The sequence below is a fragment of the Lathyrus oleraceus genome, chromosome 4 (genome assembly GCF_024323335.1).
Source record: "Lathyrus oleraceus cultivar Zhongwan6 chromosome 4, CAAS_Psat_ZW6_1.0, whole genome shotgun sequence".
Lineage (NCBI taxonomy): Eukaryota > Viridiplantae > Streptophyta > Magnoliopsida > Fabales > Fabaceae > Lathyrus > Lathyrus oleraceus.
This window is the reverse complement of record NC_066582.1, coordinates 197,398,637-197,470,725: the sequence shown is the minus strand read 5'-3', so window position 1 is coordinate 197,470,725 and position 72,089 is coordinate 197,398,637. Positions and strand designations below refer to the sequence as shown.

The 72,089-nt window shown below is 35.8% G+C and overlaps 1 protein-coding gene across 1 annotated transcript; it reads right to left on the bottom strand.

The window, feature by feature from the left end:
- Window positions 1-17,214: 17,214 nt before the first annotated feature.
- Window positions 17,215-65,065, bottom strand: LOC127074500 (uncharacterized). The gene is given in 37 exon segments (XM_051015834.1): window positions 17,215-17,485; window positions 17,488-17,689; window positions 18,334-18,477; window positions 19,067-19,150; window positions 24,538-24,660; window positions 24,788-24,883; window positions 24,982-25,064; window positions 28,222-28,370; window positions 28,511-28,617; window positions 28,712-28,801; window positions 31,868-31,990; window positions 32,104-32,271; window positions 32,401-32,517; window positions 32,921-33,231; window positions 35,642-35,738; window positions 35,823-36,221; window positions 36,299-36,560; window positions 36,694-36,780; window positions 36,861-36,946; window positions 37,063-37,340; window positions 37,414-37,833; window positions 41,013-41,226; window positions 41,491-41,546; window positions 45,236-45,390; window positions 46,082-46,173; window positions 46,399-46,515; window positions 46,609-46,726; window positions 46,822-47,477; window positions 48,972-49,096; window positions 49,177-49,300; window positions 50,414-50,841; window positions 50,919-51,192; window positions 51,361-52,224; window positions 60,344-60,458; window positions 61,952-64,155; window positions 64,379-64,475; window positions 64,577-65,065. Coding segments are annotated over 37 exon segments (9,387 nt in total). The 5' UTR covers window positions 64,858-65,065; the 3' UTR covers window positions 17,215-17,444.
- Between the last annotated feature and the right edge of the window lie 7,024 nt (window positions 65,066-72,089).

The window sequence follows — 72,089 nt, the reverse complement described above, 5'->3', positions numbered from 1 at the left end:
GCAATATAAGTTTGTTAGAAGATCAAATATTCCTGTAAGGGATGACAGTGATGATAGTGAAGATCAAGAAGATGAAGTGGAAAGAGAACAAGAAGAAGAAGCAGAAGAAGAACAAGAAATAAGGCACGATGATGCTTTCATTGGTGGAGATGAAAGTCCTCCACCAGTTGACACGCATGACCACTCCGGCTCTGCTTGGGTACAGCAGCCGGATACATATGAAGAAGATGCTCCACAGTGGGGTGGCTGGGGTGAATGGCAACATTCAGGTTGGACAACTCAACGTGAATTTTACCAGCCATATCACCAGGTTGAGGAAGAACTTCCTCCATCCCCTCCACATCAAGCTGATTCTTCAGAGCTGTTGGAGATGATGCAAAGCATGCAGCTTGCCCAACAAACATTCATGCAATCCCAAGATGACCGACTTGCTCAAATTAACAGTCAACTTCAGACCCAAAATGAGCGGCTCGACAATCTCTCAACAAGCCTAAATGAACGGTATGCAGATTTGGATCGGCAAGTCACCGGTAGTCTTAGGCATCTGGAAGGTGTTACTGATTATCTAGAAACTCTGGCTGACCCCAGCAGAAATCCAGGCGTATGCTACCATCCTGGACACCGTCACTTAAGACAATAGCCATTCATATGCACTTTACATGTTGCTTGTTGTTTTTGCATGTATTTTGTTGTTGTTTTGCCTGTTTATGCACCACAACTTCATTATGTATTTTCTCATTCTTAATTAATGACCAGTGTTAAGAAATGATATTTGTGTGATATTATTTCGTTGGTATCTACTACTGCCTGTGACTTTATCGTTGCAACCTTGAATAATTACTCTGTCTCTCTTTTTGATGTTGTCAAAGGGGGAGAAAAATGCTGACATTGCTGACAAACTAACAGTCTGACAAACTGCAAATGGCCTTAGATTACAAAAGAAAGGGGGAGTGTGCAAAATGTGTCAATGCTGCATGATGTTCGTCACGCTGAGTTATACGGGTTGTCATCATCAAAAAGGGGGAGTATGTAAAGACAAAGTCTCATACACATACGATGTCAAGTTTCGATGATGACAAAAGACCATCATGCAAGTCTACGAACAAATGCATCACATTACTCACCATATCCTTTTCAAGTTATCCTAAAGCTATTATGATCATTAAAGACATACAAACAAAGCGTGATCATGACCATATATATAAAATTCACTAACCACAGTTTTTCTGCAGATTTCATGGCTTTGAGTCGACCATAGGGGTCAGCTCAAAGCCCACGGGTCGGCGCAAGGGCTCTGCCCAAACTGGTGGGAGTCAGCGCAAGAACCCTATGCGTCGACGCATAAGGTCGACGCTTAACTCACGGGTCGGCGCAAAAATCCCTTGCGTCGACGCATGCAGTCAGCGCGTGCCCCACGGGTCAGCGTGCGCTGACCCTATGGTCGACCGTTCGCGCGCAAACTCAATTTTCTGAGTTATTTCAAAGTTTAAATTTCTGTTCTGTCTGTTTGGTTTTGTCTGTTACTATAAATAGAAGCAAAAACACTTCTATTAACTAACATTTGAATTTTTGAGTACAAGTGTTCAAGGAAACAAGAAAGAGTGAAATAGTTGTCAAAGATTCATCATCTTCATCTTCAACAGTCCAAAAATTCATCAACTGCACACAATAACTTTTGATGCAAATTTGTGACAGCTTGAAGGTGATAAGGTTCGAGGTAGCGATTGAAGAATCGGGTTCGAGTTGAAGTCTTGACAGGTTCTTTCTTGAATAAAACCATTAGGGTTTTATCCTCCAATACCGGTTTGCGTTTGGGGGTTTTGGACGGGTTGCTTCATTATCATTCAGCTGAGCGAAGGTAACTGATAAGAGAAAGTCTTCATCAGTTTAGTAGCGGAGTCGGTGATTGAGCAGTGAAGAATCCGGGTTTGATTGTTCTTGTTCGTGATCAGCCGGGCCAAGGGATTGAAGAACGGAAGGTTCATCAACAAGCGGCAGGAAACGGAGGTCAAACATCAACAATCAAAGGTCTTGATTCATCTTGAATCAAGGGGAAAGGAGAAGAAGTATCATTCAACATATTGCGAAATTCTGTTGTTTACATACTCTGCACTCCTTGTAAAAACGATTAAACATCACAGGTTATATCTATTGATCATCTCAATTCTAATTTTAGAATTGAGGGCAGACGTACCCCGAAGCGAGGACGGCGGGGGAACTGCCTCATCAAATCTCTGTCTTCTTTAAATTTTCTGCACAAGTTAATTTTCAGCTTAAAATTTAAGTGATTTTAGTTTAAGCAATTTTCTGACAAACATTGATTTAAGTTGAGAAAGTGGTGCAAACGGTTGTTGGAATACTAAGTACAATAACATATTGTACTAGGAAAAATCGTATCACTTACTTAACTCAAAAATCACTTGGAGTGCTTGTGCACACCAAGTGTTTGTAATATTGCCTAAGCTAAAATTACCTTAAGTTTTCTCTTTGGTATTTTGACTCATTGGAACTAGGCTTGCAAATAAGTGATCTAGATAATTGATTGTGCTTTGTGTGTAGTGAATTGTATCTCTTCTAATCAAATAATCCATTCGCTTAACGCATATCCGGTTTTCCAATAACGGTTCGTTTTAGACTAATTTTCCTCGGCAGCTTCCGCACCTAAAAACATTTTTAAACCAATTTTTCTTTTAAATTGGTAGCGCCGACTAAAGTTTTTAATTGGGATCTATTCAACCCCCCCTTCTAGATCCGTGCCATAGTCTAACACGATTGACTCTTCATGCGGCTGTATAGTTCTTTCTTCTTGCAGTACTAGTCTGGCAAGTTCTCCAGGTACTTCACAATCTTCCTCACTTCCATCCTCGGCTTGGTAGATCGGATTTTCAAAGTCATAATGAACAGTAGTAGAACTATTATCAACAGGATCCAGAGTGGGTATGGATCTGCAATTCGTTACGTGAGTGTGTGTAAGAAAACATAGCTTTTTTGGAAGATGACAGGGAAGATAAAGAGCGCAATATTTGAATGCAAAAAGGTCCATTGATTTATTGAATATGAATGTGCTTATGAAAATGACAAAACCTTTAACAAAATTTAATACATTAAAATAAGCAATAACAACTACTCCTGACTAAAGGAGATCAGGATAGTGTCTTCAGCCTTCCAATTGCCAAGTCCGTCACCAGTTGTTGGGAAAATCCAACTATCCAAGTCATAATCGTTGGCAGCATCTTCCACAGTATTGACAGTCTCGTCATGGTTAGGCAGAGGGACAGTGATGTCATTAGGAGTCTCCGGAGGATCAGAGGTAGCCGCCTGTATCTTTCCACTTCGAATACCGCGTTCAACATGTTCACCTGTCAGTATAAGTTCAGTGAAACCCGATGAAGAACTTCCCAGTAGATGGCTGTAGAACGGGCCAGTCAATGTACTCATGAACATGTCCACTAATTCTCGATCAGTCATGGGGGGTTTGACTCTGCCAGCCAAATCTCTCCATTTTTGAGCATACTCTTTGAAGCTTTCTTTGGATCCCATAGTCATATTCTGCAACTGTAGCCGAGTAGGCGCCAATTCAGAATTATACTGGTAGTGCTTGTAGAAAGCTGTCGCTAAATCAGTCCAGGTGCGGATGTCAGAGCTCTCGAGCTGATAGTACCATTCTAACTGTGTGCCAGACAGACTCTCTTGGAAGAAATGGATCCATAGCTTCCTATCAGTGGTATACGGCTGAATTTTTCTCACATAAGCTCTCAGATGCATCTGAGGACAAGATGCCCCATCGTATTTAGTGAACGTGGGGATCTTGAATTTGCAAGGAATGATCACATCAGAGACCAGACCCAAGCTTTCGAAATCCAGACCGGGCGCCTTCTGACCCTCCATAGCTAGCATGCGTTCTTCCAGCAACTTATACTTATCATCTTTTGGAGAGTACTGTTCATTTTCATACTCTTCATCGTCGTCCTCAGGGTTGAAGAGGTCAACATTCTCATCTTCTGAATCTATCCCCTTTTCTTGATCCTTCGGAAACCTAACCTTAACTCCTGCAGTCTGTCCCTTAAGCCTTCTTCCCGGGTTAATGTAACTCACAGCTTTCCTGTCTTTCTTCTTCTCGAGCAATAGAGCCTTCAGTTCCTCCTGCCCCTTGGATAAGTTCAAGATCATCTCCTGGAATTGAGCATTCTGAGCCTGGAGATCTTTGACGGTTTGTTCGAGGTCCATTTTTCTGTTTGCAATAGGAAGATCGTGAGAACATTGATCCTTTAGAATACCTGTTATGCAATGTTATGTTGTGCTATGCAATGTATGAAATGTTTTCAAGGACTTTTGGAATTTAACTTTGCGTAAACTACCAAAAAAGGAAACTCTTTTTTTTTTTTTTTTACAAAACAGGGCAAAGTTAAATCCCTAAGTCCTCGAAATGGTTAGTACAATGCCATGATGTTATGATGTTATGATGTTATGTAAACAACAAGCACAAGCAAGTCACACAACCATCATTCCTGAGTTTTAAGGCTTGCATGAGTTCCATAGGTAAGTACCCTCCCCACTGAAGTTTGGTTGGTTCAACCTGTCCTAGAATAGTAACCGGGTTCTAGAAGGATCTCAAATCATTGACATTTCCTTAAGTCCACTTCAGTGCAACACCAAGTGGCTGACCGAAGCTTCCCTAAAGTCCAATCTCAAAGAGTGTAGTATCGAGTCTCAACCAACCCCAGTCGGAACCGAAGTCAGTTATCTCACTACTTTCTAATGGCTAGGATGAGTCAATTAGGGTTCTAAAGGTCTGGTTAATGCTTTGATGACACCACGCGGAAGCCAAATTTTTCCTCAAGTAAACATGAGGAACATCAGGACATCCAAAGTGTCACATTAACCGTAGCCATCATTTTGACCATTCCAGTATACGCCGAATAGTCGCGATGATCTTTTGCTACTTACCTAAGGTACACTAGATCCGGGTGTAGGATCTTTCACTCAAGCATAAAATACCCAAGCAATCCCTTAAAAGTAAATCAGACAATTTGAATAAGTGATCTTGTTTTTAAGGTAACCTCTCTTTTTATTGTCCCCAGCAGAGTCGCCAGTTCTGTCATACGGTGAACTGACTTTGATGTGTTTTTGCTTTGGAAAGCAAATGTCGCGGATAGCAAGAGTCGCCACCGACTTTTCTTTCATCCAATAAGGAAAGGTGGAAAAGAACAGGAAAGACCTTAATTAGATTTTGGGTTCGGGAGGTACATTATACAAAGGGAAGGTGTTAGCACCCTTTGTATCCATGGTTATCCATGGGCTCTTAATTGCTTGATCACTTATGTTATTTTTTTCTTGTCTGAAAAAGTGTTTGTGAATTGTTTAGAAAATGTTTTGAAAAGAGAATTTAACTTTGTAATGATTCTTGTACGAATGTATACAAAGTGGTTATCTCGTTTAGTTTTGAAAGTTGTTTAGAAAAATATAACTCGGTAATGATTCTAGTACGAATGTATACCAAGTGGTTACTTTCTAAGAGATGTTTTGAAAAGGTGTGAGGTGTGAAAAGTATTTCGATTTGTGAGTAAGCAATTAAGGGTTATACCTACCCGAGGTCTTTATAAGTATTTCCTATCCTTATGGGGGGGTAAAACTGTCCTTACTATTGAGAAGTAAGTAGTTTTATCCTTTGGATGCAAAAGGGTCATCGTAGGGTCATCGATTGGTCATTGAAGGCAACATTTGTAAGGATACCTTAGCATTCGAAGGGACGATCATCATTTAACCGTAGGCTACAACGAAGGGTCATCGAGGGGCAAAATCATATATTCGCAGGCAACATCCGAGGGACTATGATTTATTTTATAGGGACATGATGATTTAACCGAAGGGTCTTTGCTAGGTGTATCCCCACATTCGCGGGACATGACCATAATACCGTAATATCGTAAGGCAACAAAGAGAGGTCCAAGATCACATATTCCAAGGCAATATTTTACAATCGATTAGGTAGTTGTAATCAATTAGGTAATTAGGTTCATATTAATTAAGTAATTAGGATGAATCTCCACATTAAAATCAATTAAGTAAATAGGATGAATCTCCACATTAAAATCAATTAAGTAAATAGGATGAATCTCCACAAGGGTATCCCACAAATAAAGTGGGATACCTAGCAAGCTACCCTCTTCGGGAGTATGTGAGTCCTTACAATATTCAGCAAACAGGTCAGAATACCAAATGGGGGGTGCAATCGAGGATTACACCGCAAAAGAAACACAGCAGTAGGAATGTCAGGCAAAATAACGCATGATTAAAATAGAACAGATCAGATAAGCATAGAACAGAACAGCCAAAATATTAGCGACTGTCACGTTCGCCTCTGCCTCGCCTAGCGAAGGCTTAGCGAATACTCGCTACATGCTCGCTTAGCGATGTGCTAGCGAGCGGCTGCGGGTTTTGAATTTCAGAACAGTACGATCTCAGCATGCTGCATGCCCTATGGCATTCAATTACAGGAATAACATGGTCAAACATTCAGGATATTCAGGCACATTTAAACTCACATGCAAACTCTAATTACATATCCAGAAATTCAATCATGATGCATTATGTATTTAGAGATTACAGATTGGAAGCATAAAACAGTAGTGATGTGCAAACCTGTTTGCAATTGAATTGCAACGTTGAATTGGCAGGTCACTTTTGGTATCGGATTGAGTTGGGCGGAGGTAAACTTTGTGCAGATGAGTTGCCTTCAGGGTTTCCTTTAGGGTTGCTCTGAATTCTCTTGGTTAGCCTCCAAGGTTTGATTGCTAGGGTTCCGGTTCGTCTCCTTCTCTTGTCCCTTTCTGACTGAAATGTTGGTATTTATAATGGTTTGTTGTGACCTAATGGGCTCAGAATGAAGCCCAGAATTTTCTGGTATTCGCAAGCTTCGTTAGGCGAGTATTGTAGTGAAGGGTTCGCTAGGCGAAGGAGTTGCTCGCCTAGCGAGCATGCCAGTTTGAGTCTTTTTCTGGATTGGGCCATTTGTGAGCTGGGTCCTTGCTCCTTTAAGGTCAATGTCTTGAACAATAAGTTGGAGTGCCTTGAAAAATGCCTTGTAATATTAGCGGGCAAATTTTGGGGTATGACATCGGGACATCTGAAATTGTACTTCTTAGTGTTCCTTCGTCCACAATCCATGGTCTGAAAATATTTGTAAATACGAACTTAGTTCCTTGAAAAAAAATTTTGTGATGAATGCGATGATGCGCATGTATGCATGAATGCAACAATCAGACACAAGGGATCACACACAAGGCAAACACAAACAAAGGTCAAGGGATGGATCAAGTCATCATCAAGATCAATCATCCATTTTGGGGGATTAGAGTTTTCACCCTATCAACACCCAAGTTCCATTGATATTGATGAGATTCATTGGATCAACCAAGAATCAAAGGGTTTATTGTGAGTCACGAGCATGGAGTCAGGTTAAGAACCATCCTAAAGGAGTGTACTAAGGATAAAAACCTATAGGTCATGTTCTAAAAGAGTTCCTAGAGTCGTGATCCCATCTATCAGATACTATAGGTTTAGATGACTAACTCATTAACCCATAGTACTCTCAAGAGAAACTCGTCTGAGTGTAGTATCGCGTAACAACTGTTATCAAGTCTACACTTGAACAGTCTTTGCACTACATCCTAAATAGGACAAGTTGGGTTAAATGTTCTACGGTCCTCAGCATCTCGGACCCCCAAATTAGAGAAAGTAATCCCTATCCACGACGTACTCATGTGACATCAGTAACTCCAAAGGGGTCTCCACTGAGTGGGGGATCTCATGTCAACTCTTTTACGACTACTCCTTCAAAGCCAACATGACTATACCACCCTCCTATCTTAAATTGCACTCAAGTTTGGGTTAGAACTTATCTCACCAAGCACAACAAACACAAAGTATCACACATACAATATATACAAACATCAAACATCAATCATCAATAATCAACAAATATAATACACACAAAAATTAGGCTAAACCCACTGAGGACTATTCCCCAGCAGGGTCGCCACTTTCTTTCTGTAGCAGTAAATTCATGACCATTGAGCAATTGGTTAACTCAACGTCAATAAAATCAGAGTCATCACCGCGCTTTCATTGTTTCCAAAGGAAAAGGGAAAAGTATGAACAAAACCCAAAGATAAGAAGTTTTCAAATCAAAACTAATAAAATGTCAGAGATTACAGGTAAGGGGGTTGGTTACACAGAGGGAATGTAATAGCACCCAAAGTTTCCTAGGTACTCCTAGGGAGCCCTTTTTGTGTGCAAGTGTTTTAGTTGAAAAAGATGTTTGCTAAAAAAATAAAATGAGGAGATGAGAAAAGAATTCATTATTTATAATTTTTGTGTTTGACAAGACCTTCGGTCTTATGCCTACGTACAAACATAAAAATGAGGGATCAAAATCTCGTAGTTCATGGTAAAAATTTCAAAGATGGGTGGATTGATTTTAACAAAAGCTTAAAGATTTTTGTTATCAAAGGGAGAATACTCAACCAAACATCCACCGATAATGAAGGCTTTACAACATTAAAGAGGGAGGGCTCCAACTTGGATTTAATCAACAAGTATGCCACTAACCCCTAATAAATGGAAAGACTTATAATCAATATATCATGGAATGGGAGAATTATATCTCAACCAAAGATAACTCAAATCTAAATGCTCTCTTTTGAAAAGTTTAAAAGAAAAAGGCACAATATGGCCAAAAGGATTAGGTGAGGTTGTTAGTTCTTTTTGTCTTTTGAAATTGAAGTCAATATGATTAAATTCATTTACAAGTTTGATTTAAGAATTTATTTTGAAAATCAATTGCATAAGGCCAAGGTTTCTACTCATTAAAACAAGTCTAAGTTGAAAACAACAAGCAAATAAGGTTTTGAAAATGAGAGAGAGATTTTGAAATTAAAGAAGTAGGAGGAGATGAAGGGACTATCCTATAAAAGATTTAAAAGTTTAGAGTTGAAAATATCTAACTAATAGGAAACATCCACAAGACAAGAATGTCAGATAAAAACCCATTTCCTTTGGATTGTCAAACAAGCAACAAGCATAGTCATCCAAGCAATCAATAAGAAACCCAAATGGTATCAAATAAAGATAACCAAACATACAAGCAAGCATTCTAAAAGCAAGCAGTCTTCAATGTATTTCACATGTATAAGATGAAATATCCCTTGAAACATACTCAAAGAGAAAGCATCAGACAATCATAGTAAGATTAAAATAACAACTTAAGCACAGAGACAAAGTGAGTATAATAGATGAACCAAAAGGGGCTCTCAAGGCTTATATCAGATCAATGGCATTGGCCAAGAAAGGTCTCAAATAATGGCATTGACCAAGTCTCCATAGCACACGGGTGTTGCCTGCTCTAAGTCCAAGGATCAAACCAAATCACAGACAGAGGTCCAATAGTCCACCAACATATTTTTTAGGGTTTGTATTTTTATTGAGTATTTTAAGGTCCTAAGACCATAAACAAAACAAAATCACAAGCACAAAATAATGCAAGCACAAGATATGGCTCAAGTGAGAAAAGTGAAAATGACTAAAACATAAACAAGTTGCATGAATATAAATGACAATGAATGATAAAGTGCAAGAAAGTAAATTGCATTAAAGTAAATGACATAAAGATAAAGTCAATACAAAAAATGTTAGTCAATGTTAGTGGTTGAAGAAAAATGTTTAAGTCATTTTTTGGAGAACACTCAACCATCCACTCACAAGCATGAAGATATGAACCTAGACATCATTCATGAGAAGGGGTCTAACTTGGATAAATCAACAAGTATGCCACTAGCTCTCACAAATGGAAAAGAGGTAAAATCTTCAAATAATACCATGAGGAATGGGAGACTTACAATCTTACTTACAAAAATGCTATGCCTTTGTGATAAATTTAGCGTTATGTTAAGCAATCGTAATTGGACATATGTAGAAGTCACAACTATCTGAGATCGGGCAATAATAATATTTTTTTTTAATGCATTCTAGAGACAAGGTATGAAGAGCAAGATCCTAAAGCATGCCACAAAAAAAATAAGAGGGGATGAATCTATCTCAATCAATCTCATGTTGATTCATCTAACCCAAGGTCATTGATGAATCAACTAACATTTGAATATTTGAGAAGTCATTGGCCAATGAGGGATTGGGGAATAAGGAAATGAAGATGAAGAGATGAAGTGAAAGAAATCCCAAATTTATCAAGGGATGAACCTCACTTGATCAATACCATCCATTCATTTTGAGGGATGAAGTTCAAACTTCATCAACCCTTTAAATACAATGGTATTGATCAAATAAATGTCCAATTCAACCAAGATCAAGGCCAAACAGAAGTTGAGTCAACACAAAGTCAATCAAATAGCTCAACAAAATATTAAAGCAATTAAACAATTTAAATTCAAATTTTAAATGAAGAAAAATATATTTTAAAAGGGGAAAAACCTCAAATCACCAAAGAAATGGCCAAGGGATTTATCATAGGTCAAACAAGGTCAAAGGACCTTTGACTAATTTTTTTGACATTTTTGAAAAGTCAAAAGTATTTAAAATCAATTAAAATCAAGTCAAAAATCATTAGATTCACTAAAAATATCAAATGCAATCCAAAAAATGATTTTAATTCAGAAAATGGAAGAGGAAATTATTTATGAAATTTTGCTGAAAGTCCCATATTTTTTGGATTAAAATTGATTTTATAATGAATTAAATGAGAAAATGGTATTTAAAATAATTAAATCAAAAAATCAAAAAAACGAGGGCCATCAGATCTCCCTCATTAATTGAGGTGGCAGATATGATGGCCAACGCATGCTATCCACCAAACACCATAGTCAATGTGCATGTACAAATGGTAATCAAGATCAAAGGATGAGATTATAACATGGTCATGGGATCAAATGGCTTGGACAATGCCAACGCACCACTGGAGCCCTAGCTCCGGTCGTCTCCTCTGGCCATGTCTCCGGACTAGTCAGAATCAAAGTGTCACCAAAATTAATCGATCATACACTATTTTGAAGAGAAAATCAAGAGGATCTCGAATATGACCTCCAATTTCTCCAACTCTCACTCTATAAGAAGATACGTGGAGTTGAAAATTAAGGTTCCATAACTGAGTTGATTCAATTCAACCTCAAAGCAACTCAATCTCAATGCCTACATTGGTAGGACTTCAGTCGACCAAAAATTAAGCAGAAATGTTAAGAAATGCATGAGAATCAAAGAAGGAAAGTTTGAGAAAATTCACCTTCGGGTGGTGACTTTTGAGCTAGATCTCGATGCAATTACACTTTACCTTGCTTCCTCTTGCTTGCAGGAGATGATTGAGATGAAAAAGGATGTGAACCCTTGAAGTTCTAGTTCACAAACAGAATTTGAACTAGAAGCTCGATTTCAAAGAAATCTTCAAGGTGTTCTTTCAATGGTGGCTATGGGATTGCTGAGCAAAGCTTGGGCAAGGATCCTCCAATTCTGAGGCAATGACAATGTATTTATAAGCTCATGAATTCATTTTCACACCATTTGAAATTTTGGCCAAATTTAGCAAGTTTGTGTGCATGGGTGCATGAGCATGTGCTTAGGCCCAAATGATGATTGCAATAAATCCAAATTTGTGCATAATTGATGTTGAGATCATAACATGAGCCATGCAAAGGTGTTTGAAAATTGAGTTCAAAAGTTGCCAAAATAATCCATCCAAAGGAACCATACGCAAGTCCCTCAATTTTGATCCAAATGGAAGGATCTTGGACTCTTTGGAAAGCTAGCATGAAGGGGAACAACTTTGACGTTAGGACTTTTCCATTTGAATCTTGAAACTTGATGAATTCTGACCTTGAAGTTGGAGGAATTAAACATACTTGAAAAGTTTCTAAGTTAAAAGTTAAATGACCCCTTTTTCCACCTTGAATAATTTTTGCTATGAGATTCAAATGACTTTGGCTCCTTTTTCAAAGTTGTAGCTATTTCAATTATATTTAATATGGTAAAAAGTTTGACACCCTTTGGATCTTTCATGATGGAGTTATGGATTTTAGAAGTTAAGGAAAATTGCTTGTTCAATGATGAGGACCAAAATGGACCTATAATGTTTCCTCATGGCACATGCCCTTGTAAGTGCAATTTGACGTTTCTCAAATAAGAAAAGTTGAAGAATACATCTTGAAATTAATCATGAAACTTGTATCATATTCATATCATAAAAATTGAGCAAGTTAAGGTCCTTGGAAGTTGACCTTCTATCTAGGGCACATACAAAATGACCTATAATGTTTCACCATAAAAAACTGACTTTCCAAGAAAAATTAGATCTTGATGCCAACATTAAACTTATTTGGAATGTTATAAAGAGTAACCTTTATCTTGGAATCATTTTCATATGACAAAAATTGTAGGAGATTGATTCTAGGCAAACCCTAGATTTGACCAGTTGGCTTTTCTGGTCAACCTCCTTGAACCAACTTGCAAAATTGAAATTCTCTTTCTCTTTGGGAATCATGGAGAATCACATATGATTATGATGAATTTAAGTGAATTATCCCATAATATATTTGACCAAATGTTGAAGAAACTTGTTGAGGAAGGCACACAAGATAACTAGATGAATTAGGGCTTTCTTGACAAACAAGCTTCAAACTCTTGGGGAATTCTTGATCAAAATGACAAATAAAGAACATGGGGATCCATATATGATTCTTTGAACTCAAGTGGACCTTTGCTAACTTGATCCTTTTCACTGAGGGTCTCAAACTCTAGTTGTGAGCTTGATGAGGCATAGGTGGATGCACACACTACCTATAAAAGAAACAAAACTATACTAGACATATTTTTGGTATTTTTGTTAGTAAATAAAGAGAAATAAAGTATGATACAATCACAAATGCTTGGTGATCTCTCCCAATGCAAACCCAATGAATGATATGTGAGGAGGATACCAAGGTGTGATCTCAATACTAATGCAATGCTATGAAATGACATGAGATATATTAGGGTCAAAATTGGGGTCTTACAACACGCACGCGCACGCACGCACGCACACGCACACACACACACCCACACACATGCACGCACACACATACACACACATGCGCATGCGCATGCACACGCACACGCACACGCGCACACACATATACACACGCCCACACACATTTTTTCCTCCAGTATCAAAGTATAAGTTTATTTTAGTGAACACTCACTTATACCCCAAACCCATCCATCCTTACCATTCCGACTCGAATATAATCCTTAAAATTTATTTTCCACCTTCTTTACCCATCCATTGTTCTCTTGAGATAAATTTTATCTCTATATGAATTTCCGACTCCATTCATTCTCTTCCTCTTGAATTATACCTTTGATAGTAGGTTATCTTTCTTATGATAATAAATATAAACTTGAGAATTTAGTTGTAAGGGTCCCATCAATTCAAGGATCATCTCAAAACAAATTTTCTTTGTCATTTCTTACATATATCCTTAACTTATCTTAAAGCTAGTTCAATTTGAATCCTTGTGAACATTTTCAATATTTTGAAGATCTTTCCACCACAACGAAGAAAATATCTTATATCCTTTGATTCTACCGTCTATTTCTCCATATTTACTCATCAACACTCTATAAACAAGGCTTTTTCTTTCTATTCTCATCTTCCATTCCAATATTCTTGATAATGCTAAATTGAATACCTTCAAATTTTGTATCTCTCACCCCTTTTCTTTTATATGATAATTTTTTTTCTATTAGACCCATTTTATTTTTCTAATATCCTTACCCATATCCCATAAGATTTATAAAAAAAATTAAGTTGATGAAAAAAGAAATAAAATAGACTAGTTACACTCAAATATGTAACGTTTCATCTTATATATACTACCTCTAATCCTATTTATAAGAAACATCTTATTTTTTAAATACATTGAATAATCAATGTATTTGGACTATATATAAATCAAATATATTAATTATTTAATGTATCTAAAAAGTAAATTATATCTTATAAATTGAATCAGAGAGAGTACTTTTTTCACTAACTTATTGTATTTTTACTTCAATCAATTTTTATAATAATAATTCACTAATATTATTTGTATATTAAAGAATGACAAATGGGTAATAATTTGCAATGCTAACTCCTTTATAGATGGTAAAACAGCATTCACATATCTAAGAGACATAACATTTATATGCATGAACTTTTGAACTCTTGTAAAATATTCATTGCCTTTGGTGCTAGGAGCCAAAAATGTCAAACGCAAATAATAATAAAAAATATGTTGCTTATCCGAACACACTTTCTCATATTTTACTTCTTTTCTTGAAGTATCTTTGAGAGTTGTTTTTTCCATTGTAAAACCTTCATTCCTCAATCCTGTAGATGAATTCATGTCCACACATGCATATTTTTCTCTTACCCACGCGCACACCTGATCATTTGTTATCCTAAGTGTCAATTTTGCCTCGTTTAGGTCGGTCAAGAAGTTCACATGTCCCCTCTTTATTTATAAATACTCTCGTTCAACTAAATATATCAAAACTAACATCCATAAAAAAAGTCATAATGGTATTTGAAGCATGAAAGCTCCTTACAATAAACTGTATGGATATCTTGACACGATTTAAAACAAACATGACAAACCTCATCAAAATAAAATATTGAAATTGTGAGGCGATACCTAAATACATTGTGATATTCTATTGTTGACATATGATAGGCAAACCCATCAATAGAAATAGGTAGAAGAAATTCATGTGCATGCACTCTTTTCAAACACTCAAAATACTACTTATGTCTTGTCAAACTTAACTTTTAACCATTATATGAGAAAAAAGACACTTACCAAAACATATTGGATTTTAGAAAAGACGATATCCTTGCTAGTAAAACTGCTAAGGTCAAAAATTGGACTCGTACTACTAAGATCATTCAAAGCTTTATCAAAATCAAAATTCATATCAATATCACATTGTCTATCAATATATGAACTTGTAATACATAAGACGGACCCTAAAAATTACAAAAACATATGAGACAGTCTATATTTTTAAGCACAAACTAAATCTCGTAACCCTAATATGTGTAGAAACCTCCCTCGATTGAAAATCCACAAATAAATTACCTACACCAATGACAATGCTTCAACCGTTTCTCGCAACTCATTATCAAATCAAGTATGTGTCTTCGCAACTCATTATCAAATCAAGTATGTGTCTTCTCCCTGTGAAATCGTTGACACATTCTCAAGCCCCAAAAAAAATTGACAATATCCATGAAAGATCGAAGTAGCTCTGCAAATCTCTTAAATATCAAAGAAGATGCATCAACTCAACAATAGTTCTATAAGCATTCTTCATGGACACCCCTTTGATAATTATTTTTGCAATTTTCTCTGATCTTATATACATAAGAGGGTGTAACATAATAGTAAGAAGAAGCAACGCCCCACTTTGTTTCACTCTACTAACTAGAGTAATATGTTCATCACAAGGAACATTATTGTTGCTTGATCATAAAATTTATTATAATTATAGTTAAAGCACACCAGTGTGCAATATAACCTCAGCACCAACTTATATAATATTTCTTATATGTTATTTCAAGTAAAATTTGAACTAATAGCCTATTAAAAAAAAATGCACTCGTTTTCATCTTCTCATACACAATTCTTTAATTTAAAAATATTTTATAAAACCAATGACACATACAATTGAACGGTTACTCTGAACAATTCTCCACTTACATGAAATATTGAAGTTCTTTAATAGGAGTTGTCAATTTATTTGAAATTAACATTTAAAGATGAGTGTTATGGTTTCTATATATAAAATTAGACAAATTAAAAATTAAATAAATAAGTATTTGTCATTTTGCATTCATAAAAGATCAAATTTATCAAACATTTTAATTTAAATTAACTTGTTTTTCAGTTATAAATCATCAGCTATTTTAATTTTTAACTTATAAAATAATAACGGAATTCTACCATTTAATTTGAGCATAAATAACCGTGGCACAAAACAAATCAAACTGGGGAGTTGGATAAGTGATTTGAACCAAGTGAAAAGAACATAGTTTAAATTGACAAAATAAATAACAGAAGCAGTACTAAATAGCTAAAATAATAACTTTCATACTAATATTGTCAATACAAAATAAATAAATAAAACTGAAGCACGATGTACTCAAGGATCATTAGTAGTTAAGCATACTATTTACAATCTACTCCTACATAATAACAGAAACAGTTATTCAAGGCTAGGTCATACAGCAGATCAAAGGTTGGTCACTTCGTAATGCATGGACGGTTCTATCTTAATTAAGGAGAAGAGAAAGTGTCATCGTGTTGGAGCCACTTGTGTTCTTGGGTAGTGTTTGCCTGGGTTTTCAAAGTGCCTAGAAGAGTTTCAAAAGCGCTTTTTGCTTTGTTATAGGACTTATGTTTCTTGATGCGTCGAAGGACAACATGTTTATCCATTGTTTGAGAAAAGGATTTTAACTGGAGCTGGCTTGAGATTCCATCGTTAACTGTCAAAGAGTCCTTATTATTGTCCCCTTTATCTCTGTTGTGGTGATCAATTGTACTTCCCTTCTCCCTCTCTGCAGTCAAAGCTGATTCAGATCTTGAAACCGTAAAAGCCATTCTCGTTTTGTTGATAACAAGAATAAGAATATCAGTATTGTTATGGTATAGTCATAGTCTATGGTATATGGCTAGCAGCCTAGCACGATGTTATATGGTGGTAGTGACACAAACAGAGACGGTGTAATAATTAACCTTATTATTTTTATAACAACATTTATTGTTGTAACTGCTTAGCCGAAAATATAGGCGCAAGGGACAAAGAGCACGTGGCAAATGACGGGACCGAAAAACCAACGGAGAGATTCTGTTGGAACTGCTAAACTATGTGTTGTCAAGCTTGCACGATGCCACATTTCATTTTTTTCTACGTGGATAGTTTATTATGCTGAATCAACATGCATTTCATTTGCTATATTACACTACTAAAATACTCAAGCATTTGATTTAATCATATTTAACAATGTAACAGCTTGAAAATAAAAACAGGATAATCCAAAGGAAGGGAAGGGTTAAAATGTATTATCCTACCAACAACTAAAAAAATCTCCTAGATATATGCAAAAAAGACATATAGGCTAATTCATCTGAACTTGACACTTCAAGTAAGTCACTGATATTCTGATGCACAAGATGAGCTTGTTTCAGCATGTCACGCCACAGACGGAGACTTCATCCATCACATACTATTGCATTTTGCGAAAATAGCTTGAATAGTGGCAATTGTAGGATTATTTTTCATCACTGTGGTCGATGTAACTTAACATAAAACCACTGACTACTCTCCGCACTACAGGATTGGGAATACTACGACATAAGCGGCCGTCAATATATGCCAACAAACCGGACAAGATAAATTTGGCTATGCCCCATTTTTGAATGAAATTCACTTTCTGCACTTTCTGAATAATAGAGTTTGCAGGCTCATCAGCATGATCACCAACCTCTGGCTGCTTTTCCCTCTTAATACTCAAAACGAACTTGTTAGCCTGCCTTCGCAGTATGCGTATTGCAAAGCTAACAAAAAGATGTTCGCACAATGTCAATAATGTTGGTCCTATTCGCCATTCCTGCAACAAAGAGTTCATGAATCAATGTGTTCGTACATGACTGGGAAGATTACTTAAGGATAATGCCAATGTTGATTGTATACAGCATGAAGCGTTCAAATTACCCTTTTCAAAAACAAGTCAAGCACACAATATAGATTAAACTTTAACTGTGAAATCATGAGTAACATTTTGAAGCACCTCCAAACTAAATTAATGCATTCCAAGAATGCAAAGTATTAGTTTGGGAAGTGTTGATAGTAACTTAGTAAGTACATTTTGTATTTAATATTTTGATTTTTTGGTAGGACACTAGACTCCTTAGATAGCTGATTTTGTTTTAATATGATTGTAATATCATGGGATTGTATTTGCTTTGCCTATTGTATATCTAGACTTGTAGTTCTCTTATGAATACATTGACAAAATATCCAGGTTCAAGTGGAAGTTCGACCCCACGATCTTAAATATATTAACACATAAAAAGAGAACAGGATGCTTTAAATTAGAAGTAGTGAACATAGGCCAACAATCATCATTCATAATCACGAAATGTAAGAAAAGTGATAAAAGATGACTAGAAGGAAAACATAGATATACTAAAAAGAGAAGAAAAAGATGCAATAAAATGATAATAGAGCCATGCTCAATAGAACAGAACATACAGTTTCTCCACGAAGACGGCGTAAAGGATGGGAAATAGTTGAGGGGTCTCCTTTTAGCAATGCCTTACTCATAAGGAACTCCTTAACATGATCTGTAATGTCATTGATAAGAGAAAGATTGGGTGGTAGGTTCTTCAGGATAACCTAAACATCACAAGACTCCATCACAACCAGACAGTATATGGATTTTTTTCTTATATAAGAAAAGAAACCCATTAAGCATAGAATTACATAGAAAAAGTATATGTCCTCTACAAGAAAACTAATCGAAAAAATTGCAAAGAACATGCAAACCTAAACTCAGGAATAACAATGCAAAACAGGCATCCCAATCTCAATGCAGTTAAGAAACAGAAACCCCCTTAATAAGATGTTCATTGTGAGGGATGCTGTACAAAATAAAAGGCAGTTATTGAAGTAAAACATTGTAATACTTTTAGTAATTAAAATTGAAATTAATAAAAAATGTAAATCAAACATATCGTTAGCCTTTTCCCTTCCCCCAGCAGGACTAGTCGTAGTGCCTAACATCCTTTCATCCATTGTTTAATATATATTGTTCAATGATTTCCCAATTTCTGTGCTTTCTTGTGGTAAAATCGAGCAATTATATCATGCACATGTATGCGAACAACATTCTCAAAACAAGGTAAATTTCCACATAAATGTCAAGTTTCAAAAAATCTCCTATGCATACTTCACCATCTATATGTACACATAACTTAACTATTACCTGATTGTCAATAACTCTGACTCTAAGATATTCTTGTCTATAAACTGTATCCAGCATGGCTTGGATATATCCTTCAATGTATAACTGCAGCAGGCCACACATCTAATTAGTTACGGTGGACATCATCAGAAATTCAAAAATTATATGAAAAAAATAAAGAAATAGGTTTTTTATTTTTGTTATACACATGTATACAAATTTGTCACAAACTGAAGTCATTATCATAATCAATATAGTTAACATTGAAAGGATATTCTAAAATGTGCCGTACAACTAACTAGCAGTTAGTGACTATTGAATATTCTATTTTAGGAGTAAACTATTAATAAAACTACAACAGACACCACCAGAGTAGACTGACAACACTTACTAACCGAAGCTATAATTACAATAAGCTTGTCAAAATGTATAAAGATATTTACATTTATTGCATAGTCAAACAAAAATAATATCTCTTATATTTATTTTGTATTGATTGCCTTTAACCTATATAAAAATATGACTTCGCTGTGTTTTCAATGATTCAACAAAGCTAAGATACTCTATCAATTCTTAATAGAGGAAGATGGCGGGAAATTATGTCTTAAAATTTGGGTTGGACCTAACTCAACCCTATAAAACCGCTTTATAAGGTGACGGTTGCGCAAGCTTGCAATGAAGGCAAACCCAATGTGACAATTAAGCCACTAGCGGCGAATCACAATAAAGATGAAAATTCCAACACACACCCTCACGCTCGGGCCTCAATGAGCCTGAAGATGCGTGAAGCCCAACATCAGATCTAGGATAGACTTTGATACCATCTTAGAATTTGAGTAACGTCTAACTCGTTCTTACAAAACCGACTTGTAAGGTGAGAGCTGTCCAAATTTTATAAACATTGTACCTATCATATCTCTAAGTAATGTGGGACTAAATCATCCCTTCAAACACAACACAAAGTAGGTGTTGAAGGCTGCAGTGAAGGCAAGCCAAATGTCACAATTATGCGATAGGAGCGGTCCACAATAAGGCGGAAATTCTAACACACACACTCACGCTATGGCCTCAATGAGCCTGAAGTGTGGGCGATGCGGAAAGCCCAACAACTAATCTAGGATAGGCTCTGATACCATCTTAGAATTTGAGTAGGGTCTAACTCATCCCTACAAAACCGGCTTGTAAGATGAGCGATGTCCAAATTTTTTTAACATTACACTTGTCATATCTCTAAACAATGTGAGACTAACACCCTTTCAAACCCAACACAATATAAGCGTTGGAGGATGCAATGAAGTCAAACCGAATGACACAATTAGGCGATTAGGGAAGGACCACAATAAAAGTGGAAATTCCAACACTGTTGTTGTTAACTTATTCGGTCAATTCATGAACCGACCAACGGAGATTAATTTACAAATTACGCTCTGAATTGTACAATATTTGAAAGAAACACCTGGTAGAGAAATTTTGTTTTAAAGGAATGGGAGTGTGGGTCATAAAGCATATATCGATGCCGACTATACAGAGTCAATTATGAATAGGAGATCAACTACAGGTTACTCTGCACTTTCCTAGGTGGAAATCTTGTGACTTGGAAGAGTAAAAAACAAAGAATGTGTTGGAAATAGAAAAAATACATTGTATGTTTTTCACTAAAATGAGCATTTAAAGATCTGATTGGCCATTTTTACTCTTGCTAATCATTATTTAGAGATCAGATTGGGCATTTTTATGCTGTCAGAATCCTTAAATCTTGACTGGGCAACACTTGTTGTCAAGTTTTTCCAATTAAACACAGCTGGTTCTTTCTGGTCTCCATTTGCACAATTTTGTACGTCTTCCGGTAGTTGTCTGTCCAGCCGCTGTCTCTACACTTTCCGAAAGCCATTCGTACAGTTTTCTGCCACTGTCAGTACAACTCTGCACATTTTTCAGCAGCCGTCTACCCAGTATCAGACGTCATCCCTACATTTTTTGAGTTGATTTTTTAATCGAATCTTGTTTTCTTTGATATCTTATACATAAATATTTGGTGGTTGCTTTTGGTTCCTTTATGACCAATATTATGGAAAAGTCATCAGGTAATTAAAGTGTGGCGTATCCTAATAAGCTTCCACTCTCATTTGGATTTCATGTCTCAGAAACACCTGTTTACTTATTTTGGATATTAGATTCAGGAGCCACATACCACATGACACCCTCTTCGAAACAGTTATCAACATATTCCCCTTGTCCCAGTAATAAAAAAAATTCTACTGCAGATGGTACTCTTGTAACTATATCTGTATCTGGCATTGAAGATATCCAAATAAATCATTCTATAACCCTAAAAAGGGTCCTCCATGTTCCAAACCTATCCATGAACCTAGTCTCCGTACAAAAACTTACAAACGATTTATCCTTTAGTGTGACTTTTCATAATAATTGTTGTATATTTCAGGATAAGGAGTCGGGAAAGACGATTGAACGTGCTAGAGAAAGGAATGGCCTTTACTATCTTGAAGAATCAGGTCAGTGTAGAAAAGTCCACTTGTCCCACTCATTTATGTCGATTAGGCTATCCTTCTTTTGGGGTCATTAAAGTTTTGTTTCCATCTTTATTCAATAAGGTGGATATTGAAAGTCTTTATTGTGATGTGTGCGAGGTTGCTAAACATAAGTGTTTACCTTTTCCATTAAACAACAAAAGAAGTCTTTCCACCTTCTATCTTATTCGTTCAGATGTTTGGGATCCCTCTACCAATCCAAATGTAACAGGTGATAGATGGTTTGTTACTTTTATAGACGATTATACCCGAGTTACTTGGGTGTTTTTATTCCAAAACAAGTCTGACATCAATACTGTTTTCCAAAGTTTTTCTACATGATTAAAAATCAATTTGGAGTAAACATCAAAAGGCTTAGGTCTGATAATGGAAAAGAGTACTTCAATCATGTTCTTACTTCTTTCTGTCAAAAAGAGGGAATTGTCTATGAGTCTTCTTGTGTTAAAACACCACAACAAAATGGAATAACAGAAAGAAAAAATGGGCATCTCTTATTCCAAACCCGAGCACTGTTATTTCATCAAAATGTTCCAAAATATTTATGCGGGGAGGTCGTTCTCACTAGCACATATCTTATTAATCGATTACCTTCTAAGATATTAGGGTTCAAGAGTCTTATGGGTGTTCTTTCTTCCTTCTATCCAAATTTGTCGGTAAGTAGTAATCTTAAACCTAGAATCTTTGGGTGTGTCTCATTTGTCCATGTGCATAGTCAAGAAAGAAAAAAACTCGACCCTAGAGCCCTAAGATGTGTTTTTGTCGGATATTCCTCTACTCAAAAGGGATATAAGTGTTTCCATCCTACATCTAAAAAGTTTTTTGTTTCGCGGGAGGTTATCTTTCATGAGGAACCGTACTTCACTCAACCTTATCTTCAGGAGGAGAATTTTAAGGAAGACAAGCTTGAAAGTCTCGATCTTTCTGGTCTTGAGTCAAATACACTCGATCTGTCTAGTATTAAGTCAAATGCATCTAGTCATTCTGGTCATAACAAAAAATACACTCGATCTCTCTCATTCTGGTCATGACTCAAACACACTCAATCTCTCTGGTCTCGAGTCAAATCCACCTAATTCTTCCAGTTTCGAGTCAAATAAGCCTAATCTTTTTGGTCTTGAGTTAACACACTTGCACCAAACCCATCTGAGGCTGAAGAAGTAGGAGTTGAGTCAAATCAATTAAATACACCAGTAGCTGAACTTGGACCTGAAGTGGATATAAGATATGGAAAGAATCAGGTTTACATGAGAAAGTCAAAGGCCATTCCTGAATCGACACAAGTTCAAGAGTCTGACTCGACTCCTTCAAATAAGATAATTAATTCTTCTGAATTACAAGATAAAATGATGACCCAAACTACATATGATGGCCTAGAACTTCCAATTGCTATTAGAAAAGGTACCAGAAAATGCACCAAACGGCCTTTATATCCCCTTTCAAACTATTTTTCTTTAAAAAAATCTTCACCTACCCATAGAGTCTTCCTTACAAACCTAAACGCTTCTTCCATACCTATTAATGTTTCTGAGGCACTGTTTGATGAAAAATGGAAGCAAGCCATCAATATCGAGATGGACGCATTGAAGAAGAATGGAACTTGGGAGTTAATGACTTTACTAAAAAGAAAGAGGCCAGTTGGATGCAAATGGGTGTGCACATTAATATATAAGGTTGATGGATCAATTGTAAGATATAAAGCCAGATTGGTTTCCAAAGGGTTTACACAAACCTCTGGAATTGACTATTCAGAAACATTTGCTCCGGTTTTATAGGGATGAGTTAGGCCTATCCCAAATTCTGAGATGGTATCAGAGCTTGATAGTAGGCTGATTTGCACCCCATTTGAGTCCTCACAAAGGCAACTTGCAGATATTCTCACTAAAGGATTGAGTAGCTCAAATTTTAAACGAATTGTATCCAAGCTGAGAATGGAGAATACTTATTCACCAACTTGAGGGGGAGTGTCGGAAATAGAAAAAATACATTGTATGTTTCCCATTAAAATGAGCATTTAAGTCTTAGGTTCATGTATATTTAGATTTATGCATTTAGGAAGTTGCACTATTATTTATTTCTCCTTGTAAACATAATATGTAATTAATTATATGGTGTGTATAAATATCATAGTTACTGAGTGTTTTACCCACTCAAGCACATTCAGAAAATGTCTTATTTCTATATTTCACATAATGGTATCAAGATCTAGTGTTGAAGCGGAGTTCAGGACAATGACACAAGGGATATGTGAATTACTATCGTCAGCTCAACAATCCTCTCCTTTGACTTTGAGCCTTTTCCTCATGCAACCAACCCAAAATGCCTTTTTCCGCACAGTCTGCCGCCACCTACTGCAGTTCTCCTTCTCCTTCGTAAAGGGACCCACTGCAGTTCTCCCCACAAAGGGACCGAAAGTATCACACTTGTGCTCTGCTATGACCAGAGGTCAGCGGCCATTGCCCTCCTCCACCAAGACCCAGGCCTTTCTGGCCACTACCAAGAGTACTCTTCCCTCTTACTCTTAAGTTTCAATCTCTGTCTCATCTTAGCCTATGTTGACCTATTTGTGCAGTAAACACAACAAACCCTGGCTCTGTCGCTGCTTCTGCCAGCTCGAGTGCTGCTGACTCTTCAAGAACTGCAGTGTCACTTTTAATTACACCCCTTCTTCAAATAGATTTTTGATTAATATTCTAAAGGTAAGCATATTGAAACTTAACAAAATTATCTAATTCCCTCATCTTTTTCGCTATTTCTATGCTTAATATAAGCATACATTCCTTACACCCTGAAAATAAGTCTGAAATATTTTTTGTTGATATAGAAAAACAATCAAAAAATACTCTTCCGTAAAAACATACAATCAAAGGGAGAAAAATACAGAGATTTTCAATCTTTTTTTATTCATTCTTAAAATACCGTAGATACAACAAGATTATTCAATACCTCATCAACTCCTGGACTTTGATCAAGCAATATCTTTCTATCAGGACCACCTTCCATCAAAGCAGTTCCCAGAACCGATGGCTCCATAGCCAATTTCAGAATGCCTTGGTGAAATCCACTCACCTTGAAAATCAAATTTGTCAAATTGCAAACATTAAACACATAATAATCAATGCAAAGGATAATATATCCCGGCTTAAGTGAACCTAATCAAATTTAAAAAATAAAACGAAAGGTGCTGATTCTGTACCAATCCATCAAAGCCATTTGCTTCTGCACCTCTCAGAATTGAGTCTGATATCTCTGCTACAGCTGCAAAAGCTATATTGGAACCTGCTGATTTCAACTGTGGAGCCATGACAAATTGATTTATATCCTGATGCTCCATACTCAAATATTTAACTCAATGGAATGCTTATAGTCAAAAAGGAACTAAAAACCTACAGTTTTCCCTAGATCACCAAAGTAGCGTTTTGTCCCCGAAAGTCCTTCCCCTTTGACACATTTACTTATCAATTTGAAAGTACCTGATAAACACAAAAGTAGACAAAAATAATCCAACGGATTAGAACAAAAAATATATATAAATTCTGTCCTAACACTGTATCTGAAACAGTTGAAGTAGTAACTATCTGTCTGTTGCACATATCAGACAGAAATTAATTGAGAAATAAGTGTTCCCAATTATCTATATATTCTCAGCCCAGTCTAAGGACACTCAATTCAACTAAAAAAGTTTTTAAAAAAATGTAGAATTGGGAAGAAAAAATGAAAAATCATTTTAAAAGTGAATAGAGTACATACACTTTTATGTTTAAATAGACATAATTATAGAATAACATAATTACTAATATACGTATTTACAACATCTCAAATTGCAAGTAAGTTGGCTGAAACCCCTTTGTTAGCACACGTGTTAGTTGATGCCCTGAAAGAATGTAAGATGTAGCTATCAAGCCACCATCCAACTTATCCTTAATGAAGTGACTGTTTATTTCTGAGTGCTTTGCTAGGTCATAGCTAAACATGATTATGACAATATCGATAGTCAATTTATTGTCAAAAAATAACTTCATAGGGCCTTCACATTGCATCGTCAAATTATTCAGTACAATCTTCATCTGCGGTAACTCTCAAATTTCTTGTGACGTAACTCTGAATTCAGCCTTAACACATGATCGGGCTACTACATTTTATTTCTTACTTCTCCAAGCCACAAGGTTCTCATATAGGAATGTGCAATAGCACAAAGTGGGTTTCTTCACTCATTGAATCAACATAATCATATCAAGTTAAGCTGCTTCCATAGTTAAGCTTCCACCTTTTTTTGAACAAGAGTCATCTCCCTAGAGTTGGTTTTGAGTTATTGTATGATACAGACCAACGAAACAGTAAAGGAAACAAGGGATAGTAGCTGAAAATAATCAGCATAAACAATTGAAAATTTAAATAAATACTCCCTCCATTTTAAAATAATGTCGTTTAAGATTTTTGCACAAATATTAGGGAATGTAATAATATTGTCACAAAACATTACATTTTTACTAAATTAACCTTATAAATGTGTTGAAAATAATGAACAGAGTAATAATTAAATGACACATTTGAAATACTTTATTATTAATAACGATAATAGTAGTAGAGGACTTCTCTAACTACTCTTAGTGCAACGCTTCAATACAAAAAGGAATTCTAGAGTGCCTCTACCAGAAACTTATTCGGTCATATTCTCTAAAACCCTAGAAAATTAATTTTATATAATACTAAGGAAATTCTATTATATCATATATTTATTAAAACGATATTATTCATAAAACCTTTATTATAACGTATTAAAAAAAAATTTCCTATTATTAAGTAAATCTTATAGAATCATATATTTATTAAGAAGAGATTATTCATAAAATCTTTATTATAAATTGTTGATGAAATAACATAAAATATTTATATTAGTTAGACACCCTACTAATTAGTAAAACACCTTAATCATAAACTTAATCACTACTAGTCTCTTTGAATCCACCTTCTCATCTGGAATCATATCATTGTAGAACACGATCTACATTCTGCAAGTACCTCACCCTCGAATCATGCATGAATTGGCTTATCAAATAAGCCAAATCAAGGCTAGTGTGTGCCAAGTAAATCAACTTCTCCACTGGTCTTTAATATTGGAACTTGTCAATTTTGGCACTATCCAAAGCTCATCAAGGATTCAAAGAGTGTAAAATTCAAGAAAACTTCATATCTTTGAAAAGTAAAATCCATAGTGTAGTTGCAAGATCAGATGTTGAGGCTGAAGACAGGACTGTGACATTAATAACTTGCGAGCTCATTTGGTTGAAACAGTTGCTCAATGAGCTTCAATTCGAAGAGACAACACAAATGGCATTGATATATCTTAATCAAGCGAGGTTGCATATTGCCTCTAATCAGATTTTTCATGAGAAGAGCAACTGCATTGAGATAGATTGCCCTTTATCATGAAGAAGATCGAATCAAACTACATCGAATCAAACTACATCGAATCAAACCACATCACCGCTAACTTTGTCAATTTCAATAATCAATTGAAATATGCTTCATGAGGTCCTTGAATCAGTAACAAGCTAGATGCATATGATTTATACGAAAACTAGAGGGTGAGTATTGAAAATAAGATTGCAAATTGTATACTTATTGGGTAGGATATCGTGTAAATAGGGATAGAATATTGTGTAGTTGTGAAAACTTAATAATATATAGGGATAGAATATTTTTCCCAAATCCTCCTCGGGCGTGGATATAAACGGTAGGTGGACATGGATATAAACGGTAGGTGACACAGAATGTGAAATTTGATTTTTCCAATACACCCCGTCGCACCAAATACTATTGGACTTAATGTGTGAACATATATGGTAGGTGGCCTAATTGGTAGGCTCGGATACCACTTGGGGAGTCATAAAAGGTAAGAAGTAATGAAGATATCAATGTTCCAAGATGACAAGAGAAAGAAACATCACAACTTTAAGGTATTAGGTATATGGGTCACCTAACTTATAAATCCAACCTATTATTAATTCATAATCAAAGTGGGATTTAATAACTCAAACTTAAACCCAACAATCTCTCCTATAAATATGAGTCCCTCGGATTCAACACAGTATTCAGCTCCCATGTACAAACATTAATTTATTTATATAGACTACTCAAATCTAATGAGTCTTACTATTAAACTAAAGGTCCGAATTAAGAATTACTACTAACAATAATAATAGTAAATTTACAACAGTTATTATTTTATTTATTGCTTTTAAGTCTTATACAAAGAGGATTCAGCTCGCATGTACAAACATTAATTTCTTTATATAGACTATTCAAATCTGATGAATCTTGCTATTAAACTATTGGTCCGAATAAAAATTACTACTAACAAAAATAATAATTTTACAACAGTTATTATTTTATTTATTGCTTTTAAGTCTTATATAAAGAGGCCCTGTGATGTAGTTCAAAAGGTTTCACAATTTTATGCCTACTTTTTTTCTCATTCAATAAAACATTACAAAGGTATTCTATTTTTTTTCCTTCTCTGTTTTGATTCTCTCTCCAAAAATTATGAATCCATTTATTGGTTCCCAAACAGTGTATTAGAAAATAAAAATGAGTGCAAATAGGAAATTAATAAAGCACATCATATACCTAAAGTTAATCCTGGAAGATTTGGCAACCTATGTGACGGATCAAAGAAGACATCAAGAGATGACGAAGCCAGGTCATCAAAAATAGAAACAAAATCCGGAGGAAGCAAGGGACTTCCTTTGGCAATATATATAGCCCTCATAGCATACCTGGACAAGCACTTCAAATTCAGCCATAACTCTGATAATAATAATAATAATAATAATAATAATAATAATAATAATAATAATATATATATATATATATATATATATATATATATATATATATATATATATTGTAGGCTTACCATGAATAGTGTTGTGCACATTTAATAAATAGTTCACGCATTGTAATCAAAGCATGGGTTATTAGAACCCCATTTAGTTCTACTACCATGTTTTTTATGGAAGGCACCTGAAAAGAGAAAGATGAGAATTAAACATGAATAAGTACATGAGTACACGCCATGGTTACGAGGAAAATGGTCAACGAAGTATACTAAACAAACCTTAACTACACTATGAATTAAGGATCTTAGAGCTTCCTGCGATGAGCTATAGGTTGAATGTGATTCCCCGGGAATAAAATTGGCAATGATCTAAAAATTCAGGATAAATTACGAATTAGTTATTGAATATATTGTTGAATATTCTTAGAATTTAGACTTTAGGATCTTACTTCACTCCATAAACCACAATACCAACTTGTAAGGTAAGACTAAACCCACCCTATAGAAGATATACAATACATTTGCAAATAGAAATGTGTTAACATTCCATTGTAAAACTGAATAGTTGTAATTGATTTTGTAGTAATGAAAAACAGTTAACAAAATTACAAACCAAATCTACTTTATCATTCTCTCTAATTTAATATAGTATCAATTTGATCCACAGCGGATCTCACTCCCCCTCCGTCACCACCACATCCATCACAAAGACTATGCTTTCTTAACAACCACTACCTACCTCACAAAAAGACTCTCCAGTGCCCCTTTACAATTAAAGATACCCTACATTGTTTTGTTCAATCAAAATCCTTACTACAAATTTCTTAAGGTCTTTGGGTTGCTTTTTCCTTTCCTTAGACCCTACAATAATCTTAAGCTTGACTTTAGGCTTCATGAGTGTTTGTTCTTCGGGTACTCTCCTTCTCACAAAGGTCACAGAAGTCTATCCCCTAGTGGTAGGATGTACATATCCAATGATGTCCTTTTTAAGAATCAAGGTTTCCATTTCTTGAATTGTTCAATAATCTCGATCATCACTCACCGTCCACCCCACAGATGTTACATTGTCTACTCTTCCTTATAATGTTCCTACACCTACTATTTCCATTCTACCTATGCCTACTAGCTCGGCAAACTTTACCGAACCTGTCATATCAGAACCTGGTATAGTCAGTAGCTCACATGCATCTAGTTCAAATTCATCTACACACGCCAATGCATCAACTAATATTTCTGAATTTGATTCTACACACTCCCATGCATCAACTAATATCCTGGAATCTGATTCAGTTCATTTTGTGTCCATTACTCCTACAACTCCCATCACAAAGTCTCCTACTATAGATACTCCCGTTCCACCCAAACTAGAAGGTAAAGGAAGACTTGGAAACAAAGATAAATTACAGTCTCCTATTATAGATACTTCCATTGCACCCAAAATAAATGGTTAAGAAAGACTTGGAAACAAAGATAAATTAAGTGGAAAGAGATGTCCAACTTTAGACCCCTTCGCGATTATCGTCACTGAGAGTGTTGATCGTGCACAAGACAACAAGACTTTGAGAACTATACTTGAAAGTCATTGTCAATTAATTCACCAACAGAAATGAGATTACTAAGACCAGGAGAAGCAAAACATTGGTTAAAGTTGAAGAAATATCCCAAGTACTTGTTAAAACAAAAACCCGAAGTCTATATGTATTTTTCCACTTCTTCTCTATGGTTAAAAATCAGTTTGGTGTGAGTCTTAAAAGAATTAGGTTTGATGATGCCAAAGATTACTTTAACCATGGTCTTAATTCTTTCTGTCAAAAAGAATGTATCATTCATGAGTCCTCCCGTGTTAAAACTCTCCAACAAAATGGGATTGTTGAGAAAAAGAATGGGCACCAAACACTATAAAGCCTTCCTCACATGTCTAAACACTATAATAATACCTAATTCTCTATCGGAGGCATTTTGTCTGACAAAAAATGGAAGCAAGTCATGGACTTGGAAATGGAAGCACTGGATAAGAATAATACTTGAGAATTGGTTTCCCTACCAAATAGAAAGAAATCTATAGGGTGTAGATTGGTATATATTATAAAATACAAGGCTAATGGATCTATTCAGATGTACAAGGCAAGATCAGTTGCCAAAGGATTCACCCAAATTTATAGAATAGATTACTCAGAGACATTTGCTTCAGTTGCTAAAATGAATATCGTTAGTTGCTAAGTGCGGTATCCATATCTAGTACTGAAGCACAGTTCTAGGCAATGGTACAAAGGATATGTGAACATGACTAAAAATGATCTTAGAAAATTTGAAGAGAAAGAGTGATTAACCGGTGAGACTTTATTGTGATGAGAATAACTGTTTAATGAGATTGTGGTGTGATAACCAGTCTAAGAGTGATTAAATCAAGTCTTTTATGAAAAAACAAAACACGTTGAGGTAGACTGTCACTTTTTTAGAGAGAAAGTTCAAAAAAGTCTCATATCTACTTCATATGTTAGGACAGGAGATCAACTAGCATATTTGCTTACAAAGACATTGAATGGGATGCAAAGTGATTTCATTTGTAACAAGTTGGATATGATTAATATATTATGCTCCAGTTTAAGGGGTCTCAGTATTTGGGTTAGGCCTAACTCATCCCTACAAAACCGGCTTGTAAGGTGAGGATTGCCCCCATTTATAAACACAACACAGGTCATATCTCTAAGTAATGTGGGACTAAATTCACCCCTTCAAAGCTAACACAGTGAAGGTGTTAGGGGCTGCAATGAGGCAAGCCAAAGTGCCGCAATTAAGGCAACTAGGGACGGACCACAATTAAGGCGAAAAGTCCAACACACACCCTCACGCTTGAGCCTCAATGAGCCCAAAGCGTGGACGATGCGGGAAGCCCAACAATGGATAGACTCTGATACCATATCAGAATTTGGGTTAGGCCTAACCCATCCCTACAAAATCGGCTTGTAAGGTGAGGATTGTCCCCATTTATAAATACAACACAGGTCATATCTCTAAGCAATGTGGGACTAAATTCACCCCTTCAAAGCTAACACAATGAAGGTGTTAGGGGTTGCAATGAGGCAGGCCAAAGTGCCGCAATTAAGGCGACTAAGGGCGGACCGCAATTAAGACGGAAAGTCCAACAAGGGGGAATTGTACGAGTTATAATATAAATTATAAATTACAATATTATATTATTAGGATTTAGAATTAAGTGAATGGGCTTGGCTCATTTGTCCTTTTTATGTACTACTCTTTTAACCTATTAATATAAATACGAGGGTTCCTATACTACTATAGTAGTAGTGTATCTCATACACTATTTTTATTGTTTCTCTCTTTCTACAAACCAGAAACAATGTCTATAATTTCAAGTATAGTAATTAATGAAAAGTACTCAAAGTAGGGGAAAAACAAATTGTGGAAGGAAACCTTTATTGGATGGATTTCAAAATGATCAAAGTAAATCCGCTGACTCTCTGAGTCACTAAGAGATGTTCTCCAAAATGAAGCAAGTTTCATTAATGTCTCCTCATCAAGGTTCAAATCCATAGGCTACACAAAACAAAATGTCGAATCATTTAAGAGTACGACCAATTCATATGCGGAGGTGTTAAGTCCACAACTTAAAATTGAATATATTAGAAAAAGCCAACGTCCAACTTTACCTGAAGAAAAATTGATGAGTATCTAAATTGCTTCACATTTGAACTGGACGCGAGTATAACAAAAACAACCTTCAGTACACTATCATTTGGTTCACTGCAATCCAATTGATGCCTGCGAAGCATTGATGCAAAAGGAGCTCCGGTCCGCTTAAGCTCCAAGTTCATGTACTAGATCGATAACAAATAGGATATGATCAATAAAGTCCTTAAACAAATTATTTTCCTCGGACTTGGTATTAAAAAAAAAGGTGAAATAAATGGTATTAATCAGCCATGCCGTTGAATTAAACATGTTACCTGTATACTGAGCTGGTTATATTTCTGATGATTATTAGAAACAGTAACCATGTGAAGATTCTCAAGCTTCACGACTACAATTGGTGTAAAATCTTTGCGCTCATTTTCATCTTCCTGCTTCAAATAGAAGCTTGACAATTACAATAGAAAACAAAAACTGGAGCTTAAAAGTTGAAAACAATTTATCATACCTTCTATGCTTCACTAAGAATTGAACACCGTAAAATATCACGTAGACCAGGAAAAATCACTCCCGTTATCCCGGGCGACACATTTTATGACCCTAACTTTAAAATCTATCTACTTCTGGCAGTATTTGAAATTGAGCCACTGATACAATATATATATATATATACTACAAACTGAGAAATGCCCAGTAAGATCAGATGAAACAGGGAATGTCTTTTGTTCCAAAATTAGTTTTATTCAAGTTCACAGTATACACATTAGCAAGCATAAATTATAAACATGGAAAGTCCAACTTCAACAAAAATCAAGCACCTGACAAAAGCTAGGATACCTGTGTTACATGTTCAAGTACGTGAACCGCAAGCCGAGAAACTCTCAGTTGAAATTTTGCATACAAATCAAGAACTGCATCCTTCTTGAAACTATCAGAGATCTCACAAATTCGCAAAACTCGTGTTGGCCCTTCTGCATATATTTCATAGCCCACTTTTGTGATCTCAAAGGCATCAGGCTCACTGATCGGATCTCTTGATCTTTTGTCTGAAAGCAAGCGTGTGGCCAAAACTCTTTGTTGACCAAGTTTATAAAAAGCTATCCATGTTCTCACCTTATCCAACTTAATCTCTCGTAATTGAAGGCTATCTACAACAGAAATCAACAGCACTATTAGTTTTTCTTAATATTTTTTTCTTTTATGGTGAGATGATTATTTATCCAAACCATAAGACTCTGATAGATTGATAGTGTAAGAAAATGAAAAGCCAGAGAGAAATTTAACTTATAAGAGTCTTTGTTGAGTGAGAGTCTTTGTTTATTTATATAATTCAGAAAGAAATATAACTTATACGAGTCTTTGTTCATATCAATAGATTGCCTTAAGAAGCTCAAGTTAACTGAACCATGACTCACATAACTACATTTATTAGGGTTGAGTGAGGTTCAATCCAAATTTTAAGTTACAATAGAACATTTTATTTATTAATTTCTTCCTTTTTTTCTTTTCTATACATACAACCATGATACATGTAATTATAAGCCTAATATTTTATTTCTGTTTTTCTTGATTACCAACACTTACGAGAATATTTATAATAATATTAGTATTTATAAATCGAAACAGTAACCAGAGCAGTCGTCGAAGCCACTGCCTTTGCCACCAGTAGAATCAGAAGCCGCTGATCTGCCCCGGCTAGAGTGCCACTAGCCATATATGTTACCCAGTGTGTGAATCCAGTGTGCTGCCTTCCTGTTGCTTGTTCGCCGCTTCGCCCCCACCATCTAGTTTCTCCTTCCTTTCTGGTTCATTTAGGACCCTTTCTAGCCTTTGGGTCTCACGTTTGAGAAGTGTTTTGGAGGTCTATGCTGTTGTGTTGGTATAAATGTTTGACGCATTCCAGAATATTTCTCTGCAGATGTTTTGGTCGTTTATTGTTGTGATTCTATCCCAAGATTTGTTGGTTCAGACTACGGGGCAGATTGGTTGTTTTGTTTTGCATCTGTTGTGTAGATCTGCTACTGCACGTCTATGCTGTTGTGTTGGTATAAATGTTTGACGCATTCCAGAATATTTCTCTGCAGATGTTTTGGTCGTTTATTGTTGTGATTCTATCCCAAGATTTGTTGGTTCAGACTTCGGGGCAGATTGGTTGTTTTGTTTTGCATCTGTTGTGTATATCTGCTACTGCACGTCTATGCTGTTGTGTTGGTATAAATGTTTGACGCATTCCAGAATATTTCTCTGCAGATGTTTTGGTCGTTTATTGTTGTGATTCTATCCCAAGATTTGTTGGTTCAGACTTCGGGGCAGATTGGTTGTTTTGTTTTGCATCTGTTGTGTATATCTGCTACTGCACGTCTATCACTGCTATTAGAGACGGTTTACGGTTGCTTTAGTCCATTATTTGTGTATATCCAACATTTTCCATCTTCAACCACATTAACTCATTTCAGTATTCTACAGTTTGACTATCTCACTCTGATGGTCATGGATTGTATTCAGGAGCTTCTGATCATGCAGTTGGTAATCTTTCTCTTATCACTAATTTGTCACCTTCTAAAATACCGCACAATATTACCCTTGCTAAATGTTCTAAGACACATATTGTCGGTATTGGTCAAGCTTCACCTCTATCATCTCAATACTTGGATTATGTGTTACTTGTGCCTGGTTGCCCCTTTAATTCGATTTCAATCAGTAAAACTTACCCACTCTCTTGTTCCATAACATTTACTCCAGACTATTTCTTTATAAGGACAGGAGTACAGGAAAGACAACCGGAACATGTTCTGAATCACAAGCCCCTTAAGCCCAGTTTGAAAGACACAAAAGAACTCTACTTTCTCTTGGTCTTTTCTCAAGTAAATATAATACATCTCTTCTCTATCGTAAAACTTCCTAGTCCTTTCTCTTTATGATCATATTTGTTATGAAATCATTATTGCCGGTTCCTCTTTAACACATGTTTAGAATCTCATAAAATGCTAAATATTGCTCTTGAGCAATTAGGGCCTCTGGATTATTTCTTGGGCATCCAGATTAAACACCTATCTAGAGGATCATTATTGTTGTAAAAGGCTTACCCCAGAGGGCTGACATGGCAGATTCTAAACCTATGGCCACTCCTATCACTGGCAACTACACGTTATAAAGTGGTTAATAATGCTTGTAGAGTGCTCTATTCTAAGTTGGGCTTAGGACCTAACTCATTAGGATATAAGCCCTTCAGAAACCATATCTCTAAGCGATATGGGATTAAACCCACCTCTCAGGAAGGCACACTAAATATGTTAGAATGTTGCAATGAGGCAAACAAGTGGTCCAATAACAGCCCATAGGGGTGACCACAATTAAGGCAAATTTTCAAACATCAATGATTAACCTCCTGTAGACTTAACCGATTAAGTTATTCATAAATCAGGATTTTTTGCCAAGATGTCATAAATCAACTTTTTTTATAAAAGATAAATCAACTTTTCCAAACAGAAGCATGGCTCCATCATTATTGATGCTAAGAAGAGATTATAGAGTCTAGAACAAGATTCAAATGAGCACCGTTGATGCGGACAACCAGTCTACGGGGAAGAGTTAGATCATCCCAGACATAATCAGCGCTGCCTGCAGGTCCAAGAACCTCCGGCTCTAATGAACCCTGGAAATTTCACAAATGATGTGAGGGGCAGGGAAGAAAAGAAAACAATTGAATCCAAATCTAAAACAAAGAATTGATGCGTACCTTTTGATAGTAAGTTATTGATACATTAGGCAAACAATTTTGAATTCGGTAAGGAAGACTCAAATTTGGTGGCTTGTAGAAACTCAAAACAAGAGTGGAACCTTCTTCTACCACATGAACAGCTGCAAATTGTATCATTCTGTTGTCTGATGCTGTATCTTCTTTTCTGAATTTCAGGAAAAAATGCCCTAGTGAAGCTAGACACACTGGGCCAGACCATCCCAATCCAGGCTCATTTGTATGAAACTGAATATATAACAAGGAATTGTCACTGTCAATTCTGTGTTTTCTGATTAACCGCTCAAATACACTGAACTCTTTTTTCTTGCTTAATCCTTCCTTCAGCGGCAGTGACATTCTCTTTTTGCTGTCAATGGAGATTACACCTGTCATCTCATCCTTCACAGACAGCTAAATTAAGTACAGGTTATACAAAAAAAAACACTCTCTTAAACTATTATGTAATCGATGCATACCTGGAAATAGTATTGGCGAACAGTAATACATTGTTCTGATTCATTACAAATAATATATCGTGGAACCAAAGTCACCGTTTGTGATGGCACAACAATCTCTCCTAAAGAAGGACCAATAGACACTCCAAGCTTCGTTACAGATTTAATCCCAGATCCTTCTTCTTTTTTAAAGCTTATCTCTGTAAGGCCTGATAACGAACCCAAGTCTAGCAGTGCCTCAGATGTATGGTCTTCTGGCAATTTCAGTTGCACTCTTTCAGATCTGGAAACATTGAAGAAGATAAGAAACTGTATAATAATGCATGATATAATAACTAGTAAACTTAGGTAGCATTACAAGAAACCACAAATTTGACATATTAAACAAATAAGTTATGGACAATAACTAATCTTACTTCAAGAACCATGATCTGGTGGACTTTGGCAGCAAACATAATCCTAGCTCTGAAGGAACATTTGAATTCAAATTTTCTAATTCAACTCTGCATATGGAGAGCCAACCATTGTCAAAAATGAGCAAAGCATTAATAGCCTATTAAATGACTATGAATGTAGGAATCACCTGGATAGAGGCCACCTTTTTGTTGCAAGAACATAAATAGGAAGGTCTGTCTCATTCTTCATACAATAGGATGTAAAAACAACAACCTGCAAGCAGTACCATAGATTCACATGATATATGAGTAACTAGACAAAAGCATGATATAGAATTTCACAACTAGATGTCAGCTCTACTAAATGAAAACAAAGGCAAACATGATAACCTCCAGCATGCCCCTGTTTCCCCGGTACAATCTCAAGGTTGCAGAAAATTTTCCTCCATCGAAGTCCAAATTTATATCAAGATGTTGGACCTCAGTGTTCTGCTTCAGTAACTTCTTCACACAATCCTTACTATTTACGGGCTTGCAACTTGAATTAGAAGAAGTTAAAGTAACAGTGAAGTATATAACTGCTGGATTGGCATAAAAATCAGCTGTTGAACCACATGATATCCTTGCTTGCTTCCCAATTTTCTCATATCCAGCCAGATTCAGCTGATCTTAACCGAAATCGAAATCAAAAGTTAATGTAGTGTAAAATACAAATATTCGCTAAAACATGCATTTCTTTACCTGTTTCACTTAAGAGGACGTCTATGTCAGAATGCAATAAGTTTGTCAACCGTACAGTAGGAAGAAGATATATTTCTTTCTGCTCTAGCAATGAAACTTTGGAATTCCCATTTTTTAACACGGCGGTAGACTTTTGAGGTTGTGCAACAGGGATATCTTTAGCAATTGTCTGAATGAGAAAATGCATATCGGACACACATAAACCCTCAGACATGAGTTTGCAAAGCACAGTGCTAAAGGAGCATTTAACGGATTTTACAAATAATGCCTTGCGAACTTTGTAGTTTAATTTTTCAAATACTCCAGTTAGACGGACAGCTTTCCCACCTTTAATATAATCCGACCATTCCAGCGAAAGAGATGTTTCAGAGTTACTAAATTCCTCAGTCATTTTAGGTCTAAATGCAAATAAGAAGTTACCTGAAAATTAACCATTAAATCAAATCAACTCAGGATAAAGGTCAATTGATTCAACAAAGTCTTCGAAAAACAAAACAGCATGAAATATATCTGTTGTAAATGGTTAATTTTACAATTGTAATTTTTAGTATTATTGGTAATTCATGTTTGGACCTTTAGTAAGGCTCATTAGGTCAGAATACTCAATTTAAAGAGATTAGTGCTTGTTTATTCATTATCACAGAATAATATTCAGATTTAACAATATTGATAGAGAAAAATAGGCTGCATATTTGTTTAAAATTGAGGTTGTGGTGGGTTTGGTTCTTATTGTTTAAAAGTGATATTAATGGAATCTTGGTTTGTGGGGTTCAAATGGATTTTGGTTTGAATAAGAAGATTAGGCGGGTTTCTCAAGCTTGGTACTTGTTTTCCAGAATCATCTGTTGCAGCTCTTGTTCCTCTTGTTCTGGAGGAACCTATTTCTACATCTGAGTCACTTGTCCTTGCTCAAGTTCCCCTTTTACCCTCTAAGTCTCCTATTTTTGTTCATGTCCCTCCTCTGGCCTCTATTTTGCAGGAGTCAGTACCTTCAGCACCCGTATCAGAAGTAGTGAAGACAAAGGACAGTGAGCCAACATTGGTGTACCAAAGAAGATATACTCAAAACAAGACATTTTATCTCTCAGAGGAAGTATAAGTATGTGCTTGATCTTTTACGAGAAACAGACGAACATGGATGAAACTCTGCAAGTGTCCCTATTGAGCAAAGTTCAATATCAAAGACTAGTAGGTAAGTTGATATATTTAGCCCACACAAGACCGGGATTGGCATATGGTTTTAGCATTGAAAATCAGTTCATGCATGATCCAAGAGACAGACACTTATGGGTTGTAGATCGTGCTTTGCCGTATCTCAGACACTTATGGGTTGTAGATCTTGTTCGGTAGTATCTCAGTCACTCCTAAGAGAGGACTCTTGTTCAAGAGAGGTGTAACTGTAAGTTTGTAAATTTGAGTATGGAGGCTTATATTGATAAAGACTATGCAAGTTCAGTGAATGGCAGAAGATCCACCTCAGGCTATTGCACATTCTTGTGTGGAACACGTGTTGCTTGTAGAAGTGAGAAGCAAAGTGAAGTAGCTTGATCAACTGTTGAGGCAGAGTTTAAAGTTGTCGCACAAGGGATGAGGGTTATTGTGGATGGATATTGTTCAATTGTTGTGACAACAAATCAGCTATCAATATTGTTCATAATTCAGTTCAATTTGCCAGGACAAAACACAATGAGATAGTCAAAAACTTCAATAAGGAGAAGCTCTGCAAATACTTATAGTAAAACTAGTAAGCCTTATTTTTGTATTAGTTTTCACAAGCCTGTGCGATAAGTACTAAGCTTATAATTAAATATAGATTAGCGCTTGCACATTGATTATTATCGATTAAGAAATATTTTCCACATTTAACTTTATATGGATCATGTTTACATACGGTTTGTGATTATATACTTCCGAATTTGAACTTGCATATTTGGGGTATTATGGATGTTTGTTGTTTTGAATATTGAGATAGTAAAATAATTTAGTCTTTAGTATTTTTTCCTTCGATTTTAATGATTTTTTAATTCAGTATCAATGGTTGACATTCTGTTATTTATTGATTTATTGTACAAAAAGTGTGGGTAACAAGTATGTATTGAAAACAGAGAAAAGCATGAAAAGAGAGTAGAGATAAGAGAAAGAAGAGAGTAAGTTAGTTAGATCTAACTGAATTTAATTTCAGTTTCACAGAGTTAGTTACATTGGTTGAGTAACTGTGTATTTATAGCTAAACCTAAATGTGCTGACTCAGCACAGTTAGTTACAAGGGTTATACTTAGAAGAAGTATAGTTACTCTTATACTCTAATAGTATGGGCATGGGTACCCACCTAAGTGGGTTCGGGTACTAAAGTTGTTGCCGCCACAGATACAGATCTGAATACGGATATTTTTTTCATATAGGTATGGGAATGGATACTATAGTACCTTACCCAGACTGTCTCTTATTGTCTCTAAAATAGGAAGTGACAAGGATGGAAAGGGTCATTCTATAAATTGAAAGTGTTGTGAAAGGAGAAATCCTATGGAGGGTCATTCTAATCCTCTTGTTCATTTCAGTTTCAATTAGACTTCCAAATCTTTTGATTCTTTTTTCTGTCTTCCGTTTTAATTCTCACTGGTTCCTAACAATGTCCCTTGCATTCTGTAATATCTGCTAGTTAGAAATGAACTTAATCTGAGGCATCATCCTAAATTATAGTAAAATTATATGTACAGAAACCAGGAATAACATTGAAAGAGATGATTGGAATTGCTTTAGAGCAATACTCTCAACTTTTTGTTATTTATAACTAAAGAATAAGTTCGAACCAATAATCAAATCCCTTGAATATAGAGATGAATAAACTAATAAAACTAATCTAATAGAGATTTTCTCAACGGAGAATAACTTAAATCTATACATATCTTAACAACATGTATAGAAACCAGAAATAACACTGAAATAGTATTTAAGTAATTTAAATGGCAAAGATGAAAATCTGCAGCGTTATAAATAAGAACAGAAATCATTCATCTTTCACGACGGAAACCACAATGATATGTTATAGAATTAGAGTTAGTTTAATTCATCCCTACAAAACCGGTTTGTAAGGTGAAGGGTGTCACTTTATATAAATTCTTTGTAGGCTCTATCTTTAGCCAATGTGGGACTTGAGTTTTTCCCAATACACCCCCTCACGCCCAGCATTATTGGGCTTGGTGCATGGATATAAACGATGGATGGCCCGAATTGTCGATATGTGTGACTTGGTTTTTCTAATACACCCTCTTATGTCCGGCACTATTGCGTTTGGTGCGCATATATAAATGATGGATGGCCCAAATAGACATGCTCTTGATACCATAATAGAATTAGAGTTTGCCCTAACTCATCCCTACAAAACCGGCTTGTACGGTGAGGGGTGTCACTCTACATAAATCTTTTGTAGGCTCTATATTTAATTAATGTGGGACTTGGGTGCTTTTTTCCAATAATATGAAACAATATAACTTCTAAACCTGACAGGGTTCACAAATGAATAGTAGAGAATAAAGAAAATAGTGTGAAATGAAAAGGAATAACTGTAAATAAAAGGGTCAGCAGATGAAGGTGTATACCAACACTTAAGGACATTAAAGCCCTCTTAACTCCCCCAGAGAAGTTTATTGCATCAAATATAGCCATAGAATCATCTATACAATCTCCTGGTTTTAACAAGATAGATGCAAACTCATCTTCCATTGGAGCAGGTCGCTGGAATTGAAGTTCCATTGAAAATCCAGTTTCATTATGTATTTTAATCAACGGAGAAACCACAAATGATAGGCCAACCTGAATTAAACAAACAGAAGAAACAAAACAGGGTTTATACATGGAGATGAGGCAATCTATCTCTGACTTAAATTGCACTAACACTCAAACAAAGGCATGTATAATTATTTTTACTTTCATTAGTTTAAAGCATTATATATGATTACTTATCATAATTCTTTATTTCTTACAGTATTTAATTTTTTAATTGTATATACTCCTTTATTAACCCAATTTCAAATTTGCAAAAAATATGTGCTAAATGGAAAGGAATTATTTGCATACCTCTGAATTTCTAGAAATGTTAACCACGAGCATTGGCCCAGGGAAAGTTCTTGAACCTGTTAAATGAATAATGAATATGATAAGGACAGCCTTCATAATTGCATAATCCCGAGATGGCGACCCAAATATAAAGAGCATCCAACAACTTCAACCACTCAGTTTCTCATGACATGGTTAAGAAACCGCACAGTAATGGATGAATATGAAATAACATTTTTACCAATCATTCTTCTTCAAGATCAGATAAACACCCTTCTATTGATGTGACATATATGGTTCAAGAAGATACAGTATCAAATATCAATACTATGGAATAATCAATACAAAATCAAATGATTCATTTGATTCTGTTTGTACAGCTCATTAAGGATTAGGATTAATGTAATTAATTAGCTATTATTTCCTGTTCTTTTCTGTAATTAGAATTAGCATTCATGGGAAATTAATTCCCCTGATTCTTAGGTCAGATTTCTCTTTCAAATCCTGCCTTATGCAGTCTATAAATACAGCATATGTAATTCTCATAAAATATAAGGAAATATACAATATATTTCTACATGGTATCAGAGCACGATCTGAACCATCCCTAACCTAGCGCCGCCAAACTATGGAGGATCCCAAATCTGATGAATCGCTCAAAGTGGAGACTGGATCATTTCCGACCAGTTCACACGAAGGGCTCACTCACCTCATCACAGGCCATAAATTAAATGGTCAAAACTATACCCAATGGGTAAGGTCAGTCAAGATCTTCCTCGAAGGAAAAGGAAGGGAAGGCTACACAACGGGGGATTCTAAATGTCCCGAAAAAGGAGACAAAAACTTTCAGAAATGGAAACTTGAGAACAGCCAAGTAATGTCATGGCTGCTCATTACCATGACAAACGAAATTGGTGAAAATTTCATGTTCTATGACACTGCAAAAGAGATATGGGATGCAGTGAAGGAAACATACTCAAATGTTGACAATACATCTGTCATATTTGAGATTAAAAGCATTCTTCATGACCTTCGACAGGGAGAATCTTCTGTTACTGAGTATTTTAATATACTTAACAAACACTGGCAGCAACTCGACATATATGAAGAGGTTACATGGTGGTGTACATAAGATCAAAAGAAATATAAGGAGCTGGTGGAAAAAGATAGGATTTACAAGTTCCTATTGGGGCTAAACAATGACCTAGATGAAGTTCGTGGAAGGATCCTTGGAACCAAACCACTTCTCAAAATTCGAGAAGCCTTTTCAGAAGTGAGAAGGGAAGAAAGCAGGAAGAAAATCATGTTGGGAACACCTAGCTCAGTTTCGTACAGCGAGAGCTCTGCAATGGCAGCAAGAGGGAATCAGCCTCGGCCACCACAAAAGAAAACCCGCCCCTGGTGTGAACACTGCAAGAGACCAGGCCACACAAAGGAAACATGTTGGATCATACATGGAAAACCTTCAGAGACCAAATTTTTCAAAGGAAGGAGGTAGAGTCAAGCAAAGCTCCAATGCAAGGCCATGAGTCAAACCAGACTCTAGAAAATGAAGTTCCCACAGGTAATATTCTTCCTAACTCTGAACATGTTGATACAATAGATATTGATATTCCTATTGCTATGAGAAAAGGGGTTAGAACTTGCACTAAACACCCTATTGAAAAATATATCTCCTATGGAAAACTATCACAAAGTTACAGGTCCTTTGTAGCAGCTGTTGACAACATAGAAATTCCAAATAATATTCAAGAAGCATTGCAGAAACCTGAATGGGCAGCAGCTGTAACAGAAGAAGTTCAAGCACTTGTAAGAAATGGCACATGGGAGATCACTGCTATACCAGAAGGGAAGAAAGCAGTAGGATGCAAGTGGATATTTTCAATTAAACACAATGCTGATGGGAGTATAAACAGGTACAAAGCTCGGTTGGTTGCAAAGGGGTTCACACAATCATATGGGGTGGATTATGAGGAGACTTTTGCACCTGTTGCGAAGCTCAATTCTGTCCGGGTTCTACTATCTTTGGCAGCAAATCTAGATTGGCCCCTATACCAACTAGACATAAAGAATGCATTTCTAAATGGAGAGTTAGAAGAAGAGGTATATATGCAAATTCCTCCGGGACTTGAATCACCTGGAACCGCCAACATGGTGTGTCGACTTCGCAAATCTCTATATGGCCTCAAACAATCACCAAGGGCATGGTTTGATAGACTAACCAAAGTTGTCAAGCAAGATGGTTTTGTTCAATGTCAAACAAACCATACCATGTTTGTCAAGCACTCTTTGGATGGGAAGATAGCTTTGTTTATTGTCTATGTTGATGATATCGTAATTACGGGAGACGATGATGAACAAGTCAACCAGTTAAAGAAACTTCTAGCAAAAGAATTTGAAGTCAAAGACTTGGGACAACTCAAGTATTTTCTAGGGATGGAAATTGCACGAACAAAGAATAGTATTTCAGTTTCTCAAAGGAAGTACACTCTGGATTTACTTCAAGAAACAGGTATGCTTGGATGCAAAGCTGCCAATACTCCCATAGAACAAGTAAAAAGGAGTGAAGATGAGAATGTACCAGCTAATAAAGATAGATATCAAAGTCTAGTCGGAAAACTAATCTATCTAACTCACACCAAACCAGACATTGGTTTTGCTGTAAGCATGGCTAGTCGTTATATGTCAAATCCAACTGAAACTGACATGAGAAATGTGAACAGAATTCTCCAGTACCTGAAAGGTACGCCAGGCCGAGGACTTTATTTTCAAAAGAACTCAAACAGAGGCATTGAAGTCTACACCGATTCTGATTGGGCAGGATGTTTATCTGACAGGAAATCAACTACAGGCTACTGCACATTTGTATGGGATAATATGGTAACTTGGAGAAGCAAGAAACAATCTGTTGTGGCTAGGAGTAGCGCAGAAGCAGAATTCAGAGCTATGTCACAAGGTATTTGTGAAGGAATTTGGCTTAAGCGAATGCTAGATGAGATCAAAATTCCTACCAATCACCCCATGAAGATATTATGTGATAACAAGGCTACTATTAGCATTGCTAAGAACCCGGTACAGCATATGATAGAACAAAGCATGTGGAGATAGACCGACACTTCATCAAGGAGAAAATTGATCATGAAATTATAAGTGTTAATCATATTCCATCATGCCAGCAAACTGCAGACATTCTAACAAAAGCCCTTCCAAGGAACATATACGAGAATATCAGATCCAATCTGGGTATGATAGACATCTACCACCCAGATTGAGGGGGAGTATGGAATAATCAATACAGAATCAAATGATTCTGTTTGTACAGCTCATTAAGGATTAGGATTAATGTAATTAATTAGCTATTATTTCCTGTTCTTTTCTGTAATTAGAATTAGCATTCATGGGAAATTAATTCCCCTGATTCTTAGGTCAGATTTCTCTTTCAAATCCTGCCTTATGCAATCTATAAATACAGCATATGTAATTCTCATAAAATATAAGGAAATATACAATATATTTCTACAAATACTGATACTTCACTGAAGGTAATGTACTACTTAAGAAATGCAATCCATCCATATACCTTGGAGTCTAGAAACAGCATTAGGAAGGAGGAAAAGAGAACAAAAATATTAACTTCGACAAGGAGACATATTAACCAAACTATCTTTAAACACTTAAAATGTAGAGCACTTAGTGAATTTCAGGTTGCACAGGTCAATGGACAAAAAGAAAAACAAATAATGCATGGAAAGAAAGTAGTCAAGACCTTCTCTTGACATAATTTGGGTTTTCCAAGCAAGAGTCTGTGTTAGTGGAAGTAAGAGATGAATAGGAGAAGTTGCAAAGGAACCATCATCAGCAAGTTGGATAGAAACAGATATTGCAGTTTCTGAATCTTGAACTTTGAAATCACAGAGCCTCCTGTAACATGACAGGCACAAATAAAAAATCATAGAAGGAAAAGAAAAGGCATTAAACATTTAAAATTTTGATCTCTGATAACAAATGAACGAGCAATAACTCAATTAGAGGACTGGGGTTACGGCTCAAAATAGAAGAGGGAGACAAAAGAGAAAGGAAATATGACATCCTTCGAAAACCACCTCAGTTCTCATAACATCAGTCAAATACTTGTGGAAAAAAAATTGTACCAAAATATAAGTCTTTTTACGATACCAATGAATCATTAATGTTATTTTTCGTACTATACCCTTAACCATTTAGTATACTCTCTCCTATCAATTCTTTAAATTTATCTTTTCTATACCATTAAAGGACAATTTTGTAAAATCTCTTCTAATTTCTCTTTTTCATCCCGCAATGATTATATTTCATAATACATGTAAAAATGCCAAAACGACTTATGATAAAAAACGGAGATAGTACAAAATATGATGCAAGTTTATCAAAACCCACCATCAAATAAAATATCAACCTAGATGAAGCAAAAATTAAGAACATGGATCAAACACTCAAATGTACAACCAAATGATTGTAAAATATTATTCACTAAAAAAGTCTACCCTCTATGCTATACGATCAAGGACCAAAAATAAATTTATCTGATGATCAATTATGTGTCATATACATGGGCATCAATAAAACTGCAAACCTTAATAAAATGGAGGCAGACTGTTTTCTGGGAATTGTTACTCGTTGCTGATCGAAGTGAAAAAGAAGATTCAGCCCTGACTGATTCTCCACCTGCCAGGTAGCATACTTAGTTGATCCAATGGACACCAATTATACCGTTAATTCAGCGGTGCTCAAAAATATAATAATCTAGGCATTAAGCAGAGAAACTACAGACCAAAGAGAAGCTAAAACAAAAATGTGGTTTAGCAAAAATGGAAATTAAGGAACATCAAGTAAGTCCTCTTGTCTCTTTCTAATGGTAAGAATAATATATAGATGCACTAGATCAACAACCTTGCAGAAATTAGCCAGAATCACTGAGCTCTGTAGTGAATAAGGACCGGATAATTTCAATTCCCCAATCATGAAGAGAAGCACGTCCAACGAATTTTCATTTAGTGATATGTCCAACTGCCCAGATGAACCAGAAATTTCAGAAAACAGCAATATAATTGTCTAAATAAAGAAAAGAAGATACATAAAATCAGATGTAACTCTAAAAACCTCTTTTATTCTGCAGAAGAAATTAGTAGGCACTGCACAAGATCCATATTCTGAAAGCTGGGCCTGAACATTAGATCGGTAAAAAAGGCTAATTTCAACAGGATGGAGAACTTCTCCCCTGAAATTAAAAATATTAAATATTATGAATGTAGTTCGAATAAAACGCGAATGATAGAAAGGAAGTTTTTAATTTAAATGGGAATGTAGAATAACCATAAGTTTCTTTGAGCATCAAAATAATTTATTGATGCACTTGAAGTGCTTATGACCCTAGATTTTGTTGCCAATATCTGTACAGTAAGTTGTGTATCGTTGAGGGATAAGCAAATTAGAGGGAAGAGATCTTCGGTATCAGAAAGTTCGTGAACAATATTCAAGGAAATTTTCTCAATTTTAATATCAATACAAGGAAGTTTTCCACCCAGAGAAGATGTACTTTCTTCATCAGTCGGCAAACAAGTATGCATAGCCATTCTAGGGTGGCTAGCAGTCTCAGAAACATCATAAGTAACAGAAAGATCATTGAAAACTTTGAACTTGATTGGACTCCCAGGCTTCTTAACAAACTCCAGAGCACCATCAACGAAAGCAATAGCAGAGTTATTCATTTTGTTCTCAAGGTAGAAAGCTTTCTTCTCCGATTGATTGAAAGCCTCCAAGTCGGTTACCCCTTCATAACTTTCAGCCTCGGGAGGATAAACTCTCCAGAGTCCACATCCTCCATCATTAGTACATGAGATGTCAACAAAACATGAACCTGGTCGATAATTCAATCTCAACGGTACACCCATATCATTCTTAGCAAACAATGATACCAGGGAAAACCATAAAACTGTAGACGTCCATCCCTTTTGGAAGCAGTGTTTGACCTGCAGAAATGCCTTTGTTGTTACATTTGCGAGATACACATCATGACATCATAAAAACTATGTAGAATTGTATTTTTGCAATATGTTTGTGTCTAGACAGAGCACACCTTGTTTGTCTCATAATAGAAACAGAAACTCTTTACAATTAATGCAAAATAAGAATAATTGATATGACAACTAGCAAATCATACTACCCCTCAAGCTAAATCGCACTAAGCTTTAAGCTTGTTACAACAAAACATTCTATCACAAAACTTGAAACTAAGTCTGACAACTGGTGGGCTAGTGTGAGTCATAACCAACATAAGTCATCACCAGGTTGATCATCATCACAAGAAGAGAAGAAACCATTTATGATTCACTTGTGGGAAAAGAGTCACCACCGGGTTGATCGTTAGTTGGAAGAAAAGGCACCAATAATAGGACCACCTCCGGAATGATCGCCGGGGGGGGAAGAGAAGTCACCACAATAAAATCCATGAATGAGAAAAGGCATGAAAAACAAACAACAAAACCAAACAATATCAAGACCAGATCTAGGTATTGTGCACCGAAACCAAACACCAAGACCAGATCTGAAACCAGTGGGCCGAGGCAACACCTGAGAGGATGATGCACGTGGTGGCGATGGTCTGAAGATCGGCCATAATGCGCCCTTGAGATGGATGGCAACGGTGATCTCTTGAGGGTAGGATGGTCTTGAAGAGGTGGTAATAGTGGTGTGGTTGGTTGCTTGAAAGGCTGTCAGAGTTGACGGTGAAGGACGGATATATGTGGCTAAAAATTGAAAAAACAGAAAGGTGGTGCTGACCACAGCAGTGGGAATGAAGCACAGAGACAGGTCACAGAACTTACTGTGATAGACTAATACCATGTATAAATTGTATTTTTGTGTAATGTTTTTGTCTAGACATTGTGCACCTTGTTTGTATTTATAAGAAATGGAAATCATTTACAATTAATGCAAATTAAGCATAATTGATATGACAACTAGCAAATCATAAACTCAACCACCAGTATTTCCACCAGATAGGATTAAGATGATGGAAATCTTATCTCAACAACAAAGCAGGGAAAGAGCCAAACTTATGTTTTGGCACACCATCTACTCAATCAAACTAGATGAATTCATAGAACACAAATTTCACATCAAATCAACATCTTGTACATAAAGCCCTGCCAAACACAAGCAGCACTTGTATTTGATTGTACCAAATGAAATATAATAGCAATGTAGAATTATAAAGCCCAGTGCCCTGCTAAGGCCCTAAATAATTACTATGTTTTTATAAAATCAGATAATAAAGAGCTTGATTAGAGCATCAAGAATCAGTTAGTAGAAGGAGATAGATCTGCCAAATTTGCAGCAATTAACAGGAAGAGCCAATTATTGGACACAAAAAAAAAAAAAAATATATATATATATATATATATATATATATATATATATATATATATATATATAATGCAGAATATGCTACACTACTTTCATACCCTGAAAAGAGCCCTTTCTCCTGCAAGAGAGTAATGAATGGCACCACCTATTCTGAAAGAATTTTCTTCACCGTCAACTGTAAAATACATATGTTGATTTGCATCTTGAATAGCAACAATTGCCCCTACACAAGATCGTTGGTAATTACAACAGTAATTTCCCAAAAGGTTATAAACAAATGTAATTGAGCTCGAGTCCGAGTACCATCAGGAACAATTGCTTCAAAATTATTCTCAACTTGGCTACTAGACCAATGATTTTTCTCCGATGCTTCTGTTGTGTTGTGGCTGGATATCCCAGAAAATGAGGAGGCCATTGACAAAATTGTCTATCATATCGGCAAAATGAAATAAAAAGTCAGAACAAATGTGTTAAGAAAATGAGAAAGTGTTTTAAAATATTTTGATACTACGTTAGAGTATCTTAGTTTATAACTCCTAAGGTCAGTTTATAATGTTAGAGTAACTTATATTATTGGTTTGCATATTACTTAGTTATTATTTTGAATTGTTTCCTAAACTCTCTAGTTATAGTTGTTGGAGATATGGCATATGTTGTGTTTATAAGTGGGGACACTCCTCACATTACAAGTCGGTTTTAAGTCGGTTTTGTAAGGATGAGTTAGACCCAACTCAAATTCTAAAATGGTATTAGAGCATATCCAAGCCATTTATCGGCTTCCCGCATCGTCCACGCTCCGTGCTCATTGAGGCCCAAGCGTGAGGGAGTGTGTTGGAATTTTCACCTTAATTGCGGTCCGTCCCTAGTCGCCTTAATTGCGGCATTTGGTTTGCCTTCATTGCAGCCCCCAACACCTTCATTGTGTTGGTTTGAAGGGGTGGATTTAGTCCATCATTGGTTAAAGATAAAGTCCACAAATTCTAAGATGGTATCAGAGCCTATCGATTCGGGCCACCCACCATTTATATAAGCGCATCAAGCCCAAAAAGTGTTGGGCGCAAGGGGGTGTATTGGAAAAACCAAGTCTCACATATCGATAATTCGGACCACCCACCGTTTATATCCACGCAGCAAGCCCAATAGTGTTGGGTGTGAGGAGGTGTATTGGAAAAAACCCAAGTTCCACATTGCTTACAGATATGGCATGTGTTATATTTATAAGTGGGGGCAATCCTCACCCTACAAGCCGGTTTTAAGTCGGGCTTTGTAAGGATGAGTTAGGCTCAACCCAAATTCTAAGAATAGTCATTTTTTTCAATTAACTATCAAGTTTACTATACCATGTTACACCATAATCATATTTCTTCTCAATTTACCTAAAATACATAACTTCAACAAATTGTAGCATAGCAATACACGCAACAAAAGAAAATTTAATAACGCAAGACTGGAAAGTTTGACTCTAAATTATTAGAGAGCAGCAGCAGGGACAAATAATAACTAAGCATTACAAGAAATTTAAAATAGTAAGAAATCTCACCTGGATTTCATATACAGAAAGTGTCATATCAAAACCTGACAGACAACCAATACCAAACCAATGCCCATGCAAAGAATCATTATCCGGCTTCTCTAGTGATATGGAAGCTCTTAAATTTTTTAAAATTTGGTTCTGTTGACTTGATTGAACAGGAGTAGGGTCTTTTGAAGAACTTGCATCACTATCAGAGTTCAATTCACCGAAGTTTTGAAATTCTGAAAAAGGATCTGCTGATGCAAGGTGAGATGACAAACCTTTTGATGTCACAGAAGAAAAATGAGGAATTATCATTTCTTTTTCCACTCTCTTGTGGGTAACTTGTGAGAGGATTAATAAACGTGAAAGCTCAACTGTCAATTTCATCCCAGTAGTTCTCAATTCAAATGTTAGACGGATGTCAACCTCCAGTACAATTTCTTGGATACCACCTACAGTAGTGAATAACATATTTAACAAGTATTCCAAGTTACACTTTACACTTCAAAATTAGCAAATAGTTAATTACCAGATTCATTTTCAAGTGCTAAAACGAGAGCAAGGTGAGACAAAGATAAGTCAAATGCATCTGATAATCCACTTTCAGCTTGTTGAGATGTGCCAACAGTCCCTTGATCAAGATCAAGATCAATATTATAGCTCTCCCTGCCATCTTCTGCCAAATTGGTGCTTTTATCATGTTGCTGTGCAACAGAAATGAGATTGCCGATATAATGAAGATATAAAGAATAGTTATCAGTGGCCATTGGCAAAGATGATGTTTCAAGAACAATGACTCCACCCTGCCCAGCAATATTAGTAATTCAGTAGAATAAGATAAATTTTAAAACCTGAATACTATTATTAACAGATAAAATCCTTGAGATTCAATTTGTGATAAAAGGCTCAAAACAAAGATGCGGAAACATGTCTGAGATTATAATGTCCTCAATGGTTTCTCAAATTATTACCTGAATCTCCCAGAATATCATATTAAAGTCTCCACCAACAGAAACCAAAGACAGAAGCTTATTCACTTTATGTGCCCGAAGTAGATCGCTTTTCATTGAGCATCTTCCAATGAAAATATTGCATACTGCAACATTCATTACTAACCAGTGACTTGCTGAATCTTGCATGCTAATATTTGTAGGAGGCACCATTTTTTTAACAATGAGGGGAGATTGGTTATTAGACCTTTCAAAGACAGACAAATTTGATTCCTGTACCAAGTGAGATGTACTACCTTCAGAGCTACCAAATGTTTTGATCCCATTTCCTGAAGATGGGGTATTTTGAACAAGACCCAGGCATAAAGTAAATATGCCACCAGAAAGAGAGATTTCATGCAAACAATTAACAGATCGCAATAACAAACTTTGAAGTACAATATTTTCATGGTTGTTTCCAATTGGGTTCTGGTATTCAAAAACAGAAGACATGATTCCAGATAAATCGATAAGGAAATCCATTTTCGCTTCTTCACAAGATATTACCGTAAGTGCCTGCTGAATAGAAATCCAGATTCCACACTGAGGTAACGATTTCATAGCCTTTCTATTACTAGTTAAAATGTCAAATTTTCTGGGATTACGCTCTAGATTATCACTTGTCCTAGAATTATGAAGAATGACATCCACCGAATTGAATCTGCAAGTCCCGTCAATAAAAAACGGGAATATGTCATTTGTCTGCAAGCCACCAGGTATAATTGCTCCATTGCTATCAGGTACTGCAAAAAATGCCTCCCATTTCATAATTTCAGGATGTGTGCAATCAACATCTTCAAAGCTTTTAAACAGATAAGAAACCACAGAAGAAAAATTTGCAATTGCCTGTCATTAAGGAAAAAGTTTGTTTAGTCATGACCTGGTAACATAAACACAAGCTCTTGCACAAGCAGGGGGAAAATAAAATTAACATATAGAAGAATCATGTCCAAGCTTGTTACAAACTTGGCATTGAACATTGCTTGTGCCTCCTTTTCCACCACATCCATCTCTACCACCACTTTCGTGAACTCCAGGAGAAAGATTACCGTTAAAATACAAATGTCATTGTTTTGCGGAAATCGATTCTGATTGTGTGAGATAAGATGTTTTAAGAAGGTTCTAGTAGTTTTCTCCCACCTCTTGTATAAACGATGAAGCACGTTTAGTTAGTTTTCAGCACATCGCAAAATGCCAGCTGCCGCATTAGCATAATTAACTCTAAATTAGTTAGAGCTAAGTGTAGGATTAGCACCCCTTTGGTGTGAGATAAGGACTCATATAAAGTCTTGGATTCAGCTGATTCTGATTGTGTGAGATAAGATGTTTTAAGAAGGTTCTAGTAGTTTTCTCCCACCTCTTGTGTAAACAATGAAGCACATTTAGTTAGTTTTCAGCACATGGCAAAATGCCAGCTGCCGCATTAGCATAATTAACTCTAAGTTAGTTAGAGCTAAGTGTAGGATTAGCAACCCTTGGGTGTGAGATAAGGACTCATATAGAGTCTTGAATTCAGTTGAATCATATCATTTTTGTAACAAAATATTCTTCAGATATATGAAAGATTTTCTCTCAATTTCTTAACTGATTCTAAAATTGTTGATGTGGTCCAAGGGATTGAGTTGTTGATAAGTTTATCATATAAAGTCTCTGGATCCAATCCTTGCTCACTGAACTAAACTCAGGGTTCCCTTCATAACTCATGTACTCTTCAATTTGAGCACAGTTGCCTTATCTCATAAACCTGTCCTCAATGTCAAGCCCAAGCACATGGAGCATGTTCCTTCCTTTGATCAGTTTGCAGACCTTCTTACCAAACTATTGTCTCCCCTCAGATTCTTCCAACTCAGAGACAGGTTGCACATCTATGACAAAGTCACTCTTACTCAGAGATGACCCTGCTTTTGAAGGGAAGATATTAGAGTATAAGAATAGAACTAGAGTTGTATCTCTAGAAAAAACCAATCAAGGACTGATGTAACTAACTGTGCTAGATAAAACCAATCAAGGACTGATATAACTAATTGTGCTGAGTCAGCACAGTTAGTGTTGGAAAACAAATTATTTTCGGTTTTATTATTGTCTTTAATATTACCTTTATTTTTCTTTATTCTCCATTAAGGAGAAAATCAATTGTAATAATTGTATCCTCACTATATAAACCAGCCTAAGACTGACGAATAAAATAGAACAGCTTTTACCTATTTTTTCCAATATGGTATCAAGAGCACTGGATTAGGGGTTACCGTAAAGCTTTCCTCAACCTATTGTTATTGAGTTAAGAGCACTGGGTTATGGGTTACCGTAAAACCTTCTTCAACCTATTTTTGTTGGGTTAGGGATTACCATAAAGTTTTCCTCAACATATTTTTGTTCGACCCACTTTCTTACCCGACCCGATTCACATATTCGTTTAGCATTCTATGGCAAATAACAACAACAGGTGGCCTTCCCCATCACATGCCTACACTAGATCCAACCATGGCGAACAACCGCAACCTGAGTCGGGCGTCGGCCGCGGACACGCCGGTGGCCGCGGAAACGGCGTACGAACTAGGAACCTTGACGAGGGAAGAAGATCAGACAAAGTTCCTTGGTGTAATCATTGCAAACGCGAATGGCATACACGTGAAACTTGTTGGAAGCTCAAAGGCAAACCTCCTAACTGGAAGAAGAAAAATGGTCGTGCATTTCAGGCTAGTAATTCTGATTAAAGGCAACAACCTCCTCCGTCTCAGTTTCCACTCACTATGGAGCAACTAGACAGACTGTACAAACTCCTTGAGTCTCCAACCCCTTCTTGCTCTATAGCAATAAAAGGTAATTCTGCATTTCTTAGTGTCAGTCCCAGTCATACTTGGATAGTAGATTCAGGTGCCTCCGATCACATGACAGGTGAATCTACTTTGTTCTCTTCATATAGTCCATGTGCAGTTAATCAAAAAATAAAAATCACAGATGGCTCTTTTTCAGTCATTGCAAGTAAAGGGTCGGTTGTGTTGTCTTCAATGTTAACTCTTAAAAATGTCCTTCATGTTCCAAATTTATCTTGTAATTTAATGTCCATCAGTAAATTAGCCCAAGATATAAATTGTCAAACTATTTTTTTTCGATCTCACTGTGTCTTTCGGGATTTGAACTCGGGAAAGATGATTGGCAGTGCTAAGGAGAGTGGAGGACTCTACTACCTTGACATTGGATCTGCATCACAACTACCTTCAAAAACAATAAGTTCCTGCTTTAAGTCTTTTTCTATTTTGAATAATAAAGATGACAACATTATGGTATGGCATTTAAGATTAGGTCATCCTAGTTTTCGTTACTTAAAACACTTGTTTCCTAAATTATTTCACAATAAAAACTTTTCTTCGTTTAAATGTGAAGCATGTGAGTTTGCAAAGCATCATCGTTCCCAGTTTTCAATACAGCCTTATAAACCATCAAAACCTTTTTCCACTATTCACAGTGATGTTTGGGGCCCTAACCGTACAAGTACACTCTCTCTTAAAAAATGGTTTATCACATTTATAAATGACCATACAAGAGTATGTTGGGTGTACTTGTTAAAGGGGAAATCAGATGTTTGTCAGGCTGTAAAGAATTTTTTTTCAATGGTGCAGAACCAATTTCAAACGAATATCCAAGTCTTTAGAAGTGATAATGACAAAGAATATTTTAACACTATCCTTGGTGATTTTTTTCTAAAAAATGGGATTGTACATCAAAGTACATGTCCTAATACTCCTCAACAAAATGGAGTGGCCGAAAAGAAAAATAGACATTTACTAGAGGTTGCTAGAGCTCTACGTTTTTCAAATAAAGTACCAAATTATTTATGGGGCGAAGCTGTTTTAACAGCTGCATATCTAATTAACACAATGCCCTCCAAAATTCTCAATTTTCAAACTCCTATTAATGTCTTCAAAGAATGCTTTCCTAGTACTCGTGTTTTAACTAATTTGACTTTAAAAATCTTTGGTTGCACAGCATTTGTTCATGAACATAAAAATGTTGGAAAACTTGAGCCACGTGCTATAAAATGTGTCTTTGTTGGATACTCCCCAACCCAAAAAGGATATAAATGTTTTGATCCAAAAAATAAGAAAATGTTTGTCACTATGGATGTTACATTCTTTGAAAATAAACCTTTCTTTTATGACACTCATCTTCAAGGAGGGGAGATAAACGAAGACTCGTTTAAAATTGAGGACATGAGTTTTTTAAATAACTTATCTTTGCCAGTATCACAAAATTCTGAGATTTTTACACCTGCACCAACAGAAAATGGCCATGATTCTTTATCTGATCCTACTCCTGTTATGAGTAAGGAACCTTGTGAATCGGATCCTATATTTTCTCTTGTAGAAAACAATGAGAATCCTGAAAACGATGATAACGATGATCTAATTGAAATGCCACAAAATAATGAGACATTTCAACAAAACAAATTTGAATTAGGAAACAGGACTTGGAACGGAAAGGTTTTTGTGAAAAAACACCATAAAGGAAAGGACCAGTCCACATCTCAACACTGTCAGGAATCTGAACCGGGGAATGATCTATTTCCTAACATAAGAAAAGGTAAGTCTATCTCTATTTCTGAGAGTCGTATTTTGTATCCTAATATAGATGATCCTGTTGCCATTAGAAAACCTGTCAGATCTTGCACTAAACATCTCATGTCAAATTTTATATCATATTCAAATTTGTCTTCATCTATGTCTGCCTTCACTTCAAAATTGGCTAGTGTAGATATTCCAAAAAGTGTACAGGTTGATCTAGAAATTCCAAAGTGGAGGGAAGTTGTACTTGAGGAGATGAAAGCTTTTGAAAAGAACAAAACTTGGAGTGTTACGTCACTATCAGATGGCAAGAAGACAGTTGGATGCAAATGGGTGTTTACTGTGAAGTATAATTCAGATGGATCAATTGAAAGGTACAAGGCTCGCTTGGTGGCTAAAGGCTTTACTCAGACCTATGGTATAGATTACTCAAAGACATTTGATCCTGTTGCAAAATTGAACACTGTCAGAATTCTTTTGTCTCTTGATGCTAACATGGATTGACCTTTGCATCAGTTAGATGTTAAGAATGCATTTCTTAATGGCGATTTAAAAGAAGTATATATGGACATTCCTCCTGGATTTGAAAACAAATTTGGATCAAATGTGTGCAAACTAAATAAGTCTTTGTATGGATTGAAGCACTCCCCTAGAGCTTGGTTTGAAAAATTCACTCAGTCCATGAAGAAACAAGGGTACATCCAAGGACAGGTTGATCACACCTAGTTCACAAAATTCTCCCACGATGGAAAAGTCGTTGTCCTGATTGCTTATGTTGATGATATTGTCCTTACTAGAGACGATACAGCGGAAATGGCAAGAGTAAAAAAGAAATTGGCAGTAGACTTTGAAATCAAGGACCTGGGATTCATGAGATATTTTCTAGGTATGGAGGTTGCTCGGTCAAAAAATGGTATTGTGGTTTCACAACAGAAATACATTATAGACTTATTGAAAAAAACAGGAATGAGTGGATGTCGTCCTGTAGATACCCCTATGGATCCTAATGCTAAACTTTGGGGAGATATCAGAGATTGGTTGGGAAACTGATTTATTTGTCACACACCAGACCTGATATTGCTTTCTCAGTTAGTGTAGTGAGTCAGTTTATGCATTCTCCTTTCAAGGAACATCTTGAGGTAGTCTATAGGATACTGAGATATTTGAAGGAAAATCCTAGAAAAGGATTATTTTTTAAGAAGACTAGTGAAAAAATGTGTTTATCTTCACCGATGCCGATTGGGCAGGTTCAGTCATAGATAGAAGATCAACCTCTAGATATTGTACCTATGTTTGGGGTAATCTTGTGACATGGAGGAGCAAGAAACAAGGAGTTGTAGCAAGGAGTGGTGCAGAGGCCGAGTTTAGAGTTATGTCTCAAGGTATTTGTGAAGGATTATGGATCCTTAGAGTCCTAGAAGAATTTAAGATGAAAATTGAGCTTCCATTGAAATTGTACTCTAACAGTAAAGCTGCTATTAGCATGGCTCATAATCCAGTTCAACATGACAGAACCAAGCATATCGAGATTGATCGACACTTCATAAAGGAGAAGTTAGATGCGGGAATCATATGTCTACCCTTTGTGACTTCAAGTCAACAAACTACGGATATCCTGACCAAAAGTTTGACAAGACCTACTTTTGAGTATTTGATAGACAAGTTGGACATGATAGATATCTATGCACCAACTTGAGGGGGTGCTGGAAAATATATTATTTCCGGTTTTATTATTGCCTTTAATACTACCTTTATTTTTCTTTATTCTCCATTAAGAAAATCAATTGTAATAATTGTATCATCACTATATAAACCAGCCTAAGGCTGACGAATAAAATAGAACAGCTTTTACCTATTTTTTCCAATAGTTAAGATTGGTTATAAATACCAAATCATTCTATCAGTGTAACTAAATTTGTGAAATAGAAATCAAAATTTTGGTAGATCTAACCAACTCTCTCTTTCTCTTCTCTTTACTCTCTTCTCTCTTTTCCTACAGATTTCTCTCTTTCTATTAAATTGTGCAGAAAAATATTCTTTGGCATTATCACTTCAAAGAATACGACCATAACAATTAAACTGAGTACGTATCGGTACGAAAGTTGTAAAATATAGTAAATAACTCAACTGAACTTCATTTGATATAACCAAGTTGCACGAAAATAGTCATCCAGAAAAGTAACAAATACTTATAACCAAACTTTGAGGTTACCGGACAAGGACCCCAAACATCAAAATGAATAATGTCAAACAAAGTTTGAGCTCTTTTATTTAGACGAGGTAAACATTACGATGATGCTTAGCAAACTGGCAAAACTCACAAGACAGACTCGATATTGACTCTAATTGAGGAGGAAACCTTTTAAGAACTCTTAAAGATGAATGTTCAAGCCGATAATGAAGATGAAAAGGGGACATGCTGCAAATTTTGGAAGTTGTTTATGTTTGTAGAACTCCTTCAAGCATATACAACTCATTAGATACCCGTCTTCTACCAATAGTCCTTTGTGTCAATAGATCCTAAACTACACTAGAATCGGAAAGAAAAAAAAAGTTCTGAAGAATTTAACGAATGAGTTATTTGACTAATTGAAAGAAAATTACTGGGAACTGAGATAAATATAAGACCGAGGATAAAGGTAAGGTAGAAATCGGGGTAGTACACCCGCTGCCTTTAACATGAACTTTGGAACAATCGGCGAAGGGTAACTAAAGAATGATTACTAGAAAGACTGAAAGAGAAAAAAAATACATGAATCTTCTGTCATATGATCAGTGGCGCCAAAATCAACAACCCAACACCGAGAAATAGAGGAGAAACACGCAGTAGAATGACATGTTTGGACTAATGTTGTTGTGGAAGAAGATGTAGATAGTCATTGGAAAATCTAAAAATGTGTACGCCCTTCATTTTGTGAATTGAGAAAGTCAGACTCCGACACAGTATTAACAAATCGAGGATTAGCTTGTGCATGGGGACAGCGATTTCGGTAGTCGCCAAATTCTCAACAACCAAACCACTGCACTAGAGTGCCACAATCACCACCCACAAGACCGCGACCGCGACCACGTCCACTGCGACATCTTCTATTGCACGGCTAAAGCTGAGTGGTCAAGGGGATCGCTGTCTATAGTAGTAGTAGGGCGTGATTCCATAAAGGATGGTTGCATATCCTGAGAGAAAACATCAGTAAGGTTATCAACCTGTCTATTGGATAAAATTTGGGATCGAACCACCTCATTCTCTGAATCAAGATCAGAAAATCAACTCAAAGCAATGAGTTTCTTTGTTGAGTTAACATCTCTACGACAGATTTGCATACTATAATAGAAGTCAACTCCTCAGTATATTTCTTAAACTCTAGAATATAATCCATCAACTTATGCTTATCCTATTTGGGACGGAAAATCTTTTGCAAAAGGGCATATATGTGATCCAGATTATCAGATTTATCAAAAATAAATTTTTAAAAAATCTCACAACTCTTTCACAATCTTGCAGTGAGTAATAACAGAGAGAGGGAGGGGGGGAGGGAGAGGGAGAGGGAGAGAGAGAGAGAGTTTTTTTTTAGATATTATACCTTTGTAAAACTGAGTTGCAATGTACAATACTAGAAGCTGAACACAAATTACTAAGGCAATCTTAAAAACTACCTACCAGCTAAGTCACTTAAAGTGCCAGCTAAGAAAACTGAATTTTACTATGCATTATTACTTGATAGATATGCAGTGATGTATGTAACATCGTGTATGCAACACGGATTTATTCATAAATACCATATGAGAAAACAATAAATATGGTTGGAATTTCCGACTTCATTGCAGTCCGTCCTAGTCGCCTAAATTACGGCATTTGGGTTTGTCTTCATTGCAACCTCCAACACCTTCATTGTGTTGGGTTCGAAGGGGTGGATTTAGTCTCACATTACTTAATTACTTAGAGATATGGCTTGTGTTATATTTATAAGTGGGAGCATTCCTCACCTTACAAGTCACTTTTGTAGGGATGAATTAGATCTAACACACACTATAAGATGATATCAGAGTCTATCCTAGATCACTTGTTGGACTTCCCGCATCGTACTCGCTTCGGCCTCATTGAGGTCCGAGCCTGAGGGGTGTGTTGGAATTTCCACCTTATTATGGTCCGCCCCTAGTCACCCAAATTGCGGCATTTTTAGTTGCATTCATTGCAGCCTCCAACACATTCATTGTACTGCGTTTGAAGGTGCGGATTTAATTTCATATTACTTAAAGATATGGTTTGTGTTGTATTTATAAGTGAGGACAATTCTTTGCGTTACAAGTCAGTCTTGTAGGAATGAAATTCTAAGAAATATAATTTCACATTACTAAGTCAAAAACAAATACCATTTGGCTTATCAAGGGAGAAGAAAAATCACCTTATAGATCATATACACCTCATCCAAAAATGACAAAACAGTGAATCCTCCGGCAGTTATATCCAAAGAAGCTGAAAAGGTGGACATTTTTGTGCTCAAGGAATAAATACAATCCCTGCAATTTCAAATTAACAATAAAAAATCCCAATTCCAATCAAAGCAACACAGAAGCTTATGAAACAACACATTTTCAACTATGGGTAGAAAGGACAAAAGAGAGCCCCAAATTTCTTACCCCTGTTATTCTATGACACTCTCATACACTTTTTCCTGAATTTCATCAAGTTAAAACTTATGATAAGAAGAGCCTAAGTTAGATAAATCAAGAATTAGTTTAAAGAAGTAGAGCCATAGTATTTTGCTAACAGAAACAATACATACCATCAGCAAATGATTAGTTAATTACTGTAGAGCTAGAAGTGGTTATAGTGCTTTAGAGGGAGACTGGGAATTCTTGATTGATTTGGAGTAGGTCTCTCAAATACCTAGAGTAAGAGAGTTTGAATCTTGTGTTCTAAATTCTTTATTATCTCTGTCCAATATCACCTTGATACTGATTATTCGCTGGTTTTATCAAAAAAAAAGATTTCATCCTTTTACTTCAGTTCTGGTCTAGTTCTATCACATGGGTAGTGCCAAGTCTACGAATCTTCACGCCATTGGCATTAATCTTAATAACTGTTCTGATATTAACAAAATATTCGATAATAGGAATTTCCAAGTTTTAAATTGGATACACAGCAGGAATTATGGGCTCTTTTTAATACACACCCATACACATATACATGAGAATTTCAATAGAGAAAAATGGGAGATGTGACAATAAGAGAAAAAGATCTGAGATCCTAGATACATAAACTAAATAAAAGAAACGGCAAGCCTAGTGGACTCAACCCGCCATATTATGAATACAAAATTGCTCCCAGACTCAACAATAACCTGTTATCCGTAATCAAACAGACAAAGGACTTCAATTGTGGTACTCGATTTCTACCTTATGCATGTGTGAATCTCAAGCTTGGACTCGGGAAAGCTGATTGACAGTGTTACGGAATGTATTGGACTCTACTCCTTCAAGTTGATAACTCCGTCAGAAATATGAGGGTAATAGTGCAGTTTCTACATTTGTGCTCTTGTATCCATGTAACTAATAAATAGTAGAGCTTGCCGATTAGTTTAAGAAGGTAATTAGGCCACTCAACAGTTCTATGTACTCTCAATTGCATTATGATAACAACCATTTAGAAACACAGAATTTCAGAGTCTCATGATTTTCTTTAATCTGTCTTTCCTTTTCTCTGTCTTTCCTTTTCTATGATTCTCTCACTTCACCATACGAACTTCAAACAATGTCTAGCAAGTAGATATTAGTTCCAAATTTTTGGGGGGAAATCCTATGATCTCCCTGTTATCATTTAGGAAGAAACAGTCTCCCTTATTTTCTAGGTATGGATTGGTAAACAGTTGCTACCCTAATTGCATATTTATATACAACCAATTTCATCAATAAAATCAAGGTAAATAAAATACTTTCTGCAACCCGTAAGAACATTAATTAGCAGAGATGGATAATGAAAACTAAGTATCAGCCTTTAGTCAACATCCTACCTAATGCATAACATCTGAACGGTGATTGGCTTCAGTATTAAAAGTTGAATCTGATGGTCATTTGTTGACGTCTCCAAAAAAGCATTTAAGCCATTCAGATGAAGGTAAAAACCAATTGAAATCTTTCCTACGGATGCATACTTATCATTGTTGGGTTTTGGGATTTCTATAACCCGAGGTTCCAATGTAATACACTCTGTTTTGGTGTCATCAAGTCCTGATTGACCAGTCAATAAGGTCATACCAACCAAAGATGGTGGTGATCCAGCAACAACTTCAATCTCATGGAAATCAAAAATGAGGTCAAAATCATCCTGACTGCTGGTGTCATCAGTGCCTTGACCACTGATATTGGCCTCCAATCTGTGTGAAAATCTCACAGAAGGACCATCAACAAACACTCCAAAATGAATGTCTCTCTCTGGAAGCTTTTGAAGCATGGCCAAAATCATTTTTTTGGAAAAACATTCATACTTTTTAACCCAGTCATTTTCTGTTTTATCCAACAAATTTGAAACAGTACTAACTTCCTTCCCTTCCTCCCAGTAAACAGCAGGTTGCATTTGACTAAGAATTAGAGACAAGGAAGATATTGAAGAACGATTAAAAATCAAATTTAACTTCCCTACCAACAAACCACATTCGCAAAACCCATAATCTGGATTCTTATGGTCTGAATATGAGGAAGATGTCTCAATCTTACAGAGCAGGCATGGATTTTGAGAATATTGAATCTCACTTTCATTAAAATTACTGCAAATCTCTTTCCAACTTACTGACAATTTTCCCATAAAGCTTTCAATATGAGAATCAAAAGAATCTTCAGCTTGCATGGTGTTAGTTTCTGAAAGGGGAAACCTTTTTGCAGGTTCAATCCACATAAGTGATTTCATATCATGACTATCTTCTTTTCCCTTTCCTTCAGTGTAACTAAGCATACTCAATGTAGGTTCTTCTGCTGACATTGTCGAAGGTGTAAGTTCAGCCTTCATTTGCCCGCATGATAGGAAGACTCTCTGCTCAAGAATATCTTTTACAGATACTAATAACAAAGAATCTATGCAAAAACATATTGAAAGAAAATCTAAGTATGAAACCCCAGTATGTGATTGTAACGTTTCACCAACTGATGGGTGAATTTCATTGGTTTGAGAAACTGTCATTATGATTTTCCCAAAGTTCAGCACAAAATAACTACTTTGACAGGGGTCTTTGATTAGACTTCCCAAACAGCAACCATCAATTTCTGGAGCTTGCACTTTGTTTTTCCCAAAAAATATGTCCCCTAGAAAATGGATCACCTTTGAGATCATATCCCACATAAACGCCACTATAAAAAGAAGATGATGGAAGAAATTATGTGTGGCTGCAGATTCCTCATGGTAATCAAATGGAACTTTCAATGCTGCTCTATGACGAGCTATTCGCCTTGCAAGTGATATACCTTCAACAGTTAACTTTTTCTCAATGTCAGATATCAACTCCCAATGGTGTTTAGCAGAACTCAGTTTGTCATGAGACATTTTAGAAAAGGACTCTTTCCATATGTTTCCAGTAGAATATCCAGTTAGCAGCAAGATTTGCTCATAAGCTTTGACATAGTGTGTCCATTGACCTATAACACTAACTAATCTTTGCAGTGAAAATCTAGGAGTTACTGTCACGCGGTCAATTCTGCTGGAAGCTATTTTCCACAATTCTCTAGCACTTCTAGCTTGATTGAACTTATTAGATAGAAGTTTGTCGAAAAGTAGACATAAAGGAATGTCATCGGGAAAAAACGCACAAGTGAGCTCTGGAAAACAGAGTGTGCAATCCACCGGCTTAAGATCTCTGAATTTAATGAAACTCTTCATATCAGATGAAATCATAGTACCATCGGTATGATTTTTTCCATTTAACCCAACCTTAAACCCAGTGCCATCTAATACGAAAGAACTCTCTTTAACTGGAACAAAAACTGAATTGACAAAACTTCTAACAAGAGATTTTTTATCCAGATACTTGGATTTTGCGCTGAACTCCTTTATTTCCCCAAAACACGCATACTTGTTATTTAAGATAGGGAATTGAACGTCCACATGAATGTGATGTGCCTCTAGATGACAGTTTTTCAGAATAAAATTCAGAAAAGATGACGTGAAACTCTTCTTCTCGTGTACGGCAAATAAGATTGTCTCCAAAATTTGATGAAACGAACAGCCCTAAAATCCACACAAAATTTAATAGTAATCACAATGATGGTGATGATATGATATTTAATACTAAAATGATTCTGCATGGTAAAGCTAAAAAAAAACACTCTCTTTGGAGTCAAATTCATTTTACTATAAGCATAGATTCCCATACAAGTGTACATATTAGTACCAGCCTACTAGATAAGGCAACTACTATGAATCACTAAATTCAGAGTCTAAAATTCATTACCTCGGGATCGAATTCCGAAAGTTTCTTTCTGAAATCATCCGAATAATCATACTTCGGTATCTGCAACCGCCTCACGCATTCGGCCTCTTCCGGATTCCTTCAAAACCAAAGGACTGAATATCAGTTAAGTAAACAGTAAACATTCAACTTATCCAAATCATAATACAAAGAAGATTAAATATATAAAGAATTATTTACTCTAATGCTAGCACGACTTGAACACCGTGAAACTCGACATAGAAAGCCGGCGGGGACCAGGTTGAGAATCGAACGACGAGGCGTTCAACGGTGAGGTCCTTGATGAACAGTAAAGGAGGGGAGTGGAAGAGTTTGTTGAGAACAAAGACGTCGAAGCGAAGATTAGTGATGACGGCGAGGGAGTGGAAGAACCCTAATTTGAGATCAAGATGAGGTTCTTCTCGCAGCCATGGCTGAAGTAGAGACAAAATTTTGCGGCGGATTAAGCTATTCACGAGCATTGTGATGGGAAGTGTTGTTGTAGTATCATGGATGGATGGATTGTGTAGTGTAGGGTTGCGATGGAGAAAGTGAGTTTGAAAGAAAGGGAGTAACTGACTTTTTAGTTTGGCGCTGGGATGGTTGAGTAAATCGGCGGGAAAGGGTAAGGTTGTCCACGTGGCTGCGACTCTCTTATCCAACTTGAAACGGAGCCGAACGCGTGGTAGTGCTAGGCCCTACTTTGGACTTAATACTAAGAGTAAGACAATAGATCCCAAATCATACCTCAAATCATTGTTGGGAAATTACTCATTATCCTTGAAAATTTCTTAAAATATAAAAGTACTTTCAATTTTTGAAGATGCATTTTTGAATAGATCCTAAATAAATAGAAATTTTACTTAACAAAAAATTATGAAAATACACTTTTGTAAATAGTTTGAAGATACATCTTCGGACGGTATTGATTTCTAAACGTGTTAGAATCCCTCCTCTTCTTCATTTTTAAAAAACATTAAAAGCATTCTCAAACTTTCTCAAGTCACATTCTTTCAAAATCAATCGATCAATTTCAAAGTTTTTTCCATCAGCATCAAGTGTATCAAAGACGTCATTCAATACTGAAGTTGTTTAAAAGTTTTTTGAATTTTTGTATAAATGAGTAGAAATTGATTATTTAGATAAGAAATGAATAGAAATTGCATGAATGATAATTTATACATACTAAAAAGTGTTTCATGGTTAAAAATAATCATCAAAGCATTATTGTTTAGTGTTTGGTGGTCTGCATTACCGCCATTGACGAACCTGAAAGTTGTAGGAAATTTCGGAGATGCATCTCAGGAATTTTTCAACGTTTATATTGTCAGTAATCGGAGATACATCTCCGTAATTTTTTAATATGTTTTGTTTTTGCTTTTATTGTTTGTAGGTTGCTTGTATTATTTGTTTGTCACTTGTTTGGTTGACTTACAAGTACTATGGCTGATAGACACGACATATAGAGGCACGGGAGGATTGCACAACATGCATCAGTCCATGGGGAGAAGAGTCAGGTTTCTGAGGCCCATGTTTACTCTAGCTTGATTCATGCAGAGGTATCGATTTCTAGGGCTCATGCTTCTCCATCTTATTCTTCCAGTAGGAGATGGGTATCACCTACTGACACCCGAGATAATGGTAGACTATCTGGGAGTTGACTCAGAGGATGCCATGAGGGTTAAAAAAACCATAGGGGTTCATGCTAGGTTTAAATTCCTGGAAAAAATGTATATACATATGAGCTCTTTATACCAGAGTAGACTATAAGTGATGACGAGCATGTGGGGATCCATAGAGCGTATGTTATTATGATAGCATATCTGCTACATTTAGTTGGCACTACGATTTTTGTGGGAAAGAGTGTCACTTATGTGGATTTCGTCTATCTACGGTACTTCGAGGATTTTGAGCGGATCCATGAGTATAATTGGGGGAGACACTTGTTTGATCTACTTGTACTTGAAGTTACCATATGGCTGTAGGTGGAAGACGAAATAGGTCACAAGCAACATCACACTACTAAAGGTAATATTTATCGGTCTTTTAATGTTTTTGTGTCATTTTCATTACATTTCTTCAACGCCCTTACTGATGATGTGCGTTCCAACACTTTTCAGACTTGGATCTTCCAGCACTTCCCTCGCATCTCCGGCCAGTCGTGTGTACCGAATTATATTAAGGATATGCCCTACGCTTCTGCATTTTCTTCGCTCATAGGGAACTAGGCGATAGAGTCGTTCAAAGTGTATCTTAACTGCTTGGTTGTCGAGGATATGCACTTTAATAGCTTTGTCGATCACCATGAGATGTGACCATTTTACGACATTGTGTTATATGATGGTTGGCTTGCGGCTCACATCTCACACTTCCTCATTTGCCTGAGTGCATCATGTGTCAGTTCGGGTACACTCAGACTATTCCCAAACACCCTACAATCTTTATTCCTCCTTCTATGAATAGTAGAGATATGGATGTCATGTTTGATGATTATTTTAGTCATCTGATACCTGAGGAGGCACAGAGTACCATATTTGATATTGATTGGAGCTATGTCAACGAATACATCAGGGGATGAGCATGCATAGTTAGATCATGCTCATGATTTATTGCCTACATATCGTCGTATTGTGGATATTGTGTAGGTAGGCATTTACATGTTCTATATGCCATTATGATAGAGGCACAAGAGGAATTGGTGTACCAGAGACAACATCGAAGGATGGGGCGTAGAGGAGGCCAAGGAGTACGAGGAGTCCAAGGAGTTGTAGTCTGACATACGCAATAGTATATAGTAGTTGTACTTTGGATTTATTATGGATTGTATTTTATTTTGACTTCATTCTACTTTATCGTGTATTTCAACTTCATTTATATATGTCATTTTTTTACCATCTAGATTTATATATGTCATTTTTTACATATCGATTGTATTGTTTAATGTTCTTCACATAACAGAGTCATTAACATTTATAAGTTGTTATTTTCACCTGAATAATCAAAAACCAAACATAACATGCACTGTTCTGATAGGGTACGAAGATACATCTCCGTAAATCCTAAACGAAGATGCATCTCCGAAACAAAACACGTGTAAAATTAGCCTTTCAGAGAAGGTGTGTGGTGTATGTATTAAAATATTTCTGAGATGCATCTCTGGATCAGTTAACGTTTTGACTTGAGACTATGTGCGTCTGAAGATTCATCTTCGGAGTCTGAGGGGCATTTTGAATTTTCCATAGGGTATTTTTCCACCCCATAAAGTGGGATAAGAAATCCCTTATCCTCACATATGAAAATTCGAAAATATTTTTCTTAGTATTCGGATATTGAAATTTGGATGTACCCATTTTACAACAAAACTAGAGAGACGCCTCATTTTGCCAAAAAAAACCATTTCGAATTTCAATCTTCAACTATATCCTATTAAAATCGGAGTTTTAATCTTCGAATAAATATCACGCATGGGTTTGCGTTTGCGTTTGCGTTTCTTCACAGTATGGTAAAAATAGAGTGCTATGAATTTCAAAACCCAGATAAATCCTAAGACATAATTTTGCACCTTTAAATTTGAATAAATTTATCCTTATTAATAAACCATTTATCATAAGTAATTTTTGGATCATACTCACAATAGACCATTCACATGAGTTATTCATTAATAAGATCGAATTGTCAAACTAAATATTGTTAAACTATACATCAATGTTCATAAAATACAAAAAAAAATCAAATTAAAAACCATAATATCAAAATATCACTACTAGGTATATCGGACGCCTATGTTAATCCTTTATCTCCAATATTACAACGCATGTCGTGCCTTTACTAAGATTGTCTATAGAGTGACCCTATCAGTAGCGTCTTCCTAAAACTATCTCTTGATTATGGCTCATATCCAAATACCAACTATAAGGTGACATATCAGCAATACATCCACGGCATGGTCCACCGGCTCGTGTTCCTTCTCTAGCATATTCTAAAAAGATGGTATATGGGTATCTCCATTTACATCTATAGTCATGTAAGGATATGACACTCTATAAAATCATTGAATGTAATTGTATACCATACATGGACGAGGAGTTGGCACACTGCGTACATCCTCTAGCACCATATGGTCATGATAGTCCTCCAATATCGCATTGACATCTCTGTGAGTGACAATGGCATGAGCAACAGTTGTGGGGTCTTTGTGTATACCATACGAATACCTGAATTGATGCAGTACTCGCTCAGGTATGTGTGGGTACATAAGTCAAAACCAACAATTCTACCATCCAAAGTACCATGATATCATCTCCAATGGGTCGTGTTTGATTATGCTCATTGTACAGCATGAAACAGATGTCATCTGACACGATCCAGTCATGTGCAGTCTGGAATGACTCGATCGCCGATTCCCCCTAAGTGGGGAATAGAGTAAACACGTGGTAATTTCTCATAGTAGTCTTCAACATATTTCTAGCTGGAAAGGCATGGAAATGTTGGTGGATCCATGTCTGAAACATTTTAGGTGAAATATCATTAATGGTCTAGCATATGTTATGAAAATAATATCAATAAGGGTGAAAACTTTAGCATATGACATAAGATATCAAAGCTTACATCATAACGAAAGCAACGTCACATGATGAAACATAAAGTAGCGAAAGCAAATGCGAATTGACGTTATGCTGAACTATAAAAAAACATGTAAAAATTTGAATTAAAATAGACGACAACAAAATTGAAATGTCTCACGTAAAAGAAAAAACAACCATCAAATTGTTAACGCAAAATGCGCACATCGCAATCGAAATAAAATGTAAGTAACGTAATACTGACAAACAAATCAAGTTGAATATACGTAATGTGCTAGGATCCAATTTCAGTGTAATAATAAACAACCACTATCAGTACATATACCAAATATTTACATCATTATATCAAAATAAAATCCAGCAAAGCCACAACATATAAGTCATGTCGGACATGCATATTGATCTGATTTTAACGCGATCAAAACAAAGAACTGCAGTAGAATCATAACAGAAAATATTTACAATATTACATCACTCGAGAATATTAACATGAACAAAATAAATCTAGCTGAGGCTACAACACAAAATTACACACGAAATCGACATACAAATTTCAATAGCATAGCAAAAACAACATGATTCATCAGGCTACAAAAGCTTTGTTACCTTCCTGCAATGATTAATACATTTCAACGTCTCACGACACTGCAAAAGTAAATACATTATCGTCAAACAGTTCAATTTTTATAACACATAAGTTTAACACAGATAGTTAAATTATTTATGTTACATATCCCTCTTACATGTGCCTATCAACATGGTGTGCATATAGAGATAGTAGTGAAAGTTCTAAGGGGTCATCCATAAAACTATCAAGCATGGTAACATCAAGTTCAGCATTGGGTACAACACCATGTACTAGAGCAACAAAGGATTTGTAATATGTCAAAGATACACGACCTTAGGAAGACAATCCTTATGCGACAAAGAAGGATTCTCTAACCGCACGTTGCGAGGGACTAGCTTTCATCATGCGCACTAAAGCATGTTGCGTTACTCTATCGCGTCTCAACTTGTCTTTGATGTCAGTCATTTTCCTAAAATTAAATAATAAAATGCATATCATAATCAACGAATAAAAAATAAAGTATTAGAAAACCAAAATTTGAAACTATCAACAAAATAGAGAAATTTGGATTTTGTTATCCAAACATGTTCTAGATTTCAAAATTTGGACCGTATAGAACCATAAAACAAATACAGAAACTGAGCATTATGAACCATTTGCCTCAAATTTTTAAAATTCCTACCAAATATAACTAGGAAAAAACATATATAACAATTACATTGCATCTAACATAATGTGACATTATTATAGCAATTATAAAAAATGCATGCATCACAAATTAAAAAGTAAGATAATGAAAAACTTATTAAATGTGAGACGTGGATGATCTTGGATTGATTGTAGTGAAGCCAATTATAAAATGTATGCATCACAAATTAATAAAAAATCAGGAAATGAGAAACTCATCAAATGTGAGAGATGAATGATCTTGACTTGACTGTGTATAATACAAGTTGAGAGATGTATTGATCTTTTGAATATATTGAGTAGTTGTGAGAAAGATTAGAAAACCTTGGAAGTGAGCTCTTTTTCAACTGGTTCGTATTTGATGAAATGAACGAGAAAGAAAAATGGAAAGACATAACATGAATACTTAAATGAACGCATCTGAATTTTAATCTCCGTAAGGTAGATCCAGATTTTGAAACTCATGATTTTTTTTTAAACTTTGTTTTTCCTTGGTTTTGAGATGGTTTCGGGTGCGTCGGAATTCCAAAATTCAGACTTTATTTTACCTTATAATATGTGTGTATTTAGCATGTCCAAAAATTGAAATACGAAATTTGAATTTCTCCAAGGTGTGTGAGAAAGGCATGAAGTGTAACAAGTAACCCTTTTAAATGGGGATTATTCAATACACTCATGCATTACTCACAAAATTCAAATAATATCTTTCGAATCCATATTTTGAAATTCGAACTCACCAAAACACAATAAGCTTAATCTTAGAACTACGCCAAATACAAGAAAACAAAAATGTATGAATTATAAAACCTGGATACACACCATAAGAATGTTGAAATTCTAACACACCTCATATTACAAGAGAGCTCAAATTCACTAGTAATGCACCAAATGCATAAATGGTTTTTCCCGGATTTTGAAATTCGGACATTTATAGGAGGTTTTATTTTTCAATAGGTTGGGATTCTTAATCTCTTCAAATTGATCTCATAAAAAGGATTTATCTCATAAAAAGGTTTTTTCCCATGTCTTTCGAATAACATAAATCCTCCTTAAAATTATATAATTTGGTTGTGTTGTTTTACGAGATAAATCATTTTTATGATATCAATTTGAAAAGGTCAAAACCCCCATAAATCGAAGAAAAAACCTCTGATATGCGTCTGAAATTCAATTTCCAAATGATGCAAAAGGGTATTTTGAGTTTCCATATGGTTAATTAACACTATATTGGGTGTAATGAACACCACCCTTTTTAAAAATTTAATATTAACCTCTTTTAAAAAGATTTTTTATACATACTTGTTTATTATTTTCTATTTATTTCTCACATTATATAAAAACTCATAATTATTATTTTTCAAAGTTATCTTTTGGATGTACTCATATTTTTTATTTGTAAAGATAACTTTCGGAACTCAAGAAACATTTTTTGAAAGTTAATTTTCGGATTGTTACGCTTTATAGAATACCAGTTTCTTAAATTCTCACTCAAGATTTTGTGTCATATTTTCTTCAACCTTCTTAAAAATTATTCTCCTCTTATTTGATTATTATGATTGGTAACACGTTAAATTTTTATATTTCAACACCATAAACCTCATAATCTTCATAAACTACATGTAATGTGCATATGTATTTCTACCATTGATTAATTAATTTTTTTGTTTTTTCACTATGTAGAAATTATTCAAAAGATATCTTTCACACCATTTTAAACTTCTTTTGGGTGATAACTTTTCAGATCCTAAAATGTAATAGTTATTTGAATTTGCCCACTTTAAATGGTTGTAGGTATGATACACCTTAATATTGTTAACCTAGTTAGTGTCCATAGTGTAACACCCCAAAATTTGCCCTCCTCATTCATGCATTCACT